A 72,089-nucleotide genomic window follows, 5' to 3' on the forward strand; every position below is an offset into this window, starting at 1 on the left:
CAGAAATGGAATAGTGGATCATATGGTAGTTTTACTTTTAATTTTTTGAGAAATCTCCATACTGTTTTCCATGGTGTCTGCACCAATTTACATTCCTACCAGCAGTTTACAAGGGTTCCTTTTCTCCACATCCTTGCCAACTCTTGTTATTTCTTGCTTTTCAATAATAGCCATTCTGACAGGCATGAGGTGATATCTCGTAGTTTTGATTGGGAAGCATTATATTCTAACGCCTCATTGAAATTTCTTCTTCTGAAATTCAAATTCATTTCTCCTAATGTAGACTACAATATAAAACAAAAATGCCCAAATAACTCAGAACAATAGAAGCCTCTGAGGCTTCAGGAGTTGTATTATGATGTAAGGTATTGAGCTGAGTTTTAAAAGTCATACTACACGAGGCTGTTCAACTAAGGTGGACCTGTAAAATAGTCTAGTAGTCAGCACTTTTATAAAAGGGATATCATTCCACAATACTAGAATGTTCAAGAGCTGCAAATGAAGGAGGAAGAAAAAACGTAAAAGATGCAAAGAAATTCATGTTGCTAAAGTATAAATACACACACTATATACCCAGCCCTGTGCTAAGTGTCGTGGAGAATTTGGAGTTTGTCTCCTTTTCAGTTAACGAACATATGGTAGTGAAGATCCAAAGTGAAACTGAGAGTGCAGAGGTGGGCTCCAGAAGTGTTGAGGAAAAATCGAGGGGTGATTTAGGTCTGGAAGAAAGAAGAGGCATTTTATCCACCAAAATAAAACAATAGGTCTTAAGCCCATCGCATTTCCCCACAGTCAGTCTATTTCTGTTGATACTTAACATTTCATCACTTCCCCATTTCATTGCTTCCTGGAGTGGAGACTGCTTTGTTGCCCAGTAAACTCCCTTGTCCTCCTTATGCAAGAAAGGAAATTGTGACTCAAATACACAGCCACAGAAAATGTTAATATTTTTATGTCTTAAGGTTGAACTTCCTAAAATACAGATGAAGTGTTCAACCCTCAAGATTCATTTTCCTTGAATCTTACCAACAAAACGCTCCTGGACTCAGAAATTGAGGAGAGAAGGAGAGAGAGAGAGAGAGAGAGAGAGAGAGAGAAGAGAGACAGAGAGAAAGAATGAATTCATCCAAATCATCTGCATCACAATGCACAGGTACAATTTGCAGCTCTCTCTTTTCTTTCTTAGATTTTTTTTGGAAAGGGATGATAAATATGTTGAGGGACAGGACAATAGAGAAGTAACTAGTAAAGTAAAATAAGAGATGCAGGGAATGAAAGAAAGAAAACTAAAAGAGAACAGTTACAAGACTATATGTTATACTGGAAAAATTACTGGAGATGGAGTTCAGGGAGAGCTACCAGAGTGCTGTTTCTAGCCCTTCTGTAGTTCACTGTGCCCCCCTGGGCAAGTCACTTCACTTCTTAGGGACTCACTTTCCTTGTCTGTTACACATGTATGGGGAGGGACGAGGAGAGAAGCTACTAGGTGATTGTCAGTGTTTCTTCTAATTGATTTACAAAGGGCTTGGAAAATGAGACACTGAAAGGAGGAGAGCAGGAGAGAGACAAGAGAAACAGAGATGGTGAGGGGAGAAAAGGAGAGAGAAAGAGAAACAGAAAGAGAAACAAAATCTTAGAAAGTATGAAAGTATTTCTTTAACTGGATGACTTAGAAAGGGAAAATGGCGTATCTGTCTGAGTTCATTAGTCAGAGTGACAAGATTAGTAACGGATTACTCTAGTGGTTCTAAAAGTGTGGTCCCCAGATCAGCAGCAACTGGGAACTTGGTTTCATACCAACTCTCTGGGTGAGGCCCCATAATCTGTGTTTTAACAAGCCCTCTAAATGATTCTGATGCATGCTGAAGTTTGAGAATTACTTAATATAGACAATGCAAATAGAAGGAAATGAGCTTGAATAAGAATTTCATATCTCTTATGTATCTTGCTTAAGAAAGATTGGCCATGTTTATGTCTTTCTTTCCACAGAGAAAGAGTGCTTCTCTTCCCAAGTGTTCTTATGGACTGTTGCTGGGGTCTCCATGCTACTACTCAGTGCTTGTTTTATCACCAAATGTGTTGGTGAGTCCTCAAGGTCAAATTCAATCTCCCTGGTGAATATTAGGATTAAATTTTTCCTTGCTGCTGTGGATTCTCTTCTCCCAAAAAGGGTATTTCTATTCCACTTTTTCCCTATGTATCTCCAGGTTATTCCTCAAACCAGAAACCCCAACTAGTACAAAACTGTTGTCAAATTTCAGTGATCTCTGACATGTCTTTCATGACAGACGTTTTTCATCTCCTTTGTGACCTTGAGTCCTCTCCTGTTGTGTCCTTAACATTATGTGTAACCCTTTTTATGAGGTCTGTCAACCTTCAAAAATAGAAATCAGTTTGGGGCTGGCCCCGTGGCCGAGTGGTTAAGTTCGCGCGCTCCGCTGCAGGCGGCCCAGTGTTTCGTTGGTTCGAGTCCTGGGCGCGGACATGGCACTGCTCACTGAACCGCGCTGAGGCAGCGTCCCACATGCCACAGCTAGAGGGACCCACAGCGAAGAATAGACAACTATGCACTGGGGGGCTTTGGGGAGAAAAAGGAAAAATAATAAAATCTTTAAAAAAAAATAGAAATCAGTTTAAGAGGCAAAGGGTTTATTTGAGATCAAAGAATTGCAATCCAAGGAGGACAGATTCAGGTATAAACCCAAATAGTGTCCCAATAACAGAAGAAGGGTTCAGGGTTTTTATGGGGGAAAAAGGGAGGAAGATGAGGTAAGTTGTATTAAAGAAGAGTTCATTGGTGCTAGATGAGATAAGGCTAGACTTGTACTTCATTAGTTGAGTTAGCTATTCAGTCATCAGAAAAGTCCGGCTTCATCAATAATTACAAACATGATATTTTTGTCCTCACTGGCTTCTCGGAATCTTGGTGGTTTGGTCCAGTTTGGAAGATAAAGAAAACAAAACGTTCAAGGCAATCCCTCTAAAATGTCTGCTCTGGCTCTGTTTTGATATGGCTCCACTCATGTCATCTTTCACAGGTCCTAGCCAGAGAGACATGACAAATCACTTTTTGGAAGGCAGAGTAGAAAGAGCTAGACTTGGCATAAGAGAGAGTACAAATACATTTGTTTTCTTTGGGCCTTTGGGCCTGAAAATAAAGTAAATTCATCCTCACAAATCAGGAAAACCATGAAATGTGAATTCCCTCTTCTTTCTTTGAGTAAATAAATCTCAGTAAATCCACGCAAAAGGAAATGTAATAGTAAGAAAATATTATGATAATGATTGGCACTTTTGTTATAAGTACAAAAACGATAAAATTTATTTTTTATCAAAAGAGTAATGAACATTAACTGTGCCCCTTTCCTTACAGTGACATATCACATCTTTCAAATCTGTGGTGAGAAAAAGTTCCAGCCACAGGAGGATTTCATGGAGCTCTCCTGCCGTAATGAAGGATCAGGTATAATAGTCTTCAAATTTGAACATCAAAATTTACATACCTGGCTTCTGGATTGATTTTTGGATAAGTAAAACAGTTTTATTAGGTCCTGTTTTTCAAAAATAAAATGTAAAATCTTGCCTGTGCTGTAAAAGAATGATGAGAAGTTGGTAAGAGGACAGGAATAGAAACTTTGGAAATGCAACTAGCCTTGGGGCAGGATATCTTGGGGACATTATAGCAAACTTTTAGAATAAATTTGAGGTATATGTCTGAATAGTGAATCTAGAAATGGAAGTTTATCCCCAGGAGCACGTCTTTTTTATTTAATTCATTGCCTGCTGCCAAAAAGAGGTGAAAGAGAAAAACATTGTGTAGAGTAGGGAATTGGGAAATACCTCACAAATATACTTCCTATACTCTTACAGACAGTACTGTTTCAAGTCTTAGCAAAATGCTACATGACACTAGAAAATGACTATTTTCTCTGGGCTATGATTTCCTCACTATTAAATTGAGAGAGATTGGACTATTTATTTTTAATAAACTTAAAAGTCTGTAATTCTAAGAAATTTAGCTCACCTGCACAACCAGTTTGGAGATTTTGTTGAGGGTCATTGTTTGGGCAACATGAGAGATGGTTGCTTAGAGGTCGCTCAGATAAAATACATAACCTTCTCTGACCTTGGAAGTCTACGAACAGATAACATGGTTCTATATCAATAGCATTACTGAGATAGATTGTATATATGGTTGCATTGACTGGCACTGACTTCTAGAAAATAAGGATTATGTCTCAAAAGACAAGAAAATTGCTGTTTGTGTTTACTGACATAGAAATTACCTAAAGTCTTAGATAGTAACATGTGGGACATGATGAAGATGTTCCAAGGCTTCTGACTATAATTGATGGACTTTATGGGCCAGATGAAGGTTTCTGTTTTCTTACTCAGTTCGTAGGGGATACTCACAGAAAATTCTCTTCCCCTAGGTTCCGTCAAGAATTGCTGTCCGTTGAATTGGGTACATTTTCAATCTAGCTGCTACTTCTTTTCTAGTAACACCATGACCTGGACAGCAAGTTTAAAAAACTGCTCATACATGGGAGCCCATCTGGTGGTTATCAACACCCAGCAGGAGCAGGTAGTTGGAGTAAAGCCTCCTCCAGCATCAATGTGACATTCTTCACAGGATCTATCCCTTTTTCCATACATGTGTACAGTGTTTGGCCCACATTACTACTTGTTAAATGAAGGTACTGAAATACATGCTGTTTCTACTATTTCTGTAAGTCAATAGCTACTCTAATTTATTTCCTTTACTAGAAGAGTCTTAGAAAAAAGGAATTTCCATGTTCAGTTCCTTTATTAGTAAGGCAGGAAAAAAAGGGTTAGGAGTTGATTTTAGAATGACCATTATGTTTCTGAACATATCATATGAATGAGGGAAAGCAAATATTGTCCATTATCTTTAAGCTGTGATTAATACTGTTTTGTGCTAGATATATACAGTAGATTTTGCTACAAATAACAGTAGATAAATTTTGAATGCGTTATTGAGAACCTCCTTCTCTGTTGACGGTTCCTTTCTGTTGGTTTAATTTTATGTTATATATATTTATATCCCAATAAAAAAATCAGGGGATAATCCTCCATAATCTTACAATTTCAGGGCCTTTATCTATCATTTTTAGTCCATATTCTACTTATCTTTTTAAATAACAATTACCTTCAACATTTGTTCAGAATTTAAATAATTGATCTCCTATTTTTTTGTTCACGTATCTTCCATAGGAATTCCTTTTCCGTGCAAAACCTAGAGAGAAAGAGTTTTATATTGGACTGACAGACCAGGTGACAGACGGTGATTGGCAATGGGTTGATGGCACACCTTTAACAAAGTCTCTGAGGTAATTTTTCTTTTTGTAGGAGAATTATAGCACTATCCCAAATCCTAAAGTTAGACCACTGTTGATGGGAGTTCTCAGAACCTCCTTCTGTTCCGTGAGATATATTCAGGTCTGTCCTTGATGATATTAGATGCAAGAAGGGAGAAAAGGAAAGAATGAGGATCCATGGCTCTCATTTCCTAAGACTATCTCAAGAATAAAGGGGAAATAACAGATGAAGATGAGACGATTAGAATTTAAGACTCATTGGAAATGCAGCAAAGAGTGAAATTCAGAGTCTTATGCCCTCATGCTGTAGTAAGTGAGACAAAAATAGTGATTTGGGAAAGACAACAGATTCTTATGGAGTGAAAGCAGGAACCTCCTTGATAATGTCTCTTTCCTCCTTAATAATGGCCTTACATCATTAGAGCACAGCATTTTGGAGTTTTCAAGCTTTTATCTCATTCATTATTCCATTTTATCTTAATTACACCTCTGAGCTACACCGATATTATTAATTTTCAGTTAGCATTAGAGGAAACTAAAGGTCAAGGAGGTTAAATCAGTTCTAAGAGTATAGCCCAGACGCTCTGATACTTTAGAAAGTTGCCTCACTATAGCACTGTAACAGCACTGAAGTATGCACCTAAGTAATACAAACTCTATGTAGACTACAGGGAACCAAACATGATACAGGATATGAGTGAAAAAGAAACAAATCCATCAGGATGTCAATCTTTCCTATAACTTCTCAGACTGAGTCTAATGCCATGAGGGAGCACAACAAAATAGAAAGTCAGAAATATCCATTTCAGCTTCACTACTCATAAACTCTAAGACTTACACAAATGGTTGAGTTTTTCTGAGATTCCTTTCTTCCACTAATAAAATGGAGATTACAATACCGACCTCACAAAATTGTTGTGAAGTTAAATAATACAAATGTAATTTGCCTAGCATGTTGGGTCACTTTATCTCCTGTAGCTGAGATTTAAAATCTCTCACATTGCTCTCTTTCAGCTTCTGGGATATAGGGGAGCCCAACAACTTAGCTACAGTGGAGGACTGTGTCACCATAAGAGACTCTTCAAACCCAAGGCAAAACTGGAATGATGTGGCCTGTCTCTTCCGTCATTTTCGGATTTGCGAAATGCCGGAAATAAATACTTGAACAAAGAAAAACCTCTAAGAACAGAAAGCACAACTTAAATGTATAAATGAGGAGGAACAAGGGATGAACACAGCCTCAACTCCAACATGATAAAAGTGTCCACTGCACTTCATAAGGGCTTCAAAAGTGTTTGTTACTTTGATAGAAATAAAAATAGTAGCTTTGAATGTTATAATTCATTATACTAACTGAAGTGCATTTTTCTCTATATTAGTCTCAGGACTTCTTCTCAGAATTTACTAGGAAATTCTCTAGAAAATGCTAGAAGAAAAAAATGCTCTTTTTGGTACGTTTGCTTCATTTCTGAGTATTTATATGAAAATACAGGGACATAGAACAAGTACAGAGTCCGACAAAGAAGAAGATTTTGGAGAATGCCTTTGAACAATTGCCTGAATTCAGGTTCTGTGTCAATGCGTCTTCTTTCTAGTTCCTGAAAAATCTGTCTTCTTTTCTTGATTTCACACTGTTTTTATCCCCTGCCCAAGCATATATCCTACGTTCTTCTGTGTAATGAGTAAGAAACTTCCTCAAGCAATGAAACTTATTTCTGCTTGAAAGACTAGTGTGGATTTTCTTGCCAAAGGCCTTTATTGCACCTTCTTAGGGAAAGGCCATGCTAACTTTCAGCTCCAAACAGACTGTCATCCAGTCCACTCAACCCAGAAACTCCCTTTTCTCTCTAGTCTCTACCTTTGACTAACTGGATCTCACCTGAATGTGTATCTATTGCTCTGCTAGATCCAGAGTCCAATAGTCAAATTATTCTAAGGAATATTCAGCTTGACGCGTTCCTGTCTCAAGCCTATTCATTTATTGTGTAATATTCTATCAAGACTGATAAGATTAGCCAACATATGCAAATAATATGGCAGCTTTGATAACCATGTTTCTTGCAGACAGCACCATAAAGAGACTCAAAATTCATACCTTGGATTTAATGTGTAATCACTGAATGGGAAAATTCAAAAAAACAAGTAAATATATTAGCATTCCTGACAAATGTTGATTTCCCTTAGACATAGAGACAATCTGTGGTTTTGAAGTCAATATATCTTTAAAACAAAAGTCGTTCAACCTAAAAGTAATCCAATAAATATATCTTTAACTTTCTAACTCCTTTTTTTCAAATCATCGGCATCAATGAAGAAACACTGAAAGATATAAAGATTTTTTTGTTCATCGTTGTTTGCCTGCAGGTGGCTATAGTTTGATTAAGTTTTATTTCAATATTAAAAGACATGAAAATATTAATGCATATTATTTCACCATATATTTATCATTTAAGTTATACAATTGACTTGGTCTTCAAAGTTTGGCAAGAAAAGAAACAGTTGCTAAGAGTTTAGTGGTTAGAGTAAAGATCACTGGAACCTAAATTATTTATCTGGAAAATTGTTGTTTAAGAAGTAAATTATCAGTTGAAACTGTTTTAAAATATAATTTTTTAACACTTTGTCTGTAGATTCCCTTACATTTTCTATGTAGAGAATTATATTGTCTGTATACTGAGCTATCCAGTACCATAGCTACTGCACATTAAACTCTAGTCTTAGTTGAAATATGCTGGGAACCGTAAAATAAATACACACCAGATTTTCGAGGACTTTATTTGGAAAAAAAAAAGTGAAATATGTCACTAATAATTTTATATTGATTACATGTTAAAGTGGTAATATTTTTGATATATTGGTTTAAATAAAATAAATTATTACAATAATAATTTATTTTTACTTTTTTGATGTAGCTACTGGAAAATTTAAGCATATTTAGTTCATATTTGTTACTTGCATTTTATTTCTTTTGGAAAATTCTGGTCTGCAAATAATGATAGTTGTGTTTTTTCCCTTTCCAGTTTTTCTGATCCTACTAAGCTAGCTAATACTACCAATATATCGTTACACAGAAGCTGCATTAGTGGGCATCCTTGTTTTGTTCTTGACTTTAAAGGAAATGCTTCTGATGGTTTACTATGAAGTATAATGCTTGCTATAGGTTTGGAGTAGACCCTCTGTAGAAAATTCCTATTTCTTATTTGGGAAATGTCTTACACTAAATGGTTTACTGATTTTATTAAACAATGTTTAAGCAACTCTTTTTAAATGTGAATATGATTCATTACATCAATAAATATGCATACTATGTACATACATGTACATTTCTTAAAAAACCAAATTCTCCTATGAGGATTATAATTAAAAATAGCTGTTTTCTGCTGACTCTCAATTCCCATGTCCAAGAGGCAAACATATTCAACTCTTCAGATGTTTTATCTTCTGTTGAGTTCCATGTTTCTAAATAGTATGGTTTCTATTTCTATCCAGTAGTTTCTAAATATAGTTTAAACTCTAATGCTTTGGTTTTCTTCAATTTTAGATAATTTCATAATTTCTCCACGTGAAATGAAGTGAAACAAGAATCTCCCTCTCTCTCTCATACACGCACATGCACACAAAATTCCCATCCTTCTGATATCACAATATAATAATTTATTATTAAAACAATATTCATTTACATTTTTATGAATATGTAAATATTCACTGTTGAATCACATACTGTATCATGATTACGTATACTTTCTTAAACATGTTTTTCTTTTCATGTAGCTAACATTGGCATCATTTTTCATATTTATCTAGTTTTCTATGCACTAATTAATAATTCATTCCTTAACTCTCCGGAGTTGTATGTCACCTTTCTATGCATTTAAATACATTCTATTAGTCCTGTATTTTCATGGGGAAAAGAAATCTTCTTGGAACTCTGTCTTCCTTTTCTGATCTAAACTGGAATTGCTCTCGCAGTTTGTTTCACAGCCATTATTTTGTTGATTTGCATTACATAGGGGAAATATTTTGTCATTTGAAGGTTATTTCAAATTGTGATACACCAACACAATGAAACACTAGTTGCTTATAAGGAACAAAGTATGAAACATTTTCTAGAATATATTGTTAAATAAAAAATGTAAGATGTTTAAGACTATGTAGGCAAAGGTGTAAAGAATTGTGGGTTATATATGTATATATGTTTATATAACACTTACAAACATGTGGAAATACATAAAAGAAACTGATAATCATAGTTACTCTGAAGAGGCATTTAGGAGACTGGAGTTCGGGGTGGAAGAGAGATTTACCTTATACTTTTATAAATGTTTTTACTGTTTGCCTTTTTGACATATATATACCTCACTTTTTCTACGATGAGAAAACAATATTTAAACTTGGTGTGTTTCAAACTTCTAGGACTACCACAATGTAGTAAAAGAATTAGCATTTATTTTTATGAAATTACTATCAGCTGTCTTAAAGAAATTGTGAAGAATAGGAGAGGGGCCATGAGAGCTGAGAACAGACTGAAAGGAACTAAGAGTGAAAACAGGGAGACCGATCCTAAGGCCATTGCAATAACCCAGGGAAGAGCGATGGTAACTTGGTCTTTGGTGGTCACCATGGAGGTAGTGAAAAATGAGCAGCATGGGGAGAAATAGACTGGAGATATGGATGTAGACATAGATGCATAATATCACAAAGAGGTCACATTTTATTGACAACTGAATCTCTATACAGTTTTATACAAATTAAAAATGGATAATATTAACTCTACAAAGCCTATTAACATTTACTTAAAGTTATTTCAACAAGTTTTGTAGATTTTGTGCTATGTAATTTAGTGAATATTGCAAACACAAAGTCACTTAACACCACTTCAGTTAAAAGTATCAGCTTAAACACAGACACACAAATACACATACACACACACAATCAATCAAACACTACTATTTCAAATTCAGAAGATCCTAACCAATTTACATAATAAATACTGCTTTTAAAAACAGAGGTAAGGAATTTAGGTTAAAAAGCTGTTGCTTGAATTTTTTTTAACTTAGATCCAGGAAACGTCAGCTAATTGAGAATTTTAAGACCAATATATTTTGTTGACATTGGATGTGACTGCTTCATAGTTAATACTACATATAACACAAAATCATAATTTCAGGTTGTTAAAACAATGACTTCCTTGCTAGTTTGAACCATAGCTTTATAGCTCTAGAGAAACATGTTAACTATTTACAAAAATATGATTCTTTCTGATTCAAATTAAAAATATAGAAACACTAATACAATGTTACTTCAAATAATTAAGAACTTTTAGGGGCCAGCCCAGTGGCATAGTGGTTAAGTTCACACACTCCACTTTGGCACCCCAGGGTTCACAGGTTTGGATCCCAAGTGTGGACACCATGCATCAAGCCATGCTGTGGTGGCATCCCACATACAAAATAGAGGAAGATTGTCACACACATTAGCTCAGGGCCCATCTTCCTCACCAAAAAAAGAGAAGAAGAAGAAGAACTTTTATCTGTTGGCCAAGTTATCCCCAGTAACTTTCCCATAATAATAAAGGGAATGCATTTCACCACTTATGAAGGTAGATCTGGGCCATAGTCCTGTTTCTGTCATGAACTAGCAATGTGAAGGTGGGCTCATTGGTTTCCTGAGCGTTTTGTTTCCTCAACTATACAAATGGAAGAAGTTTGGTTAAGGTAGCCTGAAAGAGACTTTTCCACTCACAAAGACATTAGGTAAGCTTGAAACCCCCCGTTTTGGGAAGACATTTAGGGTGTAGTAAGAAATATATTTTTTAAAAGGAGATAGACTCTTTTTTCTTACCTAGGCAATACCATAATTCTGAACTATTCTATACTGTTGTTCAGAAAATATTTTGCACATGGAATATCAGCCTAATGACTAATACTATTAAAAAGTCTGCAAATGAAGTATCAAACAATAGAAATGTTTAAAACCTTTAAAAGATTTGTAATATTTGAGTTGAAAAAGTACGACATCACTACCAGTTGGAATATCCTAACTTTGAATTTTAAGAGCTAAGAATCTGAGCAGAGGCAAAACTGACTGAGATTACACCATTCAAGCCATTCTGTTAGAGGTGTAATTGATGCACACCAATTGAAAAGTAAATACTTTGAAATACTATCAAGAAAGCGAAGTTAATCAAAACTGGTTCTCACAGAAAAGATGCTTCCTTCCATCAAAACACCAGACAAAAACACATTACCTTGAATGAAATGAATAAGAATAAATAAAGCCATCATGACTGAAAATGTTCTTTGATCCAGCATGTTTTTTCAGTTCCAATGATGCAGGTACATGCTGCCCTTGTCTCATTGGTTCTTCTTCTCTGTCCTCATCACAAGGGTACCTTCACAGGTTTCTACTCAGCCATTAGAAGAGACAGAGTAGTGAGCTGTAGAAACCTACTCACGGGTTTCACAGGATGCTGTTCCATGTATCTTACAAACTCTCCTTGTCTCAAAGTTACAAGGAAAATCATTCCAGGCCCATTTGTCTTGAGCACTTACAAGGACAACACAGTTTTCTTTCTGATAGTTGTTGGGTTCACCCTCATGCCAGAATCTGAAATGAAAAAAATTGCATGTCTGTGTGTGTGTCTGTGGGGGGGGGGGGGGGGTATGTAGGTCAGGGGACAATGCAGAGAAAATGCCCCTAGTGAAAAATTTTCAGCTGCACTGTCCAATACAAGTATAGTAGTAGACTAATACAGAGGTTATTCATCACACAGTGCTCTGTTCTGAATAAGCATTTTTATACAAGTATACTCCATCTCGAAATGAATTCTGCTTGCTACCTTCTTCTCACCTTTGCCTATAAAGCTCTTCCATCTGGTCAGTATACTCACACTATATGTGGGTTAAATGGTGTCTTGTCCACCCAGTGCCACTGGCCTTCAGGGTTCTCATTCGTAAGTCCCAGGAAATATGGAAATCGTCTATCCAAAAATTGAAGAATAAAGTTCTGCATAAAAAATGTAAATTCTTATAAATATATCTGCATCTATTATGTGATAGCTGTTTTGTTAGGAAAAGAAGGAAGAGGTCAAATAGATTACTAGTTAAGCACAAAAGCGTTGGCATCAGACAGATCTGTTTTCATATCCTATCTCTGCTATTTATTGTGTAATATTAATAAGTGCTTTAATCGCACCAAACCCCGGTTCTCATCTCCAAAAGGGACACTTCCACTACTTCATAGTTCCTGTGAAGATTAAGTGAGATCATATTTGCAAACCACTTAGCACAATGTTTAATATGATCTGATTTTTAGGAACTTTTGTTTTTAAAATTGCTTTCTTTGTGTATTTCATTAAATTCCATTTTATTCAAAAAGCCAGTGAACCTATATATTGCCAAGCCATGAAAACAGAATCCTCCAGGAAACCCTGCCGACCATGAAAAGAGTAGAATCAGGGTCATGGTACATATATGGAAATATATTACATGAGGAAATAAATTTCAGTTTTTGAAGAATTTAATTTACCTTAAGATGTTTTTTATTTAGAATTAGAACCATACATCTGAATTATTTTTCCTATACTATATCCTGAGAAGCTATTTCAGTCCTGATTAACTATTCCTTTGTTCACTTACTCACAACATTTATCAAGACCTACCCAGTTTGCCTAGCAGTACACAGGACATTGGCAACGCAAAGATGAGTGAGGCGTGGCCCCAGCCCCCTTGCAAAGTAGAAGCCATTAGAAGAGACAGAGTAGTGAGCAGACGACTGCAGTACACTGAAGTAAGTGCCGTGATCGCACTGTGCACAGAGCACCATGAAAGTACCTCCAACTTAGAGTAGGAAAGGTGGAGCAGGGAAGGTGGTCAGGGTAGTTTTCTGGAGGAAATAACACGTGAATCAAATCCGGAAAGACAGTAGAAGTTGGCCAGATGAAGAAAAATGAGAGAGGAAGGTAAGGCTTTCCAGGGAGGAGGAAGAGATGAAGTAAAGGCACAGCGGCAGAGCAGGGAAATTCCTCTTTCTTTGCAAAGAGATTCAAACCAACAGAGAAGCTAATGTGAGCCTCCAACCGACCTGCTCAGCTTCCGTGCTGATAGTAGCCAAATGAGCCCCCATCCCTGTACAGTTCCTGTCACTCTCGGCCCATGTCTTGTTGTCATTAAGAGGAAAGCAGCGGTTGGACTGGAAGGATCTCCAGCCAACAGCACAACAGTTCCAGGTGCTCTCTCACGTGAAAATTGAAACGAAAATTAGTTACAAAGGAGCGTTTCATCTGTCACAGACTGCACGACTATTCTACAACTTGATGTCCAATTAACATGTGTAGGAATCATACCACGATTACCAAGAGCATTCCGTTCCTCCTTTTAAAAAATTCTGAAAATCACATTTCTAAATATCCTGTAAACAAAAGCGTCTGAATCACATAATAACTATGATAAAATTACAAGGTATTCTCTTAGAAAACATGATCGTCTTTCAATGTCCCTACATCTACTTACTTTTATATTTAAAGTATTTCTATAACAAAGCCTTTTGCAGGACATTTTATGGAAGGGGGCAAAGAACCTGCTAAAACTCTCAAGCATTTCCCCACTCTCCGAAATAAGACTTTACAAGTTCCAAAGTAATCAGAGAGATAAACACACTTCAGCAAAACTATATATTCTAGAAGGAAACAGTCCTTACGGTATGTCTGAATCAAAAGAAAATAGAATTAAACTAATGATATGTTTTGGATGACAAAAATTGGCCCATAAATGTGTTCTTATATTCTCCCGTTATAAAGCTGATTACAGTCATGAGACATAATCCCGTTTCAATTCACTGGGGTTCACTTTCGTGCCAGAGTCTAGTCTTACGTTCTTTTAATCTCTGCTGGTTTACTACTGATATTCTTCAAGTCCAATTATGAATTTGAATAGAAACGGAAATAAGAAAGAAATTTTCTTATGCTCTCTGCAGTCTGTACCTTTCAGTTCTGATTTCTCTCTGATGCATGTCAGCTTCTTGGGGTGCTCTGGAAGCTGGAACACTCTCATGCTTCTCTTGCAGTGTACAAAGTTGCGATGAGTCACTGTCAAGGAGGGAAAAAAGTGTTTCTTTTTCCTATATAACCACTTAGTTGGAGAAATGAGGGCCTGCCCCTTTAACCTTTCTCCTGCCCTAATAGTTAAGACCCCCTACATTCTCTTTTCTTACTACACCGTTCCTTTGTTCCAGCTCCAGGTGAATTAATTGGAAGCAATTGTTGAAAATTAACACTTTTATTATTGTATTGTCCATTTTGCACTTTATGGGGGTGCTTTGAAAATCTTTATGTGCACGTGCTTTTAAGGATATTTTTCTACCAGAATTTGTGTTAAAGTGGAGATTTTTGGTGAACACTGGGATAGTTCTGCAAAGTTTTACGAGCCTTATACATTTATTTATCTTTTAAATATTTTTATTTTGAAATGTAACCAAATGTTAAGGGAAAAACATAAATGTACACTTTATCCAATTATTGTAAAGTGACCACTTCAGGTAATAACTACCCAGCTCAAGAAACAGGACATTGACAACACCCCAGGTGGTCTTCACGTCCCAAATGCAACCCAGTCCTTCTCTCTTAAAGGTAACTACATCATGGCTTCTAAAGTAATCACTTTGTGCTTTGCTCCACAATTTTACAACTTAATAACATATCCCTAAACCATATAGATCAGATTTGCCTGCTTTTGAACTTTACATAAATGAAATAATGTACCATGTATTCTTTTGGTTCTGTCTTTTGCTCAGCATTGCTTCTGAAATTTTTCCATGTTGTTACATGCAACTATAAGCACTCATTTTCATTGCTGTAAAGTGATCTATTGTCTTACTGCACTAAAATGTATTTCTCTATTCTTCTGGTAGTTATTTGCATTGTTTCCAGTGTGTGGCTCTTGTGAGCTATGCTGCTGTGAGCATTTTTGACCATGCATCCCAGGGCACAGAAGCATGCATTTCTGTCGGGTATACTCCTAGGAGTGGAATTGCTGGTAATAGGATATACATATTGTCAACTGTGATTATGGCAAACTTTTCCAAAGTGATCGTGCTGCTTTACACTTTCACCAGCACTAATTCATCGGAAGTCCAGTTGCTCCACAGCATCATAAATACTTGGTACTGCCAGACTTTTTCATTGTTGCCATCCTAGTATGTTTGCAAACGGTATTTCGTGGTGAATTGGATTTGCATCTCTTTGAAAACAAATGAAGTTGACTCCTTTTTATATGTTTATGAGACATTTCATTTTCTCTTTTCTATAGTGCCTATTTCAAGACTTTGCCCATTTTTCTGTTGTATTGTTTTTCCTATTGATTGAAAGAGTTTATATATTCTTTACACTAATCTTTTATTAATTATATGCATTACAAACATTTCCTATGCTGTTTTCACTCTTAGTGGTATCTTTTGTTGTACAGTAATTCTTACTTTAATTTAGTATAATTTTTCAATGTTCTCTTTATTTGCTAGCACTTTTTGTGACTTGTTTAAGAAATCATTCCCTGCCTCAAGATCGTGAAGCCATTGTCCATTTATCTTCTTTATGGGTAATCAATAATCTCTACCACAGTAATTGAACAAAACTGTTCTTTCCCTATAACTCTGCAGTATCCCCTTCTGCTTTATATAAAGAGTTCATATGTGCAGAATCTGTAACTGAGCTCTCTATTCTTCTCCTCTGGTCTATTTGTCTATACTTGTACCTTGTACCTATACTTGTACCTACTTGTACCTAGACTACATTGCTGTAATTATAGTAACTTTATACAAGGCCTCAATATGAGAAAGAACAAGTTTTCCCTGACACAAGGTGACACCATCAAAGAATAGAGGGTCAAGTATGTAGCTCTGAATTTTAATCCAAGGCACTATAGATTGATATGTTGGGGAAAATCAAGGTCATAAAAGGTTTACAAAAACTTTATGAAATTTTGGGGGGAATATAATTCAAGGAGAGTTCCACTTTTGCCAATAACTTACCCAAACAACTTGTAATAAAACAGACACTGAGAACTGGGATGAACACAATGGCAATGACCCAAGGGATCCACTGGGAATGGCAGACTCCTTCTACCAGGACACAGAGAAGGACAAATAAGTTATCCCCTCCTCAGCCACAAGAACTAGGGAAGCTAATACTACCAAGAAGCATGCTAAATATGACGTCATCCAAGATATTTTAGGGCTAGAGGAGTGTTTAAAGATTTCCCATGAACAAATCAATTTTACGGCTTACTGATAAATAAATAAATAAATAAGAAAAATGTGAACAATTTTTTGTTTCTTTGCAATTGAAAAAGCTTTTTATAAGGAAGACACAAAACCTCCCCAAAATCATGAAAAATTGACAATTTGGGTACATAAATAAAACTTCTATATAACAAAGAATGTTAAAACACAAGGAACGCATGAAAGAAAAATCTTGTCACAATACTACTATCCAGACTTTATAAAGAATTATAAAAATCAGTTAGGAAGCTGAGCAAAATTTGAAAAATTTGTTGAAAATTTAATTTGTTGAAATTATAAATGGTCATTAAACAAATGAGAGTATGCTTAACCAGGGAAATGTAATCTATAATATTATGGTATGATTTTTCACTCATCAGATTTTAAAAAGTAAATTGAAAATACCTAGTGTTGACAAGGCCAGAGGGAAATAAGCACTCTTGGTGAGGAAATAAAGGCTGCTGTTGAACTGTAAATTAAAAAGCCTTTTAGATCAAGTTAACAGCATTTATCAATTTTTAAATGCACTATATTTGTCACAATAATTTGAATTGTAGGAATCTATCTTATAGAAATAACTGAACTTATTTATATAAAAGAATATTCACTGCACTACTTTTGGAAATAGAAAAAAAAAACCACTGGAAACTAGCACTTGAATGGATTAGCAGACATCTGGTCCTGTCCAAATAATTCATAAGACATTTGGTTCACACCAAAAGGTCCTTGATATTTGGTCCTGTCCAAAATGTCCGTAAGACATTTGATCCATAAGACATTTTGTCCTTGCGAAAAGGTCCATGACATTTGGTCCTGTCCAAAATATCCATGAGCATATTTGGTCCAAATGGTTTTGGACAGGACTAAATATCAAAGATGTTTTGGCATGGACCAAATGTCTTATGAACACTTTGAACAGGACCGAATGTCCTGAAAGTCTTGCCTGTGTATTATTAATAGTAGAAATTCTAAATTATGTTGAATCCATATGTTCGAATTCAATATAGGTATTAAAATAATCATGTATGTCAGTATGTACTGACATAAAAATTCTCCAAGACATTTTGTTACATAAAAAAGTGTTTTTTAGGACCATTGTAAGTTGTGGTCCCATTGAAGTTTGCCATGGAAGAGTGATGAAATGAAGCAAAACTTTAATCTAAAATTACATATATTTGAATTTTTCTATATATTTCTCAAAAATATTATTTAATGTTCTCATAATACAAATCCATTTGAGTCAATTAAGTAAAACACAAATGGGATAAAGTCAGAGCCTCTGGTACACTCTTAGCCTTAGCCAGTGTGTTTTCTATATCTATCTTCTCTCTCTACCCTTTAAAAGAATCTTCCCAAATTACTCCATTTCCTTCCATCTTATTTCTCTTATATATACTTTATCTCCTCTCTTGGCCCAGTTTACAGTTTATAAAGAAGTTGCTGTTACCCAACATATTTGAATCTATCTATGGCCCTCCCCTTCACCCAAATCAACCCCATTTCCTTCCCCTCCTCCTCTCCATCATCATCATCTTCAATCCTCACAACTACCATCAACTCATATTTTTAAATCTTAGTTTCTATCTCCCTCTTCAAAATTGAAAGGAAAGTACTCACGTTTATTTTGAGGTTCTTCTTGCCCCATTGTGTGTTAACTCTCTTGTTGTCCAGTGGTTGGGAAGACCAGAAGCTTCTTAATTTTTTTCCCCAGAGTATATTTCTGTGAATAAGGAAATATATTCAGAAATACTTGAGATTGAACATTAATCTTACCTACTCTGGTGAAATTAGAAACTTCTAAATATAAAAGACTTAACCAAAAGAAGAAGTCTTTTTAAAGATTGAGGTTTCCTTTGATTCAATCTGGGAGATGGAGCAAAGAAAAAAAGAAATTGAGAAAGCAATGCTCAAAAATAGAAATTTCCATAAGTATGTTGAGATCACTGCATGATGTGGAATTTCCCAATTTGTTTTAGTCATTCAAACAAAAAATTCAATAATGCCTTAAAAGAATAATCACGATGCTTAATAAAAGTTTAATAAATATTCCCTCTTCTTTCTTTTTTCCTGTATATTGTATTTTCAAAGGCAGTTATATTGTGCAAGATGGCAAAAGGCAATGTGAACAATGAGCAAAAGCTTTTGATATACACAGTGTACATACGTTGTAAGTAAAGACACAAAAAGTTTGCTTTGGAGTTGATTAAACACCAAAATCTTCCCAGCTGAGAGAAAATAGTCTTGTCAAGTCAAAGGAAAAGAAAATGTAACATTCTGTGATAAAGACACCATTGGAGTCCCTGACTTCATTTACAGGACTGTCATGGACTAAATGTTTTGTTCCCCACCACCACCACCACCATGCTGGTGCTCTGATCTCAGACTTCCAAGCCTCCAGAACCACAAGAAAGAAATGTCTGTCATTTAAGCCACTCAGTCTATGACATTTTGTTATAGCAGCCTGAGATGACAACATAAGTACCTACCGCTTAGAGATTCTTCTTAAATTCTAGCTTCCAGAATATGACCCTTTCCCTGCATTCTCCTTTAAGCTACAATATTACTTTAAGTGTGTGTGTAGTGATCTTGAATGAAATACTACTTTGCTATGTTAGTTAAGCTGGGAGTGGGAAGTAAAGTTATAAATTTGACAACACATATATATTCCAACACTATCACAACCAAAAGTATTCTCACAGCAACAATAGCACTTATCCACAAAACCTCATAACCAACTCTAAAAACTAGATCTTTGCCTAAAGTAAGATTTATTCTTTATCAAAAAGATCCAGGACTCCTAGAGGATATATGAACCCTGCTTAGAACAGGAAAAAAATAAACTAGATGTGGCATATTCTGTGTTCCCCAAAAACAATCATAACTTCAAAAACATGAGAGAAACTCTGCTCTAAAAAGTTCTCTGAGCTGTATAAGAAGCTGTGTTCGAGAAATAGTTAAGATTACAAAAAAGACAACATGAAAATGAGCAAAATCTCTATTAACTTTTGTTGTGGAGTTGAAGAAGAGGTGACAGAGCTGTTGATTAAATCCTAAGATCTTCCTAGATAAGAGAAAACAGGCTTGTTAAGGCAAAGGTGGAGGAAATGTGAAATTCTGTGGTAAAGACACAATCTTTGTCAAAAGTAAAATGTACTAAAAGGTAAAGTGGTTAACTCGTGTCAAAACTAACTATAGAGGAACCATTTTAAAAATAGAACTTGAGCTGCCTTTCCAGAGAAACTGCCTTGTTGTCTTGAACCTTGGACTGGGCCAAACCTTTGGACTGGGCCAAAATGCCAGTTGTTTTACAAGCAATTGTTTTTAGAAGTCAGCAGGAGAGTGGACATTCTGATCACAAAGACTGATGGTTGTGGACTTTCTGAAGTTAGAATCAATAGTCAGTCAATGTCTAGCCAAGACTATCTTGCTGCCTCCAACTCCAATTAAAATTCTTTGTAATGCAAATCTCTCTTCTTTGCCTTTAAAAGTCCCTGACTTTGGGGCCAGCCCAGTGGCATAGCAGTTAAGTTCACATGCTCCACCTCAGTGGCCCCGGGGATGGCTGGTTTGGATCCCAGGTGTAGACCTATGCACCAAGTATCCCACATATAATGTAGAGGAAGATGGGCATGGATGTTAGCTCAGGGCCAATCTTTCTCAGCAAAAAAGAGGAGGATTATCTGTGGATGTTACCTCAGGGTTAATCTTCCTCAAAAAAGAAAAGCGTCCCTGACTTTTACTCCCTAGCAGAACACTATTTGGGTTTCTACCTGAATCTTTTCTCCCTGAATTGTAATTCTTTGATTCCCAAATAAACACTTTGCTTCTTAAACTGGTTTCTATTTTTGAAGGTTAAAACTTGCAAGGACAAGTTTAAATAATTTTAATGTAAATACAATTTACTTTTAATATGATGATTAATTAGAACTATTTGAATGTATAAAATCCATGAATTCACAATGATTCAAAAAAGAAGTAATTTATATTTATAAATATAAATTATGAATAAAAATTAGAGGCCTTGTTTATTTTTAACTGATTTTAGTAAAGAAAGAAATTATTATGGAAGTGATGTCAGAATCATGGCAGAGTGAGTTGTTCCCTTTGTCTCTCTCTTTTAAATTACAACTAAATGGACGTCCATTAACCAGTAGAGGATTCCCTACACAACCCAACAGGATGCCTGAGAGATCTACACTACCATACATCTGAAGGTGGGTGGACTGGACCCCTGGAAAGCAGTAAAACTAAGGGAGTAGACCCATTCCCCTCCCCAGTGGCAGTGATCCAAGTCACAGAACCTCACACAGCAGCTGGCAGGACTATGGGTAGAGGCAGGGGCAGCTGGCCACATGGAAACACTTTAAGAGTGGTAATCCAGCCCTTGGGTGCATCCACCTGCTGTGGCAGCCCCATCCATGCAAATGTTCCCCACCTAGTGGAGGCAGTTCAGCCCACATGAAGGCACCTTGGGAGCTGAGCACAGTGGCTGGCCCACATGAAGTCACCCTGCCTGCTGAATGCAGTGACCAGCCCACGTGAAGTTGCCCTGCCCACGCTAGTGTGACCTGCCTGCCAAGCACAGTGGCCCTGCCCACGTGAGTGCAACCTGCTGAGCAGCTGCAGCCAGCCCACACAAACATAGAGCAGCCTGACTGGCACAACTACAAGCAGACAGGGCAAGAACAGAAAACACAGCCCCTGCTCCCTGACCCCAGTGGTGGCAGATGGAATCGGCAAGCAGACACTACCACAAATGTGCTGGCAGAGGATCAATTCAACAAACAAAATCAAGACCTACAGTAACACCGCAGAACAGAAGGATAATGACAGCTCTCCAGAAACCAAACCTGAAGTCACAGAAGATTACAATCTAAATGACAGAGAATTCAAAATAGCTGTCATAAAGAAACTCAACAAATTACAAGAAAACTCAGAAAGACAGTTCGATGAGCTCAAGAATGAAATTAATGAACAGAAGGAATACTTCACCAAAGAGATTGAAGTCCTTAAAAAAAAACCATACAGAAATTCTGAATATGAAGAACATAATTAATGAGATAAAAAATAATGTAGAAGGCATAAAAAATAGAGCAGAACTTGTGGAGGAGAGGATTAGTGACCAAGAAGATAAACACCTAGAAATGTTTCTGATGGAGGAGGAGAGAGAACTATTTTTTTTCAAATGAGGAAATTATTTGAGAAATATCTGACTTAATTAGGAAAAGTAACATAAAGATTATGGATATCCCAGAGGGATAAGAGAGGGAGAAAGGATCAGAGAGCTTGTTCAAAGAAATAATGACTGGGAATTTCCCAAACCTGGGGAAGAAACTAAACATACAAGTACATGAAGCCAACAGAACTCCTAATTACATTAATGCAAAAAAACCTTCTCCAAAGCATATATTGAAACTGTCAAAAGCCAGTGACAAAAAAATATTAAGGGAAACAAGGCAGAAGAACATAACCTTCAAAGGAACCCCTATCAGGCTTTCAGCAGATTTCTCAGCAGAAACCTTAAAAAAAAAAAAAAAAAAAGAAATTATTATGTTACGTACCTTAATACATGTGAGTGTTTGTTTTTTCCAGTAAGAGTATTTGTATTTCCAAGCATAGGTATTTCCTTGTTTTGTTTTGTAAAACTAAATAATGGACACCAGAAATTATAAAACAAGTAATCCTGGGAAAAAGTCAATTCTGTACCAACAACAGGAAAGAATAATATACATCAGTTGTTACATTTAATAACTAGGTGAAAAAGGAAGCCAAGAGTTCATACAAAGTAACTGAGTAGAAACACAGATAATTGAGGAAAATGAAAAATAGAGAAATATATTCTAAACAAAAGAACAAGACAAGACTCCAGAAACAGAACTTAGTGAAATGGATATAAGTGATTTACCTGTTAAAGTGTTCAAAATGTGGTCATAAGATGCTTACTGAAGTTAAGAGAACAATGCATGAACAAAGTGAGAATTTCAACAAAGAGATAGAAAATATAAGAAAATACCAAACAGAAGCCACAGAGTTGAAGGATACAATAACTGAACGAAAAAATTCAGTACAGGGGCTCAACAGCAGACTAGATCAAGTGGAAGAAATGTTCAGTGAACTCAAAGACAGGGTAGTGGAATTCATCTAATCAGAGGAGCAAAAAGAAAAAAGAATCAAAAGAATGAAGATGGTTTAAGGCAATTATAGGACACCAACAAGCAGACCAATTTTACTTTGTAGAGATCCTGGAAGGAGAAGAAAGAGAGAATGGGGTAGAAAGTTCATTTGAATAAATAATGGCTGAAAACTTCCCTAATCTGGAGAAGGAACCTGGCTCAGATCCAGGAAGCCCCAAAAGTTCCAAACAAGATGAATACCAACAGACCCACACCAAGACACATTATAATTAAACTGTCAAAAGTTAAAGACAAGGAGAGAATCTTAAAAGCAGCAAGAGAAAAACAACTTGTGACATACAAGCAAACCCCTATAAGACTATCAGCAGATTTTTCACCAGAAACTTTGCAGACCAGAAGGGAGGGGCATGATATATTCAAAGTGCTGAAAGAAAAAAATTGCCAACCAAGGATACTCTACCCAGCAAAGCTGCCCTTCAGAACTGAAGGACAGATAAAGAGTTTTCCAGACAAGCAAAAGTTAAAAGTGTTCATCATCACCAGACTGGCCTTACAAGAAGGGTTAAAGGACCTTCTTCAAGCTGAAATGAAAAGACACTAATTAGTAACATGAAAACTTATGAATGTATAAATCTCACTGATAAAGGTAAATATATAGTTAAATCCAGAATACTCTAATGTTGTAATGGTGGTGGGTAAATCACTTATAAATCTAGTATGAAAGCTAAAAGACAAAAGTATGAAAAGTAACTATAGCTACAATAATATTGTAGTTTTGTATTCTTAATGGATAAAAAAGGTAAAAAGATGTAAATTATGACATCAAAAACATAAAATGTGGGGAGGCGGGTAAAAATGTAGAGCTTTGGGCTGGGTTCAGACTTAGTTATTAACAGCTTGAAATAGACTGTTCCAAGTATATGTTGTTTTATGTAAGCATCTTGGTAACCACAAAGCAAAAACCTACAGTAGATACACAAAAGGTAAAGAGAAAGGAATCTAATCATGCCCCTACATAAAATCATCAGATCACTAAGGAGAAGAACAAAGGAACAAAGGAATTACAAAAGAGCCAGAAAACAGTTAACAAAATGGCAATAAGTCCATACTTATCAATAATTACTTCAAATAAAATGGACTAAATTCTCTAATCAAAAGACATGGAGTGGCTATATGGATGAAAAAACAAGACCCAACAATGTACTGCCTACAAGAGACTCACTTCAGCTTCAAGGACACACAAAAACTGAAAGTGAATTGACGGAAAAAGATATTCTACACAAATGGAAACCAAAAGAGAGCAAAGGTAGCTATATCTAAATCAGACAAAACAGACTTTAATATGAAGACTTCAATACAAAGAATGTCGTTATATGATGATCAAGTGGTCAACCCAACAAGAAAATATAACATTTATAAATCTGTATGCAACAAATATAGGGAAGCACATAAATATATAAAGCAAATGTTAATAAACCTGAAGGGAGAAATAGACAGCAATACAATTATAGTAGGAGACTTCAATACCCCACTTTCAAAAGAGGATATGTCATCCAGACAGAAAAATCAATAAGGAAATATTGGTCTTAAACTACATATTAGACCAGATGGACTTTATGTATATTACAGAATGTTCCCTCCAACAGGAACAAAATACGCATTCCTCTCAAGGGCACATGGAACATTCTCCAGGATAGACCATATGCTAGGCCACAAAACAAGTCAATAAATTTAAGAAGATTTAAATCATATCAAGCATCTTTTTTGACAGCAATGGTATGAAACTAGAAACCAATTAGAAGAAGAAAACTGGAAAATTCGCAAATATGTGGAGATTAAACAACATGCTACTGAGCAACCAACGAATTAAGGAGAAATAAAAAGACAAATCAAAAAGTACCTTGAGACAAATGAAAAAGGAATACAACATATGAAAACTTGTGAGATGCAGCAAAAGCAGTTCTAAGAAGGAAGTTCATATCAATAAATGCCTACATGATAAAAAATATATATATTATTTCTTTGAAGTAAAAGCAAGAACAAAAAAAGACAACATCCTTTTAAAAGATGACATGAAAATCAAATCAGGTTACTAAATTCATGAAGACATAGGTCAGACAACTCTTTCAAATAAGCAAACTAACTTGCAGCAACCAAGCCCAGAAACGGAGACCAGTCTATGGAATATAAACCTGAGAAGTTTGATAGATTGAGGATAATCTACTCAAAATTTCACAATGCATCGCAAAGTCTGTTAGTTAAGAAAATTCTAACCTGCCCATTCTTTTCGGCTGTGTAATCCCCTCCACACCCTAAGTTTCTGGGTTTTGCCATTTTCCCTTTAATGGCCTTTGTCAAAGACTCTTCCATAGTATCTTACAGGTGAATTATTGCTCTGAAGTGCAAGAAACATTTCAGCCTCAAATCTTGTGTCAAAATTTAGCAAAGAAACAATTCTTTTGCCTTCAGAGTTTTTGGACTCGTCCTTATCATAGAACCTTAATAAGATATATAGAAAATAAAAATAACAGAGAAATTCCTGATGAAGAAACCAGGGCCAGGAAGGAGATGGAAACAAAAACTTATCACTAATTAGTCACAAATATTTAGTGAGAATCTACTATGTGCAAAGCACTATGTAGGTTGTGGGAATATAGCAGGGAACATGGCATTTCAGTGATTTCACAACATACTCGTTATGTGCCAGGACTTTTCCAGGCACTGGAGAAAGGGCAGTGGGAAAAATAGGTAAAAATTACCTGTCCTCTTGGTGCTGATATTGCATTAAGGAAAATTGACTTTCGACAATTACTTATATATCTGATGAGAATTACCCAGAAGTAATTACTGGGTAATAATAAAGAAAAATGGGAGAACATAGCCCAGTCTGGGGACAGAGTAGAGATGCAGAGTGAGGAAAGAAGTCCCCCTGGAGGAAAGGATGACCTAGAAGATGAGTAGAAATTGTCCCACTATGTCCCACCATGTGCCACCACGTGCTGGGAGACTTAGAAAGAGGGAATACAATGCTCAAGGGTGCATACTAGGGTTCCTTTCAAATATGACAGAGACTTAGTATTTTACAAGTTATTTGCTTCTATCTTTGTTCTAAGATAATGCTATGAAAAGTTAATACATAAAAATGACAAACCAGTGCTCACAGACTCAAAATATTTTAAAAGACCAAGCATCAAGAAAGGATGCTAAACTCTTCTAGAGAGAAAAAATACAGATGTCCTCAAAAGAAAGAAATGAAATTGGTATTTGACTTCTCACCAATGTAACTGGGTTTGAGAAATAAATGAAATTACACTTTCATAGGTCACCAGGGCTGTGTTTCCTCACCTCAGGGAAGGCCTGTGGCACAGGGCCAAGAAGAAAAAGTTCCTTGTAACAAGCAGTATCCCCTTCTCCCTTTTGTTTTCCAGAAGATGGAGATTCTTGGACTGACTAGGCTAGAGGACAGATAAAGAGATAGAGGAGAGCTTTCCAAACTCTTAGATGTGAACAAAAGTTGTCACATTCCAATAATACTAAGAACTTGTACTCTATACCCTGACAGGTCCCCAAAAGTGGATAGGCCTCAGAGAAGAAAAACTGTTTAGTTCACCTAGAGAAGCTAGACTGTTGTCACAGGAAATCTGATGTCACACCTCACCCAGAGCCCACATAGACTTGAACAATGGGGCAATCAGTGGTGACCCTGAGGCACTGAAGATTAGGAGTCCTTCCGTTGGCTAGACAGCACATAAGCCTCCTGGATTCTCCTGCAATTGCAATGAGGAGAATGCAGCCCTAGGATGACTGAGATTGAGTTTCCTACCAGGTTGGAGCAACAGTCTTAGAATCAGATTTTTTTTTAACTTAAAAAATGTGAAATTTCTTGCACACCTAAGATTGTAGACAAAGAGTCATACCAACTGCAACAAAGAGAATGGCACAGGATACAAGAAACAGTAGATACAAACCAGGAGAGCCAGGATGGGCAGTCCTTGGATGACAAATCTGAAGAGGCCTAGAGATCAGTGAGTCCAGTACGGAGCAGCAGAAGAAGGGCTCCGGGAATACCAGATTAAGGCTGAACACCAAGTAAGAGACAAATTGGAAGGATTTAAGAATGAGGATATAACAGAAACAGATTACCCAAGAAAAGGTAATTAACAATACTAGGAAAAAATGTTATATGAAAAAGTAGGGTCCAATTAGAAAGCAAAGTAAAATGTGGCTTAAGTTAAAATAATTTATGGGATCTAAGCAAACAGAATCCATTTGACCTTAGTAATAGAAGCAATCTCCTCTTAACAAATCAGAATGGAGACATGGGACCCACAGGGAAGGAAACATAATCTTCCACAATTTCTTGGCCTAAAAGAGTCATGATCATGTAAAAGTTCATTGGCTACAGTTAGCCTGTCCACAAAACACGGGCACCTAATCATGGCTGTAGTATAGAATGCAAGTGTTAAAGCCTTGACAAACTAAAATTAAAAGTGTGGCTGACAAAAGGTAGGAAGTAAAAGTGAGAAGAAAGGTGAGAGGAATGTAAAGAGCAACCATCCTCATTTTAATAGAGATGTAACAAAAAATAAATGGACATAAATATTCTTTGGAGTCACAAAAGTAACCAATAAATTAATAACAGTAATAATAATCATCATATAATTATCAAGATTTAGAAGAGGTGAAAATAGAAGGGGAAGTAAAAAAAATTAGTGGAGCAAGGAGTACTGGATTGTAATGTTCAGAAATAGAGATATAAGTATTATTTCGAGTCATGGGGAAAAAAAAATCACCAGAACTTAAAAAAAAAAAAACAGCTAAAACAATTTACTTCTGCACAGTAGAGTTAGGGCAGAGAAGGATGATGTGAGAGACTGTTGCTTTTCATCGTGAACTCTTTTATCTGTTTGAATTGCCTTCTTGTGCATATTTTATTTGACGATAGACATTTACAATTTCAGAGTTTGCATTGTTTTTTTTACTATTCCATACTACCAATATTGGCAAAGATATATAAATCAGTACAAGTGATTAGAGAATTACAATGGCAAAAGCTAGCCCCTCTGAGTGCATTAAAGCAAAGGAATAAGAATGAAGAATCAATTGTACAATGTCCAGAAAGCATATCTAACTCAGCCATGGTTGAAGATGCTGTCGGTCTCTGAGGAAGTCAATCTCCGCAGCCAGGACTCACTGCAGGAGAATGTTAAAGCCACTGGTCATACTTGAAATCAGATGAATAACAGCACTGAGAGTCCTGATAATAGATGATTTTAAGTACAGAGAACAGTCAGAGGAGGGGATCAGGAAAGATAGGATTGTGTGTCAGCTGAGCAGTTTCAGCACAGGGTCCAAAACCCAGCAAGAGACCAAAGTCATAGACAGAAAAACTGAGGCAGAAACCTAATCATTTTAAGTGGGTCAAAAATGGACGTATTTGGGGGTAATATGATGATAGGGTAAAGAATTTCAAAATTCGTAGGTAATGCAAGTACCTCACGCTATAGATATCGTCTATTCAGTAGCAAAATTAATTTCAGCCCTACAAATGAGAAGAGTTGACATCCTTTCTGATTTCTCAAGTCAACTCAAAAACTAAGCAAGTCTAAGTTTGTAGTAGGTTAACATTGGTGAATACAGCTGGAAGAGGCTGGAGAAGGGAGCGGAGGACAAGTATGAATGCTTTGTAGACTGATTCCTAACAAGGTGGTCTTACAAGTTGTCTCTGATTTATTATCCAGATCTTTGGATTGTTAGTGTGTCTCCCATCCCACCCCCAAAACCTCTTGGTCAAAAAAAAAGTTAATACAAGTAACCTAAGCAATACACCTGGGAGAATATGAGTACCAGCTGATGCTAGCTATAACCATGGAGCATTATGAAAAACATACCTCTAAAGCTGTAATAGTGAACATTTGTTGGTATGCTAAGCACTGTTCTAAGCACTGAACAGAAATTAACTTGCTTAATGTTCACAAAATGACGTAACTATTGTTTCTCCCCCTTTACAAACAACATATCCAAGTCTTTGAAAAGTTGAAAACTTGTCTGAGCTCCCGTGGAAAGTATGCTAAAACTGGAATTCAGATCTAGGTAACACGGCGCTCAAGCCTATACTGTTAACCACTAGGCGGTATTCCTCAGAGAAAAGAAGGACTTTTTTTCAGGTAAAGAGCCACTGATAAACACTAGCTGGCAGGTGAATTAAAAACAAAGACTACATGGAATAAGACATATCTAGTATGGAAAGCATGAGTGGACTACACTAAAAAAGGAGTCTGTGCAAGAGGCAGAGAGAGGAAAGACGTATATTAACTACAATGGTAATGAAACTAGCACAGGCAAACAGGATGACAACTAGCAGCAATCCAATGACTCAGTGGGGACCTACAGCTTCCTGTTTTGGCGGAGCAAGTAAAGAACACTGAGGTAATGTGCTTCTCAGAGGTCAGACAGGCTAGAGTAAACCGGAAATGTTTACAAGTGAATGTGTCTAGACCAACAGTAAAGATCTGCTTTTATTCCTGTGAGTGCAGCTGACCCATCCTAGAGGTCAAACTGTGTTCAAGAACATTAACCAAAGAGCTTTCTTCAAGTAGGGTAGACAGCATCCATACTTCCAGGCAACTGACTGGGTTTATATACAGAAAGACAAAATCCTTAGTAAACAGAAATTAGACGCTTACATCTATATTTCTTTGATAGTCAAGGGCATACTTTACTTTCCTTTTAAGGTTATGCTCTTCCCCCAAACCACTATATTTTTAGATTTCATTCTAATATTCCTCAGGTTGTCATTGTCCTACTTCTTGTTTTCCATTTGACCTGTGTATTATGTTAAGTCTTTTCATTTGCAAATAATAAAAATAAGCCTACTAAAAACTGCTAAAGAAAAAAATTTATAAGAAGGCTGTTCATGCATTTCACAGAATCCAAGAAGTTGTTGAACAACCAGGCTTCCCCAACAGCTTGAATCAAGGTAGCTTGGGGAATCTCAGCCACAAGTGTATGTGGATCTTAAAGCTAGGGCTCTGCCGTCAACAAGGTTTGATTCCTAAAACACATGCCTTATGTCTCTCTGAGAGAGAGAATCTGATTTTTATAGCTTAGACCAAGTATGGCCAAAGGAGGACAGAGTCAGGTAATCACAAATGTGATTACTAAGCTCTCTGGGGACAAATCCCAAAAGAAATGAAATAGTAGAGAACTGAGGAGAATAGCCCTAAACTTCCTATCTCATCCCAGCATTTTTCCTTATGCAAAATCTTCTTAGAAATGGGTGAAAGTTACAATCAGCTCATTACTTAGATACAGGGTACCTTGGTCAGATTTTTGAGATGACATAAAGTGGAGCGGAAAGGCTAACCTTCCTATGACCAGGGTCAGGAATCAAAATCTCAAAAGTTTAGACAGGTGGACCAAAAGTAACAAGAAGCAACCGAACATGAAAGAATATTAAAAGTTGTATTTGTGTCCAGACGTATAATTGTTATGGTAAGCAGTGGTTTGAGGAAACATCCTTAACACACTGGAGGCTGGGGCTCTGCTACCATTTCCTACCCAAAATTGAATTGACTTGATCTCCAGTTCACAAATGCTATGGAGATAGTGATGGTTTTATATAAAAATTACAAAGCAGAAAATTATTTTCATTATTCATTAAATATATATGTCATATTTATATAGTCAGAATTTATTCTTTCCTATAAGAGAAAAACATTAGATAACCAAGAAGGCTTACCTTAACCTCTTGCACATTCTTATTATTAGCCAATTGGACAAAGGACAGCATAAAGTCTTTCAGGGAGTAATTAAACACTGGATCATACATGTCCTTAATTTATGACAATTTATTTTATTGGATTTTATTGAAGTGTGGTCCAATTTTAACTTTATAATTCACTTCAATTTTTAAAAAAACAACTCTAAATTACAACCATAAACACCAAATTATTGGAAAACAAACAAACAAAAATCTCAATAAACACATTGTTTTCTATATATACTCACCTTGGTATTATGTTATAAATACCTCAGAATCTTCTGCTTGGATCATTTTATGCCAAGTGCAATGAAAATGTTTAGATAATTAAGGATTCTCAGTTTCATCAAGTTATACCTTTCTCCTTATAAATGTTTTATAATTGATAATGAAAAACAAAATCAACTATTTGCACCCTAAATATGCCCCATTTTAAGCCTCAGAGGTACCAACTAAATTACAGAAATACCTCAATTTCAGAAAGCAAAAAAACAAAATCAGATTTAAAAAACAAAATTTGCCTGATTCATGGAAAGCCGATAGAACAGGGATTATTTCAGAGAACATTAAGAGTTTCTCCGTAAGATTCAAAAGCAAAAGCTTGGAAAAACATTTGAGTAATTCATTTGCTTAGCAAAATTTTTCAGTCCCAGTTATAAGACAGGCATTGGGGGGACAGAGATTAACACCAAATGGTCACTGCCATCAGGGGTCATCTGGTCAACATGAACATTATTCCACTTGGACTTATTGCATTTCAAAAGTCTCTGACCAGTAGCGGGGTCAAGGTTTAGGAGAATCAATGTCAAAAGCTCTCATAATTTTTATTCTAAAATTTGTGTGTCTAAATTTCCTCTCCTCCTGAGTAGAGTGTCATGCGTGCTTATGATTGAAAATGTTTTAATATTTTAAAGAGAGAAATAATATTTATCTATTTTTTTATTCATTCTAGAAATACAAATATAAATCCTTATTTTTCCAAGCCAGAGCATTACTTAAATTTTCGAAGAATTAAGTCCTCATATCTCTACTCGAAAGCTTCATAGTGATCCAAAATTCAGAATGTCCAAAAAGAAACTCTTGGTTCCCCACCTAAGATATTCTCATTTTGTAGGCTTCCACATATCCAGAAGACAAAAGTTTTTAAGGATAAATTGAAATCATGTCCTTCCTCAACTCCAAAGCTTCCATTGGCTTCCTATTTTGCCCAGATTAGCATTTCAAAATCCTTATCGTGGCCTACAAAGCATCATATGATGTGGCTCCTCTACCTCACTGACCTTCTCCCTGCAAATGCACCTCCGTCCACACTGGCCTCTCGTTTTAAACATTCTCAAACTTCAGAGTTTTGGCCTCACAATTGCTTAGCCTGGACTCTTATCCTCAGATACCTGCCTGGCTCAATTTTTCTCTTCCATGAGGTTGTTGCTCAAATGTCACCATAACAGGAAGGCTTCTCTAAACACCTTACGTAAATTAATATCCCATCATCACTCTCTATTTCTTTATCCTGTTCTTATGTTTCTCCAAAGCACTTATCATATGATGTACAATTTATTCTTTATTTGTTTATTTACTGCTTCTTCCCATTAGAATAAAATGTATATGTGAACAGGAACTCTGTTTTTTCACTACTTTATCCCTACCTAGGAGAAAACTTGGCATACAATAGGTTTTGCAATATGTGCTTCTGAATGAGTAATAAGTGAGGCATTCAGTTGGACATAATTTGTATTGACAATGTTTGTTTGTTTTATGAATTACATGTTAAACTCTACATTGTCATACATGCTTAAGCCTCTAACTTCTCCAGTCTACAGTAGTGTTTCCCAAACAGATATATCCCATAACACTATTGTGGGAGTTATTTGTAAGTGTGCCACAAAAAAATTAGTTGGAAAAACCCTGCATATCCCACTTTGGAGATTCACAATGCATGTTATCATGTAAGGAAGACTCCTGAGATTTCATAAAGAAATCTTTTGAAAGTTGAATAAGACAGGATTCTGAAACTAATTTGAGTTGTGAACACTTTTTTCCTTGGCATATCCATGTGGTAAATGCATCCCATGGAGCTGTTTTTAACAAACCACCAGAGCTTTGTTCATATGGTCTAGGTTAGGCCATCAGTTTCCCAAGCAGGGAGCACTCAGATATCCTGGTGAGTTCAGCACTGAGCTCCAGTGATGGTTACAGCCATTCAAGAACCAATCTACTCCCTTCTCAGTTGATCAGGAAACTCATAAAGAAGAGTCAAGCAATCTTAGTCATTAAGTTGAAGTTGTGGAGAAATGACAAACACCTCATTTATATTACAGATTTGTAGGAAAAAAGTTGGCTCACTTCCTCCCACTCACAAGTAATCTAGCCTCTTGTAAATGAAATGTGCTGAAGGTTTATTATATTCTATTGACCATATGGGGAATTGAGGGCTTATTCTCCTTTTAGCCATCTTCTTCATCTCAGAAAACAAATGACATAAACAGGAAGCCCTTTGCACAACTCTGAATGGCACTTATAACAAGAGAATGCATGCCTCAGAGAAACCATATTGCCTTAAAAGAAGAAATTTCTAATAATCTTGATTTATTTAAAGCCCTTGGCCCCCAGTACTAACAATAGAGTTAAGTCCTAACCTAATGTGCCTTTCACTGGAGTATTTCTGAAAACTTATTTTCTACGTGTGATAGCTCAACTTCCCCAGTGAATGTTTTCAGAACTTTTATATGCTAATCCCATAGTTCACATCATTCCTGCCCTCTTATGCTATAGAAGAGAATAGCTGGTGAACACGTGCACAAGATACCAGTCACCATAAAATTATGGAGACAGAAGTTCAAGCTAGGGCCGAAAGATAGACATGAATCTGCTGGAGATATTGGGCAAGTCTCTATTATGTGAAATAAAACAATTCACGTGAAAATCTTAGTATTTTAGGAAACACTCATGAAATATTCAGTTTCACACTCACTGTGGTATCTCATATCAATTATATTGTCTCACTAGTAAAAACTGAGGTAAGAAGAATCCCACTTTAGCAGCTTTTTACAGAAGTATGACCAAAAAACTTACACAACACAGAACACCAACACAGTCTTCACCGCATCTTACTGCAAATTGGAACTTTATCAACTCTCTTTAACTTGACATGGGCTCTGTGAATTTTAGTACAGAGGTGGAGGTGGGAACTGAGACCCTTCCCTAGGGAATAAATGAGAATTCACTGGTGGCACCTAGAGATCATGCCTTCAATTTGGTTTTTCCTGGCTCCAAGTTGAATGGCCGAATGGCATCAAGAACCAAAGCAATATGCAGAAGGATAGGAACACCTCAATTTTGACAGCTTAAAGCAATTTTATAAGGAAAAAACTACTGTAAAATGAAAATATTTTTAAGTGCTCCAGAAAAAAGCTATTTGATACTACACCTACTGATAGCCGCTTTGCACAGTCATAGAAAACTGTTCCCACACATGAGCATCCACCCTAAAACAGCAAGTGATAATCAATAGTTTTGGAGAGCTATCTGAGACCATCGTTGGGGATGATTTTAGCACTAGGAAGTAAGATGTGAGGAAAGAATTAATGTTAATGCTGATAAAAACAGATTTGCATCACAATTTTAACTACTGCAATGTCAGTCCTGAATTTGAGTTAAAGGTATCAGTATGAATCTATAAGATATTTAACTGAACACTGAGCATTTTAACACCATGAGTGTGGTCTTGAAATGCTATTTCCCACTAAGAGAAAGCTGGGCTTCTTATAAAAATGGATGATTTCACATCTGAGGCAAAAAATGTAGAAGATGAACCTGGAACAATACCAAATAGCAAGGAAGCTATCGAATACTTCTGGAGTCATGTCAAAAATACTCAGAAGTCAACTTTAAGAGTCTTCTTAAGGCCAATGATGATACTATTGGAGCTTCAATATGAATAATAATTCCAGTGGATTGGCACTCATCAAAGATCTTTAAATGCCTGAGTTCATAATAATACTATAAGCACTAGTTGTCCACTTTGCAAGAGTTATAGAGAACAAATTCAATTAACTTGATAATCAGAAAATAAATTGAAAGAATCAAGAACATATCCTGCCTTTCCTAGATGAAATGCCATCAGGTAACCAAATAGTATTGAGAGGAAGCATCTCTTAATAAAAGTATCCCAGCTGATAAATGACAAAGAAATGACACAATTATATCACCGTTTTGGAATCCCCGATGAATTAATGGATCTAGGCACTGAGCATCCAATGGCCACTAGCATCACAAAAAGAGAGAAACTGTGATGAGTATACAGGAGTCGTGCAGCTGCTTGGTAATGATATTCTGACTGATGAAAGAAAGTCATAACATTATTCAAGTTGAATAGAATGATGACTTTTTATAGAACTAAAAAAAAGAGAGGCAAAAAGAACTGCTAAATAGAGACACACTACAACAATCACAAACACAGATATTTCTTACCCCCACAAGCTCATGACAGCCTTCAGTCTTCAAAGAGCTTCTCAGAGTTTGTCCTTCTTGTTGTTCTTCCTAAGATCCATGATTTGTTCTTATTTCTATAGTTTCTGTGGCATTAATTTTGGCAAGGGAGTCATGTTAGTTTGCCAACTTGACCCAAAACAAGCTTTTTTGAACTAACATAGTTGTTCAGTAAACCTGACCCTTAAACGCATGGGTTGTTTATTTTTTTAATTTTATTCTGAACTTTGAGTTTGTAATCGTTCTATTGGGTTTTCCTCTTTCGCTGTTCCCCAAAAGCGGATTCATTCCTTTGAAATAAAGGCATCCAACCATTTTTTGTCATTTGTTCAAGTGATTAAATCCCTCATGATTCTGTGGTTGGACCCACAATTCCAAATTCTGAGACAAGCAACTTTAGCTGAAAGTTATGTTCATAGCCACCTTGAGGCCATATGATGAGAGGAAGACTCCAGAATCCTGTGGATAGATCCCATGAGCCCAAGAGGTTCTTTTCTCTGCAGTTCTCTTTTTGGGGCAGAATATGAGTCAGATAATTTAATGCCACCTACCAATACCTAGCATTAATAATTTAAAGGCTGCAACAGATTAGCCCACATGGATCTTATTTATCTTGCCAATTTCAAATTTTAGCTTGCATTTCTAGTTGAGAAAGGCAATAAATCAAGTAAAAAAAAATCCAACCCAGAAGCTTCTGGTTCCTGCCTAGGTAGATGACAAGCACAGGATACTGGCTTCTTCAATCAAATCTATATAAACCGTAAAAGTCAAAGGAAAACATGTATTCTAGGAGCTTAAAGAATCTGCAACAACTCCTAGAGGAACTGATGATTGTCTATGGTTGCATGTGTACAGTGAATGCCTGCATTCTAGGCCAAGGGTGGTCAGAGGAGCGAGTAAAAGGATAGTTTGAAGAAAGTTTTAAAAGTTCTACTCCTACCTCCCCTTTGCGTTATGAGGGAGGGAACCAATCTCCACTTGTTCCTTTGTAGCAAAAATCAAAGTTAAAAGCCCAAGTTGTAGGTGCAGGTGTCATGGGGTGATAATAAGGCAGGGGATTTTAGGGTAAAGAATCACTGGAAACAGATTAGGGCTGACCAGCCTGTCTTAGTCATTCAATCCTGCAACCCTTCTCATCAAAAAATTGAGAGCTGGTAAATTCTAGATGATGAGATGACTTCCTCCCAAAGCTGCCTTTCCCTAAGTGCTTAAAGATGAAATCCTGACAGAAGGAATTTCCTGTTGAAGAGCCAACAAACAGGGGGAGCTCAACAGGCTTCCCACATATAAAGTAGAGGAAGATGGGCACAGATGTTAGCTCAGGGCTATCTTCCTCAAAAAAAACTAATCAGCAAAAAGAGGAGGATTGGTGGCAGATGTTAGCTCAGGGCTAATCTTCCTCAAAAAAACCCCACAAAACATAAAGCTAAGCTGGTGTTAAAAAATAAGTGATGAGAGTAGGCATCCTTGCCTTGTTTATAATTATAGGGAAAGAGTCTCCAATATTTCACCATTAGATATAACGTTAGCTGTATATTTTTTACAGATGCTCTTTTTCAAATTGACAAATCTTGCTCCTATTTCTAGTTTGGGATTGGGTGTTGAATTTTGGCAAAAGTCCAAAACACTTAAAATTAAGAAATATGCTTGGGGCGAAAAAAAAAGAAATATGCTTAAGAAGATAAGGAAAGATATTGCAATGCAAAGCAAGGGACAAAAACAACACAAGCCAACCAAATAGAAAAATAAAGTATAAACATGTAACAGTTGAAATACACAGCAGTTGAAATTAATAAGAGATACAAAGAGCAGAATTAATTGAGCTGAAGAAGGGATAAGAAAGCCGGAAGACCAAACATAAAACCTCTCCCAGAAGGCAAAAGAGACAATATAAATCTAAGGGATATGGATTGGAGACAAGCCACCATATATAAAAAATATAAGAAGCTCCAGAACAAAAACAAATGAGAGTAAACACTATTTGAAAAATTAATGTAGATAAGTTTCTTAGAGTTAAAGAAAGAAGAAAGACTTAAGATTGAAAGGGCTCATAGAGTAATAAAAACTAGAGATAAGATCAACTATTGAGACAAATTACCATAATTTAAGAATATCAAAGATAGAAGTAATATTTTAAAAGATTCCAGAGAAGGGGATCAAATCTCCTTCAGAAGAACAAGAATCTGATTGGCCACAAACTTCTCAATAGTAACACTGGGTGCAAGAAAACAGTGGAATATTATTTTTTACCTATTAAAAAAAGGTATTTGAAATCTAAAATTTATATCCAGCCAAATAGTCTTTTATATACAAGGACATTATAAGAATATTTTATCCAAATAAAACCCTCTCTGAAAATACTCTTCAAAGAGGTACTTAAAAAATATATAAGTAAACACAGAAGAGTGCTGCCAGAGATATGAGAAATAAGGGAGAATCAAATATTTCAATAAAGTTTATTATTTTACAAAGTGACCTAACACATTTAGTAAAGTTTATTGTTGTCTAAAAAACCTAAGGCCAAAGAAATTTTAAAAGGAATGTATATTCATAACAATCTAAAAGCTTAATTATAGACAATAGCAACATGGAGCAGAGGGAAGAACGAAAGGACAAAGGAAAAGGACCTAAGAATGTGCTCACATGCTTGTCTTTTTAGGAGACATATAAAGATATGGATGAGTGTATTAGTTATTACGTTTACCAAATATTCCAGTTTTACTGTCTTCTGACTATATGGGAGGATTGTACTTCTCAGTCACTGGGATTAAGTGGAGACTTGTGGCTCATTCTGGCATTATGATGTGTCACTTTCAGGTCAAAGCATTTAATACCGATGAGAGACCCTCCAGAGCTCTCCCTCCCCACAATCATCACCTTGTTCCATATAGTGGCTGTTTCATGTGTCCTGGCTCCCAAGTGAGGAGAAAGGTAATACAGAGCCTAGCCAACTTAGAATTGACATGCAGCATGAGAAAGAACTATCTTTGTTTTGTTTTGGTGTAATTGTTTTTCACAGCATAATACAGTCTGTCCCAATACAATAAGTCTAAGAAATTGATAAGGGCAATAAGCATGAGTATGAATCTGAGGTTGAGTATCCACCAGAGAACAAAAATAGAATGTAACTTTTTAAAATCAGAAAATATTTTTTTGATTTATTCAATGAAAAGTAGGAAGTAAATTTTAAAAAGAAACAAAATTGCAGAACAGTACATTGAAAACATGAAATAAGATGGCATTGATAACTTAATATAAAATAATCACAATAAATAGCAATAGGTTGAACTCACTATTTAAAAGACAGAAACTCTCAAGTAGAATCAAAGAACGTATACAAGAAGCATACTTAAAACAAGTAGCAGAAAAACCCAAAAATGTTGAAAAAATGAAAGAAAGAAAAAAGATAAAAGAAAGATAAAGATTCAGGCAATATGAACTAAAGGAAAGCTTGAGTATCAGTTTGAAGCTCTAATAAAATAGAATTCAAGGTAAAATAATGAAAGTGATGAAGAAGGATGACACATATTGATAAAAGGAACCAAGAAGAAGAAGATTTAATCATAATAGGAGAGAGAGAGAGACTCAAAATATATAAATAAACAACTGATAAAAGTAGAGGGAGAAATAGATAAATCAACATTTGTAGTTGGAGATATTAACACATCCTTCTAAACTGGTTAATCTAGCACACTAAAAATAAGCACAGATATTAAATATCTAAAAAATACAAGAAATAAGCTCAAACCATTAAGTATATTCTTATTCACACACAGCAAATCCTCTTTTTTTCTCCTATAATTCTTTTTTATAATTTAATAAACTTTACTTTTTAAAGAAGTTTTTGTTTCACAGCTAAATGAGTGAAAATATGGAGTTCTCACAAACTCCCTCCCCAGATACACACACAGCTCCCCCACCACCAGGAACATCCCACACCAGCGTGGTACGTTTGTTAAAATTAATAAACCAACATTGTTATGTTATTATCAACCAACGTCCATAGTTTATATCAGGGTTCACTCTTTGTGTTATACATTCTAAGGGTTTCGACAAACATATGTATCCACCGTTATCACACAGAATAGTTTCATTGCCCTAAAAATCCCCTGTGATTCATTCATTCATCATTTCCTGCTCTCTGAACTCATGGCAACTGATCTTTTTACTCTCCTCATACTTTTGCTTTTTGCAGAATGTCGTATAATTGAAATCATATAGTATTTAGCCTTTTCAGATTGGCTTCTTTCACTCAGTCATGTGACTTTAAGTTTCCTCCATGTCTTTTCATGGCTTGATAGCTCATTTCTTTTTAGCTCTGAATAATATTCCATTGTCTGGATGTACTACAGTTTATTTATCCATCTGTATATTTAAGGACGTCTTGACTGCTTTCAGATTTTGTTGATTATGGACAAAGCTGCTATCAGTATTTGTGTGCAGCTTTTTGTGTACACATAAGTTTTCAACTCATTTGATTATGTTTAGTAAAATTACTACATTATGTTTAAATTACTAGATTATGTTTAGCTTCATAAGAGACTTCTAAACTACCTTCCAAAGAGCCCAGCAATAAATCCTTGTGTATATACTCAGAAGATTCCCAACAATGATGCCAAGACCATTCAATGGAGAAAGGGTAATTTTCAACAGATGGTGTTGGAAAACTGGATAGTCACATGGAAAAGAAGGAGGTTGGACCCTTTCTTTACCCCATACACAAAAATTCCTAAAAATGTATCAAAGACTTAGCTAAACATAAGAGCTAAAACCATGAAACTCTTAGAAGAAAATAGGAAAAGCTTCATGACCTTGGATTTGGCAATGATTTCTTAGATGTGACACTGAAAACACAGGCAACAAAAGGAAAAATAGATAAATTCAAAACTTATGCATATCAAGAACATAATCAATAGAATGAAAAGGCAACCCATGTAATGGGAGAAAATATTTACAAATCATATATCTGATAAAGGGTTAACATCTAGAGTATATAAAGAACTCCTAAAACTCAACAACAAAGAACAAACAACCCTATTGAAGAATGAGCAACAGACTTGAATAGACATTTCTCCCAAGAAAGATATACAAATGGCCAACAAGCACATGAAAAGATGCTCAACATCACTAATTATTAGGAAAATCCAAATCAAAAGCACAATCAGAGATATGACTTCACACCCATTAGGATAGCTGCCATCAAAAAAACAGGAAATACCAAGTATTGACAAAGATATGGAAAAATTGGAACCTTTGTGCACTATAGGTGGGAATGTAAAATAGTGCAGCTGCTATGGAAAATACTATGGCAGTTCTTCAAAACATTAAAAATATAATTACCATATAATGCAGCAATTCAACTTTTGGGTATACACCCCAAAGAATTGAAAGCAGGGTCTCTAAGAGATGTTTGTATATCCATGTTGATAGCAGCATTATTCACAATAAACAAAAGGTAGAAGCAACCCAAGAGTCCATCAATTGATGAATGGATAAACAAATTGTGGCATATACATACAGTGGAATATTATTCATCCTTAAAAAGGAAGAAGATTCTGACCCATGCTACAACATAGATGAACCTTGAGGACATTATGATGAGTGAAATCAGCCAATCACAAAAAGACAAATACTATATGATTCCAGTTATATGACGTACCCAGAGTAATGAAATTCACAGAGACAAAAAGTAGAATGGTGGTTGCCAGAGTTTAGGGGATGGGAGAAATGGGGAGCTACTCTTTAATGAGTACTGACTTTCAATTTTGCAAGATGAAAAGAGTTCTGGAGGTTGATGGTGGCAGTGGTTGCCCAACAACGTGAATGTATCTAATACCACTGAACAGTACACTTAAAAATGGTTAAGGTGAGTAAATATTATGTTAAATGTATCTTACCACAATTATTGTTTTTAATTTTTAAAATTAAAAAGCTAAATTACAATACAACTCAAAATTTATGAGAGAAAGCTAAAATACACTTAAAGGTAAATTAATAAAGTACTTAAAGTACTCTTCAAGATAAATTTATAACATAATGATTAAGAAAACAATCTGTTACCGAAACCAAAGTGCGTTCCCTCCTGGTGAGTTAAATCACACTCTACACCAGAAGTAGTTTTCTCACAAAGCAAAGTATATTTGCAGCAAATAGGAGACCATGAGGAATCATTTCCAGAGTCATGGTGTCCCCAAAGAAAGGGAAGCAGGGACATTTATTTTGGATGGGGGATGAATATTCAAAAGGGAGAGGCGGGTGTTCGCTTGTTCAGGCTCAGTTGGAAAACAGGCTTCCACATACACTGCAAGGGATGGTAATAAGGCCTAAGCTCCTCCTGGTGAGATCTTAGCATTAAAAATAAAGAAAAGGTCAATAGGCATAGCTCTCATGGTAAGGCTTGATCTGGTTAGGGGTGGTTGGTGATTGCATCTCCTTAACATAACAAAAGGAAAAAGAACAATTTGGAAAAAGTTAAAACATCCAAATCCACCTTGAGTTCCTCAGGGTAACTAGTCAGTGACAGATCTGAAGGCAGACAGCCACTAACTGGACAGCTTTGACTCTTAACTAGATTTTCCTTGGACAATTTGCTTTAACATATTTATCAAGAAACCCAAAGGATTAAAAAAGAAGTAAAATATTCATCTTAAGTTGGAAACAATACAGGAAGGATGGAGGGAAGAGGGAAGGAGGTTATCGCTGACAACATCTTGCAATCATAATAAGAACCACAAGGGCCAATTCAGCCACAACATTGGTTCCAAAAAGGGAGATGTTTGTGGGAGCTTGCCACAGGCCCAGGTGAGTGCTCCCAGGCATTTCTAGCCAATAATATCGCTATTGATAAACTGAGACTGGCACAAGACAGGGGGTAAAGAGAGGAAAATTGTCGAGAATGACTCTTAAATTTATAGTTTGAGGAACTAGGTATATGTTGAAGCCATTTAATGAAATGAGGAGCACTAGAAGAGCCTTTTTTTGGTAAAATCTAGGGCCTCATTTCAACATGTTAAGTTTGAAACGCCTATTTAAGATCTCTAAGTAAAACAGCAGGACCCGCTCATTTGGAACTCTGAATGGAGGTCTAACTGAATAGGGATGTGCACACTAGAGCAGGAAGTCTGATTTCTTATGGCAAAGTGATATCTTTCAAGAGAATTGCATTTCACAATCAGGTCATAAAAAACCCTTGTCAATTTTCCATTATGCAGAGTTTTGACGAGTCACTGAGAAAGAGGAAGGGGGATTAGTTCCCTTACACTTCCTTATGTCTTTGTCAAGCTGGAGAGCTTCATGTTCTTATGAAGCACCAGAACATAATCCTCTCACACATCAGCTTACTCTTGTTCTTCCACATTCATTTTCTCTCATGTGTTTTAAGATTAAAATCTGCCATCATGATTCTAACCATTTAATGACAACTCCTCTCCAATCCTCCTAAATATACTCACACTTCTCTGCTCAACCTCAAGAAAGGAAACTTTGCTAACTCAGAGCTTGCTTGTATTTGTTTATTTTATTTATTTATAGGTTTATATATCTTTTCAATGTCCATCCATCCCATTAAAATGTAAGAGATACAGTTTAGAGCGGAGACTGCTAGAGGCCCTACTCTTTCCCTAGCTTGAGGAAAATAGTAACTGCTCAATAAAAATGTGTTGACTCACTGGCTGCATGCTTCCTTGTGTTTTATTATTCCTAAAGAAAACTCATGGGTCTTTCGAGAGTTTCTGAAGTTTTCCCTGGTACTAGTAACTACAAAGAAACATGACAGGTAAAATAACAAACAAGAAAACATTGTCAGTGCTTTGAGATATCTTCAATGTCTTACAATAAAAACTCTTTGTTCTTTGGCAAGAACGTGCACTGATTTGTTTCAGTTCCTCACTTCATTTATTCACTCCTTTTATTCATTTTCTTCTGATTGGTAGAGACTCAACTCAATCCAGTTTCTCCATATTTCTCTTAGTCAAAATTTGTGTCTCCTAGTCTACTTCCCCTTGATTAATGAAATACCTATCTTTAAACCCATTTTTCTCTAGTCCTTGACCTTGAAAAACTAAAATGGTGATAACTTTAGTGAAGATGCTGTTTCTTTGGATTACACTAAAGTCTGAGACTGTTTTTTAACATTCAAGAAAATTTCATGTTGTCTAAGTCAATATGGTCGCAATTCACATAAGAAGGCATCTTGGGTTTCTCCCCTACGCTCTTATTATCTGCTTTTTAAAAATCATATCAGAAAACAGATATAGTTTAAATACCATAAAAACAACAAAGCAGAGAGATGAGAAATCCTTAATGCTTTTCAAAATAATAAATCTTAGATATTTGCTTAATGGTGCAGGAAGCAGGGATGATATATTTTAGCATTATATTCCTTGATAAATTATCCTTGGAACAATTTTTCTTTCATAGTTTGAAAAACTCTTGCATTAAGATTAAAGATGGTAATCTAGAGATTATAATTATGGAAGATGCTAATTACTCTCTATACTACTTTTGAACCATGAACATTTTAACACTGGCGAGTCTAGAATTGGAAGATAGTGTGCTAGAAGGTTGCTACCATTGAGACACATATATAGGTGATTTAAGAATCAAAATGAGGTGGTGATATCGGCAAAATGGAGGACTAGGAGGTCCCAACACATTCGGTACCACAAAAACAACAAATAAATAACTACAAACTGACAAAAATATCCCTGGGAAAGCTCTGGACTCCAAGGAAAAAACAGCAGAAACCCTGAAGAGCTCAAAACCCAAGGTGGCTGCACAGAAAAGCACAGGAAGTATTTTAACTGCATCATCCCACCCTCCAGTCCAGAAAAGCTTGGCACCAGCAGAGATCCCCTCAGAAGTATTTCACCCACAGGGAAAAGGAGAGTGGGAAAACCCCAGCAAGCCTCACCACTGTGGATGGTTTCAGCCTTTGTTACCAAGGACTGCCACATCTTCACCAACGCTGATCCCAGATGAGGGAGCTGCCCGGAGTCCCCATTGCTTCATCTCCTTCCTAGGGCTGGAGTTGTCACTGTGGTGAGACCTATCCCCAGGGGCCCCAGTTACTGGTGTGTCCCACTCGCCAGGATCAGGATGAACTGAAACTGCCACTGTTCAGTGCCCCACTGCCTTGAGTCCCAATTTATGCTTTGATCACCGTTACTAGGGTTGAGCTGCTGCTTCTTGAGCCCTGCTCCCAGATCTCAGGTTGGCTCTGACCCATCATTGCCAGGCCAGAGCAGTCACTGCTCTAAAACCCACCCCCTAGGCCCCAACATGTGGCTTTAATGGGCCATCATCTCCTCCTGGGGACAGAGTTGAAACTTTGACCTACCATCCCCAGGCTGTGCTGATGCTGCACTCTGCCCCCGGGGCTCAAGATACCACTGCATCCTGTCATTCCAGGGCCTGTGCTGTTGCTGCATCCTCCTTCCACCTCAAGCCAAGTCACTACAGTGAGTCCAAGACAGGCAAACCCTGGTTGCATGGAAGATCAGCTTGTGCCTGCATCTTAGACACTAGTGCCACTACTACAGCAAGTGCACCTGTGTCCAGGACCCAGGTGCTGTGGTAGTTCCACATGCACCTGGTCCCAGGAACCTGACTCACTACCACTCTGAGTCCAGCATAACAGACAAGGGGCCAAGAGGGATCCCCTCATCTAGGACTTCCTCCCACGGGAAAAACGGAGAACAGAAAAACCCAATAGCCCTGGCCACCATTGCCACTGCAGGACCTCTACATTCTTAGCCACTGAAGATCCCCCCAGTCTGTGCCAATGTTGCCCTCAGCTGATGGAGGCTTACAGAGACTACACCACTGTGCCATCTTAAGAACTAAAGAAGCTGAACCGTATCCAGCCAGCACCCTAGCAGTCAACTTGAGGTGAAAGTCTTTAGCCACCTAAGCCAGTCTAAAAAGGCTAGAAGAGGTGACTGCTCCATCAGATGTGTGCAGACATCAACACAAAACTATCAAAAACATGAAAAAGCAAGGGAATATGACACCAGCAAAGAAATGGAAAAACATTCCAGTAAATGACCCCAAAGAAATGTAGATCAGAGAGTTACCTAAAGAGGAATTCAAAATAATCATTTTAGGAAACTCAGCAAGATTCCAATGACACAGATAAATAACACAATGAACTCAGGAAAACAATGCATGAACAAAACAAGAAGTTCAACAAAAAGATAGAAATTTTTAAAAAAACAAGCAAAATTCTAGAGCTGAAGAATATAAAGAATGAAATGAAAAATGCAATAGAGAGCTTCAACATCAGGCTCAACCAGGCAGAAGAAAAAAGTCTGTGAACTTAAAGACAGATTTTTGATATTATCCAGTCAGAGAAGAAAAGAACTAGAATGAAAAAGAGTGTAGAAATCCTATATGAATTATGGACACCGTAAGAGAAACAATATTCACATTATGGGAGTCCCAGAAGAAAAAGAGAAGGAGAAAGGAATAGAAATCATATTTAAAGAAATAATGACTGAAAAGTTCCAAAACCTGAGAGAAAACTCCCCAAACATATTCAGTCCAAAGAGATCTTCACCAAGACACGTTATAATCAAAATCTCAAAAATCAAAGACAAAGAGAGAATTTTGAAAGCAGCAAGAGAAAAAGTTTCTTCACATACTAGGAAATCCTGATAAGGCTATCAGCAAATTTCTTAGCAGAAACTTTGGAGGCCAGGAGAGAACAAGATGATATATTCACACTACTCAAAGCAAAAGACTGGCAGCCAAGTTGTTTTTCAGATAAAGAAGAGATAAAGACTTTCCTAATCAAAAGCTGAAGGAATTTATCACCGATAGACCTGCCTTACAAGAAATATTAAAGGAAGTTCTGTCAGCTGAAATGAAAGGAAGCTAATTAGTAACGTGAAAACATATGAAAGTATAAAATTCACTGGTAAAGGTAAATATATAGTCAAATTCGAAATACTCTAATACTGCAATGGTAGTGTACAAACCACTTTGAACTCTAGCACATAGGTTAAAAGATAGAGTTTTAGAAATAACTATTGTCACAAGATTTTCTTAATGAATACATAATATAAAAAGCTGTAAATTGGGACATCAACAACATAAGTTGTTGGGGGGCAAGAAAATGTGTAGAACTTCTTTATGCAATTGAAGTTAAATTGTCATCAGCTAAAATAGATTGTCAAATGTAAAAGATGTATTGTGAAAGCTATGTAGTAATCACAAAGCAAAAACCTACAATAAATACACAAATGATAAAAAAAAAGACTCAAAGCTTACCACTACAAAACATCATCAACTCACAAACAAGACATTAAGAGAGGAAGAAAAAAACAAAGGAGCTACAAAGCAATCAGTGAGCAATTAACAAAATGGTGATAGTAAGTCATTACCTATAAATAACTCTAAATGTAAATGGTTTGAATTCTCCAATTCAAAGACATAAAGTGGCTGGATGGATTTTAAATAACAAGACAAACTATATGTTGCCTACAAAAGATTCAAGATTTAGGGATACTTATAGGCTGAAAGTGAAATGAAAAAAGATACTCCATAAAAAGAGGAACCAAAAGAGAGCAGGGGTAGCTATACATAACATCAGACAAAATAGACTTTAAGTCAAAAACTGTAACAAGAGACAAAGAAAGTCATTGTAAATGACATAGGGGTCAATTCATCAAGAGGATATACCAATTGTGGATAAACATGCATCTGGCATTGGAGCACCTGTACCTATTACAAGTTTTAACAGATCTGAAGGCAAAAATAGAGTGCAATACAGTAATTGTAGTAATTTCAATGTCCTACTTTCAAAAATGGGTAGATCATCCAGAAAAAAAACTCAATAAGGAAATAATGGACTTGAACTACACTTTATGAAATGGACCTAAAGACATAAGCAGAACACTCCATCCAACAGTAGCAGAATACACATTCTTCTCAAACACATACGGAACATTCTCCATGATGTTAGGCTACAAAAGAAGTCTAAACAAATTTTAAAAGATTGAAATTACATAAACTATCTTTTACAACCTAATGATATAAACCAGAAATCAATAACAAGAGAAAAGCAAGAAAATTTATAAGTATATGGAAACTAAACAAAACACTACTGAACAACCAATGGGTCAAAGAAGAAAGTTAAAGAGAAATAAAAAAAAATATCTTGAGACAAAAAAATTAAAACAACATACACAAACTTATGGGATGCAGCAAAATTGGTTCTAAGAGAGAAGTTAACAATAAATGCTTACATTACGACAAAAAGAAAGATCTCAAATAAACAACCTAACCATATACCTAAGGAACTAGAAAAATAAGAACAGACTAAGCCCAAAATTAGCAGAAGGAAGGAAATAAAAAAGACTAGGCAGAATTAAATAAAATGGAGACTAGAGAGACGAAAGAAAACATCAATGAAACTGAGTTGGTTTTTTGAAAAGATAAACCAAATTGACCTTTAGCCAGATTTAACAAGAAAAAAAGAGAGATGACTAAATTTAATAAAATTGTAAACAAAGTTGGAGATATATACAGAGAATCATAAGAGACTACTCAGAAAAATTATACTCCAAAAATCAGATACCTTAGAATAAATGGATGCATTCCTAAAACACACAACTTACCAAGACTATCATGAAGTAATAGAAAGATATGAACAGATCCATAATAAGCAAGGAGATTGAATCAGTAATCAAAACTCTCCCAACAAATAAAAGCCCGTGACCAAATGGCTTCACAGGTAAATTCTACTGCACATTTAGAAAGAATTAATACCAATCCTTCTCAAACTCTTCCAAAAAATTTGAAGAGGAAGAAACATTTCAAAACTCATTTTATGAGACCAGCATTACCCTGATATCAAAGTCAAACGAGAGGACTACAAAAAAGAAAATTATAGACCAATATCCCTGATAAGTGTAAGATGCAAAAATTCTCAACAAAATACTAGCAAAGCAAATTCAAAAGCACATTAAAAGTATCATACACTATGATCAAGTGGCATTGCACTGGGGTGCAAGGATAGTTCAACATAAGCAAATTAAAAAATGCAATAAACCACATTAACAGATTGAACAAAAAAATCACATGAATTTATGAGCCAGATGGTCAAGGGAAGTACCCTGGGCAGCAGCCACAAAAATCTTTCCAGAAGCTGTATGCACAAGTTCCTTTGAGGAGATACCAGTGACCTGGAGTGAGACAGAGGTAGAGCATGAAGATAGCGCCTGCCCTATGAGGTCTCTAGATTACAATCAGCCCTTTGATGTGTGTTTAATTAGAAGCCTGCCTCAGGCTGCAGCTATTAAGATAAACTAATAGGCATCTTTCTCCAAAAGACTGGGCATTTCAATCTGCTGCCTCTGTGCTGCGCCCTAGGAGGTAGCCAGTTAAAAATTCCCTCGTTGATCATCATCATTATGGTGAGATGCTCCCTTTGTCTCACCCCTTCAATCTACAACAAGTAAAACATTCATAACTCAGGAAAGTCTAGATTGCCCAACACACCAGGATGCCAGAGAGATCCTCACTTTGGTACATATGCAGGTGAGTGGATTGGAGCATGTAGAGGAGGAAAACTAGGGGAACAGCAGAGGCAGTGCCCACAATCCTGGTCCCCCTGCTGTGGCAGCTAAGCCAGCTGCCCTCAGCCCCAGAGAACCCATTAGCAGCAGCAGAGACATACACATGACTCTGGCCTCCCAGCTACAGCAGTGCCCATGGCCACAGGGAATAAATCAACACCAGAGGTGGAGCCTTACATTCTCCCCACCCCAGCTCAGTAGAAGCAGAAGAGGCATGCACATGGCTCAAGCCTCCCAATTGCAGCAATGTCTGCAGCCACAAAGAATCATGCAACAGGAGAGGAAGTGCCCCGAGAACCCAGCTCCATCCCTGCTCTCCCCCTCCCCCATGGCAGCAATGCTTCCCAGGTGATCCCAGACATGGCAGAGGTGCCCCTCATCCTTGTGACCCCAGTGGTGAAGCCAGTAACCAGGTAAGAGAAAACAAAATTGGTGCTAAAGCACCACCTACTGAAAAACAAGAAAGTCCTCTAATCGTCAACTGGTTGAATGGCTGGAATCAAAGCAAGCAAAGTTATACCTAAATAAAAAAAGTGTTGGGGGTGCCTAGTTGCATAGTGGTTAAGTTCATATACTCTGCTTCAGTGGCCTGGGGTTCATGGGTTTGGATCCCAGGCACAGACCCACATACTGCCCATCAAGCCATGCTATTGCAGCATCCCACATACAAAATAGAGGAAGATTGGCACAGACGTTAGCTCAGGGCCAATCTTCCTCACAAAAAAAGAAAAGAAAAGAAAAAAAAAAGTGTTCACTACAACAAGTGCACAGGCAGAGGAATAACTCATCAAGCACCACAAAAAGCCAAGGTAACATGGCATCACACACACACAAAAATATCTTCAGAAACCAAACATAAAGTCATGGAAGATTGTGATCTAACTGATAACGAATTCAAAATAGCTATCAGTAAGAAACTCAAAAAGTTGCAAAAATACTCAGAAAGGCAGTTCAATGAGCTCAGGAATAAAATTAATGAACAGAAGAAATACTTTACCAAAGAGATTAAAACACTAAAAAAAGAATAACACAAAAATTCTGGAGCTGAAGAACTCAATAAATTATATACAGTATGCTTAAAGAAGCACTGAAAATAGAGTAGACCATATGGGAGAGGGAATTAGTGAGCCCAAAGATGGAAACCTAGGAATGATGCAAGTTGAAGAGAAAAGAGAACCAAGATTTTTTTTTTAATGTAGAAACTCTACAAGAATATCTGACTCCATCAGAAAGGGCAACATACACCAATAAGTATCCCAGAGGAGAAGAGAGAAAAAAAGGAGCAGACAGCTTATTTAAAGAAATAATAGCTGAGAACTTCCAAAACCTGGGGAAAGAAGTGGATATACAAATCCATGAAGCTAATAGAACACTCAATTATCTCAATGAAAAAAGACCTTCTCCAAGACATGTGATAATAAAACTGTCAAAAGTCAACGACAAAGAAAAGATATTAAAGACAGTCAGGGGAGGAAAAACAATAACATACAAGGACTATCATTAGCTATTAGCAGATTTCTCAGCAAAAACTCTACAGGCCAGGAGAGAGTAGAAAGATACATTCAAATTATTGGGAGATAAAAGCTATCAGCCAAAAATACACTACCCAAAAAAGTTAAGCTTCAGATAAGAAAGAAAAATAAAGACTTTCCCAGACAAACAAAAAACCGAGGGAGTTCATTACCATTAGATCTGCCTTACAAGAAATGTTGCAAGGAGTTCTCCTACCTGAAATGGAAAAGGCCAAAAGGTACACATAACTTTAAGCAAGGTAATAAATAGACAGAATCAGAAAATTGCAGCTCTATATCAGAATAGATTGGTAAACACAATTATAACATAAAAGTTAAAGAAAAAGGAAGCATTAAAAATAACTATGACCACTTCAATTTGATAATGAACTCACAATATAAAAAGGAATGATTTTGACATCAAAAGCATAAAAGGGCAAGAAGAAAAGGATGAAACCTGTTTTGGCAAATGAAGACAAAATGTCTTCAGCAAAAAAGAACTAGCTTATCTATAAGACATTTTTTGAGGAAAATTAGTTCTGAGCTAACATCTGCTGCCAATCCTCTTTTTGCTGAGGAAGATTGGCCCTGAGCTAACATCCATGCCTATCTTCCTCTACTTTATGTGTGGAATGCCTGCCACAGCATGGCTTGTTAAGCAGTGCTAGGTCCACACCCAGGATATGAGCTGGTGAACCCTGGCCACCAAAGCATAGCATGTGAACTTAACCACTATGCCACCAGGCCAGCCCTTCTATGAGACCTTTTTCTACAAACCTTGTGTTGACCACAAAACAAAAATTCAGAGCAGAGACATGAAACATAAAAAAGAAGGAACTGACAAAAACCACAGAAAACCACCAAACTGAAATGACAGGAAGGAACACAGGGGAAAAGGAACAATGGAAATATAGAACAACCAAAAAGCAAAAGACAAAATGGTAGTATTAAATCATCATATACCAACAATTACCCTAAATGTAAATGGATTGAATTCACCAACCAAAAAACACAGAATGGCTGGATGGATTAAAAACAAGACCCAATAATATGCTGCCCCTAGGAAACACATCTCAGCTCTAAAGATAAACATAGGCTCAAAGTGAAGTGATGAAACACAATACTCCAAGTAAATGGCAACCAAAAGAAAACAGATGTAGCCATACTTATATCAGACAAAATATACTTCAAGCCAAAAAAGATAACAAGAGACAAAGCCGGACATTATATAATGAGAAAAGGGACAATCCATCAAGAAGACATAATATTTATTAGTATATATGTGCCTAACAAAGGGCACCAAATTATATAAAGCAATTAACAGACCTAAATGGAGAAACCGGCAGCAATACAATAATAGTAGAAGATTTTAATACCCCACCTACCTCAATGAATAGGTCATTCAGACAGAAAGCCAACAAGGAAATAGTGGCCTTAAATGAAACACTAGACCAGATAGGCTTAATAGATATATATAGACCATTCCATCCGAAAACAACAGATCACATTCTTTTCAAGTGCACGTGAAGCTTTCTCATGGACAGACTGTATGTTGGGAACCAAAACAAGTCTCAGTAAATTTAAGAAGACTAAAATCATATCAAGCGTCTTTTTTAACCAAAATTGTATGAAACTAGACATCAACTACAAGAAGAAAGCTAGAAAACTGACAAATATGTGGAGACTAAACAGCACACTACTGAACAACTATTGGGTCAATGAAGAAATCAAAAGAGAAATCAAAAAACACCTGGAGATAAATGAAAAAGAAAATATGACACACCAAAATCTAAGAGATTCAGCAAAAGTAGTACTAAGAGGGAAGTTTATAGCAATACAGGCCTACCTCAAGAAACAAGAAAAATTTGAAATTAAAAAACCAACACTACAGCTAAAAGAACTAGAAAAAGAAAAAAATGAAGCCTAAAGTGTGAAGAAGGAAGACAATAGTAAGAAATTAGAGTGGAAATAGATGAAATAGAGACTAAAAAGACAATAGAAAAGATCAATAAAATAAGAATTGGTTCTTTGAAAAGATAAACAAAATTGACAAACTTTTAGCTAGACTCACCAAGACAAAGAGAAAAGTCTCAAACAAATAAAATCAGAAATAAAACAGGAGAAATAACAATGAATACCACAGAAATACAAAGGATTATGAGACCACTATGGGAAGCTATATGTCAACAAATGGATAACTAGAAGAAATGGATAATTTCTTAGAATCATGCAACCTTCTAAAACTGAATCAAGAAGAAATAGAGAATCTGAATAGACTTGTCACCAGTAAGGAGACTAAAGCAGAAAGTGAAAACTTCCCCCCCCCCCACCCAAAAAAGGCCAGAACCAGAAGCTTCTCTGGTGAATTCTATCAAACATTCAAAGAAGATTTAATACCTATCCGTCTAAAACTCTTCCAAAAAATTAAAGAGGAAATGATGCTTCCTAACTCATTTTAAGAAGCCAACATTACCCTGATACCAAAACAGATAAGCACAAAAGAGGAAAATTACAGGCTAATAATGCTGATGAACATAGATGCAAAAATCCTTAGCAAAATATTAGCAAACTTAAAACAACAATATATTAAAATGATCATACACCACAATCAAGTGAGATTTATTCTAGGGATGCAAGGATGGTTCTACATTCACAAATCAATCAATGTGATATACTATTTTAACAATATGAAGAATAAAAATCACATGATCATCTCAATAGATGCAAAGAAAGCATTTGACAAAATTCAACATCCATTTATAATAAAAACTCTCAATAAAATGGGTATAGAAAGAAAGTATTTCAACAAAATAAAGGCCATATATGACAAACCCACAGCCAACATCATGCTAAATGGTGGAAAACTGAAAGCTCTCCCTCTAAGAACAAGAACAAAACAAGGATACTCACTCCCTCCACTCTTTTTGACATACTATTGGAGTACTAGCAAGAGCAATTAGGCAAGAAAAAAAAATAAAAAGCATCCAAATAGGAAAGGAAGAAGTAAACCTGTAACTATTTGCAAATGACATGATTTTGTATATAGAAAACCCTAAAGAATCCACAAAAAAAAACTATTAGAACTAATACACAAATAAAGTAAAATTGCAAGGTACAAAATCAATATACAAAAAAATTAGTTGTATTTTTGTACACTAACAACAGACTAGCAAAAAGAGAAATCAAGAAAACAATCCCATTTACGATCATGACAAAAAGAATAAAATACCTAAGAATAAACTTAAACAAGGAAGTGAAAGACCTGTACACTATAAACTACAAGACAATCATGAAAGAAATTGAAGATGACACAAAGAAATGGAAAGATATTCCATGCTCATGAATTGGAAGAATTAACATAGTTAAATGTCCATATTACCTAAAGCAATCTACAGATTCAATGCAATCTCTATCAAAATCCCAATGATATTTTTCACAAAAAAATAGAACCAAGAATCCTAAAATTTATACGGAACAGCAAAAGATCCCAAATAGCCAAAGCAATTCTGAGAAAAAAGAACAACACTGGAGGTTTCACACTTCCTGATTTCAAAGTATACTACAAAGCTATAGTAACCAAAACAGCATGGTACTAGCACAAAGACAGACACACAGATTAATGGGACAGAATTGAGAGCCCAGAAATAAACCCACATATTTATGAACAGCTAATTTGCAACAAAGGAGCCAAGATCATGCAATGGAGAAAGGAAAGTCTCTTCAACAAACGGTGTTGGGAAAACTGGACAGCCACATGCAAAAGAGTGAAAGTAGAGCTTTATCTTACACGATACACAAAAATTAACTCAAAAGGGAACAAAGATTTGAATGTAAGACCTAAAACCATAAAACTCCTAGAAGAAAACAGGCAGCATGCTCTTTGACACTGGTCTTAGCAGTATCTTTTTGAATATGTCTCCTCAGGCAAGGGAAACAAAAAGCAAAAATCGCCCAAACGGGACTACATCAAACTAAAAAGCTTCTGCACAGCAAAGGAAACCATCAAGAAAATGAAAGACAACCTCTCAGTTGGTGGAAAATATTTGCAAATCATACAGGGGTTAGTATCCAAAATATATAAAGAATTCACACAACTCAATAACAAAAAAACAAACCACCTGATTAAAAAGTGGGCAGAAGATTTAAACAGACATTTTTCCAAAGAAGATATACAGATGGCCAACAGGCACATGAAAAGCTGCTCAACATAACCGATTATTAGGGAGATGCAAGTCAAAACTACAAAGAGGTATCACTTCACACACGTCAGAATGGCTATTATTAAAAAGACAAGAAATAACAGGTGTTGGATAGGATATGGAGAAAAGCGAACCCTCATACACTGCTGGTGGGTATGTAAATTGGTGCAGACACCATGGAAAACAGTATGGAGAATCCTCAAAAAATCAAGAATAGACCTACCATATAATCCAATTATGCCACTTCTGGTATTTATCCAAAGAATATAAAAACACTAATCCAAAAAGATATCTGCACTCCCATGTTTATTGCAGCATTATTTGCAATAGCTAAGACATGGAAACAACCTAAGCAGTGTATATATATGCAATGGAATACTATTCAGCCATAAAAAAGGTGAAATCTTGCCATTTGTGACAACATGGATAGACCTTGAGGGTATTGAGCTAAGTGAGATAAGTCAGACGGAGAAAGACAGATACCATATGATTTCACTCATATGCAGAAGATTGAAAAAAATAAACAAACATATAAATAAAGAGAACAGACTGGTGGTTACCAGAGGGGAAAGGGGCTGGGAGGAGAGTGAAAAGGTAAAGAGGGTCATTTTCATGTTGACAGATGGAAACTAGATTTTTGATAGTGAACACAATGTAGTGTATACAGAAGTCAAGTTATAATGATGTACACTTGAAATCTATATGTTATAAACCAGTTACCTCAACTTTAAAAAAACTCTCTCCACTTAGTACAGTCCTGTTGGACCTATAAATGTAAGTCCCACTGCTCACCAGAGTCAGGTGATCAAAGTGTGCCCTCTGGGTGGCAGCTGCAAAAATGGGGGCCCCAAACATATGTAGTAGTTTCTTTCCAGGAGATAACCGTGACCTGGAGCGACACAGAGGGAGAACGTGAGGATAGTGCCTACTGGCCTCTGCAGTCTTTGGAGAGTATTTCAGTCAGCCTCTGTATGCGATGTCTGCTTGCTCCTAAGGCCAAAGCTTTTAAGATAAACAAATAGGTCTCTTTCACACAAAGACTGGGTGCTTTTTAGTCTGCTGCCTCTACACTATGCCCTTACACTATGGGTGTAAGCCATGGTGAGTTTGCACTAGCCCCTTAAGAACTGTTTTTCAGTTCTCTATAGCCTTATTGGCCTCATGGACTCAAGCCCCACTGGCTTTTGTTGATGCAAATAATCAATAATCATTATATAGTAGAGAGTTGTATTCAAGCCAAGCTGAGGACTATAGCCCAGAAGAGCAGCCTTCACAAAGGAAGAAAGTGCTTCAGAGAAGGGGTGGTTTTCTTACATACCATCTCAGAACAAAGAGACATACATCAAGTATGACAGGGGAACATTCTTTCAAAATTTCAAGGAGATATTTTGTTACAGATTGGCACATAAACAGTGGGTCAACATGATCCTGGAGTCGGGGGAAGGGACACATCTTTCTAAGGAGTACTGGTTTTGGTGTCACAAGGAGGGAGGCGTTCATCCCTATATTTGAAGAACACATTCCTTACTTTAGCGTAGTGAGTTAAAGCAGATGTACAATGTATGTTTGTCAGGCTGCTCTGGTTAAAATTAAATTCAGGTCAAATCAGGTTTAAACTAGAATAGCTTCCTCATATACCTTAGTATTTTAAATTTTTCTTACATGACTTTCAAAACTGGATGTTTTGGGGCTGACTCTCAGATTTGGGTCTTAAAAGTTGGGGTTCCAGAGGTAGGGTTCCAGCCCTTCACTCCTCAGGGAGAAGCTGAGTGTTGGAAATTCCCTCCCGATTGTGGGTTGCCATGGCAGGGTGGGGTTTATGGCAAGATTATGCTTCAGCCTCTCCTACTCATACTGACGTGGGTTTTTTCTCATTTATATGATGTGTAGGAGTTGCTCAGCTAGTTTTGGGGTTTCTTTCAGTGGGAATTGTTCTATACGTAGCTGTAAATTTGGTGTGTCTGTGGGAAGAATTGAGTTCAGGATCCTCCCACATTGCCATCTTGAACCATGCTATATGTTTTTCTTATCCTCTCATTTGCCCATAATTCTGAGTTATTTTTCTAATTTCACCTTTTCCTAACCTATTATTATGTTATAATCTCTACGTTAGTACAAAAAACCATCTAACTTCACAATTCTTTCACTTTGTTTGCTTACTTTATAAACCATCACTTGGAATCAACACCAACTCCTAGTTTTCATTCTTGGTCTTACCTCTACTCTACTATCTGGAAATGAAAAAGAAATAAGTTCTCACTTCCACTTTGAGGTTGTTCTTCTAGAAATATCATGTGTGCACCCCCATAGTGAGGCATAGCATGAACCTCTAATGTCTGTTTCCCTGAAGTTTTTATCCAGGAAAACCTGTATTATCCAGAGAGGTTAGATTTTATGCATCCGACTCTGAAAGTCGAGGAAAGTTCTAACGTAAAATTCACCTCGAAAGAAGCAGTATTGTTAAAGGCTAAAGTTCCCAAAGATTTAAAAAGCTTTTTCTTTATATTGAAAAAATGCAAGCAAAAGTACATTCAAAAACAAAAGAATGTTAAAGACTTCCAAATATGTTAAAATCATTTGCTTGGTGTTTCACATGAAGTTTCTCTATTTCGTTACTATGTTAGATCTCACAAAAGATAAGCATGTGCATGACATAAAGGTAATCAGTTTATAAGCTCTCAAAATAAGAACAAGCTTTCACATTTATTGCTGTTCCTATATACTTTTTTCATGGTAAATTTTCATTGACATTTTCAAATAATGCCTTAGGAAGAAACATAAGCTGTCTCGACTTAGAAAGATGAGCAACATCCCAATTTTGCAGGTATGATTTAGAGTTTAAGGAAGGAAATACAAAATAGCAATGGAATCCATGAATATTTTAATGTGGGATAGGCTTGCAAAAATAGAGTTTTTGAAGTTTCAAGAACCTGAGAAAGTTGTTAACTAACTAGTCTTCATGAGTCATGGCCAAGGTGAATCACATGTTGGAAAAATATTTCATGATTTCTGTGGCTAAATAACAACAAAATTACCAAAACTATTGTGACACTGAAGTTTTGGGATGTCAGAAGCAGTTTCCCTGTCTTCAACATCAATAGCTTGGTGAGACTCTCTGACACATGAACCCTTTCTCTTATCCCAAAGCACTAATTGCAGCACATTCTCAGGGAAATGGTTAAATATAGAAAAACTTCAAGAATATGATATTTTTGTTTTCTTGATGGAGCTTTTCAAATGCTGGAATAGTTACTGATAAAATGAAAACTCAGGAATGAGCTAGAAATTGTACAAATCCCTTCAGGGTTCAATGAGATCACCAGTTTATTCAGGGAAAAGGGATAGCAGGTCTTGTAACATCACCATCAGTTTTCTGTTCCCCTTGGTAACAGAGAACTCTACAAACCAAAGGTTTGAAAATAATTAAAGTTCCAGGCAAAAGAGCAAAGATGCCTCTCCAAGTCATGTAAGTAAAGAACCAACTCACAGCCCCGTTTTGCCACTTGCTCGCCTATTCATCATGCTCTTGATCTGCCCTCTGGTACCCAGCAGAGGGGAAAAACTAAAAACAAGAGGGATGCCAAAGTGAAAATAAATTCAAATAAATTTCAACAACATAAAAACACAGGAAGGGTGCTAAATTAACATAAAGCTAGAGTGGAACTGGACGTGGCCCCAGATCCCAAATGAAGACAGCAGAAGATCCTTTGACTCGACCAGATACAAGTACAAAAACAAAAGATGATAGAAAAAAATCTGAAATAGACCGGTGGGTGTGGAAAGAAGAAAGCATACGTTGTTCAGATAGTGAATAGTGTTCCTTGTTACTTGACTTTTTTTAAAAAGGTGAGATCCTTCCTGGTGCATACTTCTGCTGTTCTTAAAGCATAATCCATGAATCACAAATTGAATTATCCAGAGTTTCCTTTCCAGGAAGACGACTGGATTTTTCAATAAAGATGTGTGTCTGCTAATTAGATGGAAGATTAGATTTCCTTGTTCAAGAGTTTGAATTGACAATAACAAGTTGCTAGTTGGAATCTGGAACTGCACATAGAAAATCTTCTAGAATCATAAATTAGACATTAAAAAATTTACATAAAGTATGAATTTCTGTTCAAACACTCAGGTGTGCAATAAATATTGAATCTCTAATCTCCTTTTTAAATCAATTTATTTTTACTGTTTATCCACATCCCATTGGACGGGAAGAAATGGGATCTTAGTTATGTTGAGATTCTTCTCTCTCACAGAAGACATATCAAGTGTCCTCTAAAGGGTCAGTGTCAAGACATTCAGTGCCAAAATCCGAGGAGAGCCAGGTGTGTGCCTTTTGTTCATATGTCCACTCTGTTTATCACTGAGAGTCATTCCCGTCCACATGACTTCCTCAGACCCAGTGACTTTCAACTGCTTTTGTTACATGATTTACACACATAAGTCTTTTTTTTTTTAACACAATCTGCTTCTTCTCAGAACTCCTCTTTTAATTTTTACCTTCTCCAAAATACCTATAATTTTCTTAAAGTTTATGATTTGGAAAACAAATGCCAGGAAGTCTGGTAAGCTACTACTTCTTCAGTTCTGACACTTCCCTTATTGCAATGAATTACAAAATCAACTTGCTGTTTGAATAAAAGGAAGCAAAAATTCCACAAATAAGAGTGTATATTTTGATCTCTGATCAAGTCTTTTTCCCTTTTCTCCCACTGTAAGCGTCTTCTCAATCAGTAATACTTGTATTGTCCATAATTAACAGCTCAAGATAACTCAAGATAGCTGCCATAACTTGAGAAGTCTGATTCCTAGCCAAAAAAAATCTGTGTGTGATTTTTCAGGCCCAACCACAGGCAATTACAAAGGCATTACCTGGCAAGTCTCATGACAGAAAGCTGCCCTTGCCACACCAGATTTGGTGCACATCCAATGCATTGCATTCTCTAAAGGAAGTTGCAGTCAAGGACTCACGTCCCTCTGACAGGCCCTACTCTTATGCTTATTTGCATTCCTGGCCCAAATACCTTCATATCTAGACTCTTTACCAGGACCCTTTGGCCACAGTCTTCTTCAAGCACCTCTTCCAAGGCCTCTTTACTGGGGAGGAGGAGAATACCTTGAAGGTACTTTTCCCCACTTTGATTTAGTCTCCGGTATTTTTCCACTGCTAGCCCTTCTCCCTCCTGGCCCCAAGGTCCATAAAATTACAAGAGATTTTTTCCCCAGGTTCTCTCAACAGTGCGATGACCCTCACATCTGTGCTAATCCCTCTGACACTCAACAGTGTGTGTTACATGGGGAAAATGGAACAGGGGAGATTAGGCACACACTCTGTTTTAGCCTCTTATTTATACTATCATAGTAAGTGATTAACGACTTCACTGTTCTTTAATTTGGCTTGTTGTTTTCATCAGCTATTCCAACATCTGGCAATTTAGCTCTCCTATTTGCTTAGTAAGCCCCTGACAATACTCAAGCCAAACTTCAAAGAAAGTATATTAGTTCCCTAATGCTGTTGTAACAAATTATCGCAAACTTAGTAGCTTAAAACAATACAAATTTATTATCTTATAGTTTTGAAGGTTAGAAGTTTAGAATAAGTTGGCAGGTTGCGTTCCCTCTGGGCCTCTGGAGGTGAATCCGTTTCCTTGTCTTTCCCACCTGCTAGGAGCCACCTTCATTCCTTGGCTCATGGTCCCTTCCTCCATCTTCAAAGCCAGCAGCGTCTTAAATCTAACTCTGAATTCTGCTTTTGTCATCATGTCTCCTTCCCTGACTCTGATTCTTCTACTTTCCTTTTATAAGGACCCTTGTGATTACATTGGGCCCACCTAGATAATCTAGGATAATCTCTTTTCTCAAAATCCTTAATTTGTTAATATATACAAAATTCTGTTTGCCATATAAGGTAACATATTTACAGGTTCCCAGGATTAGGACATGGACACCTTTGGGGGACCATTATGCAGCACACAACAGGAAGTATAGAATATCTTCTTATCCCAGTGAAACATCAGATGTCTGCACTTCCATATCCAGTCATTGCAGACTTGGTAAATTGGACCAAGGTTTTTGAGGAAGACAACTATAAAAAGTTAAATGAGATATATTTTTTAATGTCTTAAAAGCAACAATGGCTAAAATGCTCAACATCACTAATCATTAGGAAAACACAAGTAAAAACCACAGTATGATACCATCTCACAACCACTATGATGGCTAGCATCAAAAAACCAGAAAATAACAAATGTTGCCAAGGATATGTGGAAATTGGAAAATTTGAGTACTGTTGGTAGAATTGTAAAATAGTGCAGCCACTATGGAAAACGGTATGGTGCTTCCTCAAAAAGTTAAAACTAGAATTACCATATGATCTAGCAATTCCACTTTTGGGTATACAGTAGTCTCCCCTTATTCACGGGGCATATGTTCTAAGACCCCTAGTGGATGTCTGAAACCACAGATAGTACCAAATCCCATATATACTGTTTTTTCCCATATATACATACCTATGATAAAGTTTAATTTATAAATTAGGCACAGTAAGAGATCAAAAAAAGACTAACAATAACATAGAACAATTATAACAATAGACTGTGATAAAAGTTAAGTGAATGCAGTTTTTCTCTTTCTCAAAATATCTTATGGCACTGAATCACCCTTCTTCTTGCAATGATGTGAAATATTACAATACCCACATGAAGAGATGACGTGAGGTGAGTAACATAGGCACTGTGACATAGTGTCCCAGGTGGGGCAGAGTGAGATGGAGCAAGATTTCGTTACTCAGAATGGCATGCAATTTAAAACTTATGAATTGTTTATTTCTAGAATTTTCCACTTAATATTTTCAGATTGTGGTGGATCACAGGTACCTGAAACCACAGAAAGCAAAACTATAGATAAAGGAGTACTACTGTATACCTAAAAGAATTGCAAGCACTGTCTCTAAGAGAGATTTGTACACTCATGTTCATAGCAGCATTATTCACAATAGCTAAAGTGTGGAAGAACCCATTAGCGAATGAATGGAAAAACAAGATGTGGTATATACCTACAATGGAATATTATTCAGCCTTAAAAAAGGAAGAAAATTCTGATACATGCTATGACAGGGGTGAACCTTGAAGACATTATGCTAAGAGAAATAAGCCAGACACAAAAAGACAAATACTGTGTGATTCCATTTACATGTGGTACCTAGAGTGGTTAAGTTCATTTATACAGACAGAATATAAAACAGTGGTTGTCAGGGATTGAGAGGAGGGAGAAATGAGGAGCTGTTTAATGGATACAGTTTCAGTTTTGCAACATAAAAAGAGTTCTGGAGATTGGTTGGAAACAATGTAAATGTGCTTAACTGTCCTTAGTTGTACACTTAAGGTGGTTATGATGATAAACTTCAGGTTATGTATATTTTACCACAACTAAAATAAGAAAAATTAAAAATAAATTAAACATTGAAGTGTTATCCATATAATGTGTTTTATTTGGCCAAGTGTAAAATTACTTGGCCAAGATCAGATTGGCTAGAAGTACAGAGACTGAATCCAGACATTTTGTGGACCACTTTTTTTCCTGGGAGCATTTGCCTATCTCAGAGTAGCAACTGAGATTCTGGGTGGTACATTGGACAGTTTTTCACAATTGGGAGGACAAAAATCAGTATCTAGATACTGTATCTAGGTACTGTATCTATCGCCCAGCTGTCAACTTTTTTTACACATGTCTTAAGCTAAGGACAAGCCTAGACCTCAGTAGTATCTCAAGTAAAATGTCTGGCACATAAACATGCATAATGAGACATACTTTAAACGTGAATGAAAAAATTACAGAAAAAAAACTCACAGAAACTTCATATATCAGAATCATTCATCCCATAGTATAAGACACCCATGTTCAGTAAGATAAAAGCCAAACTTGAAAATTTCAGAAGCAATATGAAAATTATAAAAGGTAACATAGAACATGTAAAAAAATAACCAAATAGAAATCCTAAAGTAGAAAACATAATAACAGAAACTGAGAGTTCAATGCAGGTATTAACAAGAGAATAGACACAATACAAGAACAAATTAGAGAACTTGAAGGTATGTCAGAGAAAATTTATCAAGAATGAAGCTGGGGCCAGCCCAGTGGTGCAGAGGTTAAGTTCGCATGTTCCACTTCGGCCCCAGGGTTCGCTGGTTCAGATCCCGGGTGCAGACTTATGCACTGCTTGTCAAGCCATGCTGTGGCAGGCATCCCACATAAAAAGTAGAGGAAGAAGGACACAGATGTTAGCTCAGGGCCAGTCTTCTCCAGCAAAAAGAGGAGGACAGGCAGCAGATGTTAGCTCAGGGCTAATCTTCCTCAAAATAAAAAAAAAGAATAAAGCCTGGAAAAGAATTGAAGGAAAATACAGAAGGAGCAAGAGATATAGAAGATATAGAAAGTCTTAGTATACATTAAAATAAAATGCCAGAAAAGAAGAATTGGAGAAATAATGGCTGAAGATTTTCTAAAACTAAAGATAGACATCAATCCACACAGTCAAGAGGCCCAAAAAATTCAAAGTAGAATAAGAAGAATAAAATGGAGGAGGAAGGGGAGTGGGACGAAGTTAAGAAGAGGAAAATAAAAGAAAGAAAGAAGGAAGGAAGAAAAAGAAGTATGGAGGGAGGGAGGGAAGGAGAGAGAGGAGGAAGGAGGAGAGGAAATCTCTACCTAGACGTCATGATGAAGCTGCAGACAAAAAGGGACAAAGAGAATGTCTTAAAAAATGTCCATACAAAAGTCAAATTACCTTCAAAGGAGCAAAACTTAGATGAATTGCTCATTCTTAAGCACAATCATAAAAACCAGGAGATGTCAAATGATCATTTCATTCAGCTGAATGAAAATCACTACCAACATAGAATTCTATACCCAGCAAACATTATCTTCAAGAGTAATGGTGAAATAAAAACATTTTCAGGCAACATTAAAAATGCCATCAAAAAACTGAGCGCCGTCCCCCTGAGAACAAGAACGAGACAAGGATGCCCACTATCACTACTCTTATTCAACATACTACTGGAGGTTTTGGCCAGAGCAATTAGGCAAGAGAAAGGAATAAAAGGAATCCAAATAGGGAGCAAAGAAGTGAAACTCTCGCTGTTTGAAGACTACATGATCTTATATATAGAAAACCCCAAAAAATCCATTGGAAGACTAATCGAAATAATTAACAACTACAGTAAAGTTGCAGGGTACAGAGTCAACTTACAAAAATCAGTTGCTTTTCTACACTTCAACAACGAACTTACAGAAAGAGAACTCAAAAATATAATTCCATTTGCAATTGCAACTAAAAAATTAAGTACCTAGGAATAAATTTAACCAAGGAGGTGAAGGACTTATACAAAGAAAACTATAAGACATTACTGAGAGAAATTGATAATGACTTAAAGAGATGGAAAGAGATTCCTTGCTCGTGGATTGGAAGAATAAACAGTTAAAATGTCCATAATACCCAAAGCAATCTACAGATTCAAAGCAATCCCTATCAGAATCCCAATAACATTCTTCATGGAAATAGAGCAAAGAATACTAAAATTCATATGGGGCAATCAAAGACCCCGAATTGCTAAGGCAATCATGATAAAAAAGAACAAAGCTGAAGGTATCACAATCCCTGACTTCAAAATGTGCTACAAAGCCATAGTGACCAAAACAGCATGCTACTGGTACAAAAACAGGCACACAGATCGATGGAACAGAACTGAAAGCCCAGAAATAAAACCACACATCTATGGACAGCTAATCTTCGACAAAGGTGCCAAGAACAATAAAGAAAAGATAGTCTCTTCAATAAATGATGTTGGGGAAACTGGACTGCCACATGCAAAAGAATGAAGATAGACCACTATCTCATGCCATACACAAAAATAAATTCAAAATGGATCAAAGACTTGAAGATATGTCCTGAAACTATAAAACTCCTGGAAGATAATATTGGTAGTACACTCTTAGACATCGAACTAAAAAGGATCTTTTCAAATACCATGTCCTCTCAGACAAGGGAAACAAAAGAAAAAATAAAGCAATGGGAATTCATCCGACTAAAGAGCTTCTGCAACACTAAAGAAACTAGGATCCAAACAAAGAGACAACCCAGCAATTGGGAGAAAATATTTGCAAATCGTATATCTGACAAGGGGTTAATCTCCATAATATGTAAGGAACTCACACAAATGAACAATAAAAACGCAAACAACTCAATCAAAAAGTGAGCAGAGGAGATGAACAGACATTTTTCCAAAGAACATATACAGATGGCCAATAAACACATGAAAAGATGTTCAACGTCACTAATCATCAGGGAAATGCAAATCAAAACTACACTAAGATACCACCTGACGCCTGTTAAAATGGGTGTAATCACTAAGACTAAAAATAACAAATGTTGGAGAGGTTGCGGAGAAAAAGGAACCCTCATACACTGCTGGTGGGAATGCAAACTGGTGCAGCCACCATGGAAAACAGTATGGAGATTTCTCAAAAAACTAAAAATACAACTACCATATGACCCAGTTATCCCACTACTGGGTGTCTACCTAAACAATTTGAAATCAACAATCCAAAGTAACATATGTATCCCGATGTTCATTGCAGCACTATTCACAATAGTCAAGACATGGAAGCAACCCAGGTGCCCATCAACTGATGATTGGATAAAGAAGATGTGGTATATATATATATATATATTTTATGTATACAACGGAATACTACTCAGCCAGAAAAAAGGCAAATTCATGCCATTTGCAATAACATGGAAGGACCTAGAGGGAATTATGCTAAGCTAAATAAGCCAGTCTGAGAAAGACAAACACCAGATGATTTCACTCATATGTAGAATATAAACAAGCATATGGTCAAAGAAAACAGTTCAGTGGTTACCAGGGGAAGGGGGGTTGGGGGGCACTGGGGGTGAAGGGGAGCACTTATGTGGTGACTGTCAAGAAATAATGTACAACTGAAATCTCACATTGATGTAAACTATCATGAACTCAATAAAAAAATTAAAAATCAAAGGAAATAATGACATCAGAAGCCTGATATAAATAAAAATATAAAGACTGTTATTCAAAGAGAAGGAAAATAATTCCAAGTATGAGGCTTGAGGTATAGGAATGAGTGAAGAGAAATAAAAAATGGTAACTATGTAGATAAATCTATGTGGACATTAACTGTATAAAACAAGTAAAATAAAATTTGTAAGGTATGTAAAGAATATATAGAATTGAAATACATGACAACAACAGCTTATAAGCAGAGAAGAGTGGCAATGGAGTTAAAATGTTCTAAGCTTCTTACATTCTCCAGGAGGACAGCAAAAGCATCAGTTAACATAAGATTTGATAGGTCATTGCTGCACGTTGCAAATTTTAGAGCAACCACTAAAAGAATGGTAAAAATGTATATGACTCCCAAAATAACAAAGAGGAAAAATAATAATTAATAATAATCAATCTCAAAGAAGACAAGGAAGTGGGGGGGCAGGGGAAAGGAACATAGTACATGTTGGGGAAAATGGAAACCACATAGTAAGACGATGGATTTAAAACCATACATATGAGAAATTGCCATAAATGTAAATGCATTAAATTTGCCACCAAAAAAATGGGTTATCAGATTGAACTTTTAAAAAATTTAACTATATGCTGCTTACAGGAAGCACATCTAAAACATAAGGATCAAGAAAGTCAAAAATAAAGGACAGGAAAAAAATACCTTATAACACTAACCTTAAGGAAGTTGGTTTATCCATTTTAATATCAGGAGAAAAACTAAAGCCAAAGGTACTAATAAAGTTAAAGAAAGCGATGTCAAAATGATAAAAAATTTAATTTACCAAGTACAAATAATAGCTCTAACCTTGTATGTACCTAATACATGGCTTCATATACAGACGTTTCTTCCTATATGAAGTTTCCATATACAAATATTTACCAAAACATCCTATAAAATTCTTATCCAAAATTTCTATTTAAGAAAACAACTTGCTAGATCTGCAAATGTGTCATAACAAAAACTATCCAAGTTGCTCATAAGTCCAGGTGAAATGCATCATACTAACTTCCCAATCCTTTCCCCAAATGCTTAGACCTTTATAGACTCTTGATTTCTTCTGCCAGACACCTCGAGTCCAATCAATCCAGGCTTAATTTTGATGGTTTGTTTCTTCTTACAGTACATTATGTTCATTGCAATGAAGAAGGATAACATAATTTTTATTGTGCAACATTTTCATACAAATGTACCCACTAATAAGTTTAATATGTACAGTCATGCATAACTTAACGCTTAACAATAGGGATACAATCTGACAAATGCATCATTAGGCGATTTTGTCATTGCACAAACACCACAGTGTTACCAAACCAGGCCATTTTGCCTGCTGTACAGTATGCCAATCACTGAGACGGCAAGTTTTGAGGCAGAGAAAGGGTTTATTCACAAGGCATCCAAGTAAGAAGATGAGAGAACAAGTCTCAAATCTGTCTCCCTGAAAATGAGGATTAGGGATATTTATGAGATAAAGGGGCCAAGTGGTCTGAAGTGTTGGGATAAATGATTGCAGGTAAGGAAAAGTGAGGTAATTGATGTTCTGCAAGCATAGTTTAGCTTCATGGCTTTTTCATAGAATGCATGTTCACAAGATGGTGGCATTAGCATTATCTGAGAGTAGAGTTTTCCGTCCCCAGTGTCAGAGGTCACCTATTGGACATTTGTGCAGGCTCAGTTGATGAGTCAGTGTTTTAAATCAGCCTGAACTGGACAAAGCGTCGACTGTCAGTTCCTGAAAAACAACTTACCATGCTGACCCAAGCATCAGAGATGTCATCTATAATGAACCTAGTGAGAGTCTGATAATATATTGCTTATCTACATAACTTTTAAGAATAATCATTAATGGCTATCTGGCCATAAGTTTCAATAGAGTGTACTTACACAAACCTTGATGGTATAGCCTACCACACATTTAGGTTATATGGTACCAAGCTATGGGACCACTGTGGTATAGGTGGTTTGTCATTGACCAAAACAGCATTGTGTGGTGCATGACTATATTAAATAATTAGGTAATTTGTTTTATTGTTTGCTGTATAGTGCAGAAATCTGTTGTGGATTGTGATATAGTGATTTATAATAAGAAATATGTAATAAGGTATTTATTTGGCCTTTGTTCTTCGTTTCTGACTCACAGCTCCCAAAACCCTTGTAATTTCCTAAGTGATTAGAACAATAGCAATCTTTTGTTATAATATTTAGTTTTTGTCCTTGGTTCCTGAAATAGCTTCAGATCAATAAAAGCAAAATGGGTGACTTTTGTTATTCATAACAAACTCCTTTCACCACACCTGAGCTTATGTTAATGAGATTATTTTTGGAAAGCCCTTAGATAACCTAAGGATGGTGGCTGGGACCAGCCATGTGATTAGAGGGTTGGAACTTTCAGCCCCACCCCCAACCTCCAAGGAGCAGAGAGGAGCTTGAGGTTGAATTAATCACCAATGGCCAATGATTTAATCAATCATGCCTATATAATGAAACTTCCAAAGAAACCCAAAAGGATGGGGTTCAGAGAGTTCTCCGGTTGGTGAACAATGTGCCACAGGGGTGATGCATCAAACATCCTGTGGACAGACGCTCCTGTGCTCAGGACCCTTCTGAACCTCATCCTATGTATCTCTTCATCTGTATCCTTTAATACCCTTTGTAATAAACCAGTAATCTAGTAAGTAAACTGTTTTCCTGACTTGTGTGGGCTGCCCTAGCAAGTTAATCAAACCAACAAGTTAAAAATTAATATGAAATAGAAGGTTTTCTAGAAAATAAAAATTAGTGAAATTGACTAAGAAGATTTAGAAACCCTAAGCCTCAAAAATCATAAAAAAGGGAAATCAAATCATCCCTCCCAAAAAGGAGTATGTGGTTGAAGAAATAGTCTTAAACAGACAAAAAGTCTAGAGAAATTTACAAGTAAATTTAACCAAATTTCTAAGAGACATGTACCTACATGCTATGGTCTAAATGTTTATGTCCCCCCAAAATTCATATGTTGAAATCCTAATGGCCAAAGATGATGGTCTTAGGAGGCAGAGCCTCGGGAGGTGCTTGGGTCACAAGGGTAGTGCTCTCATGAATGGGATTAGAGCCTTATAAAAGAAACCGCAGGGAGACCCCTGGACTCCCCTTCTACCACGTGAGGACACATCAAGAAGGTGCCACCTATGAACTAGGAAGAGGGCCCTGACCAAAATGTCATTACACTGATGCCTTGATTTGGACTTCCCAGCCTCCAGAACTGTGAGAAATAAATTCCTGTCATTTTTTGTTATAGCAGATAAGGCAGATTAAGATACTACACTACCGGTAAATTTAACCAAACTGTTCAGAAAATAGAAAAAGAAGAAAAGCGTTCTGACTCATTCTACAAAGTTAACACAAACTGATTCCAAACTAGAAGAGGACCAAAAAGAAAACTGTGGGTCATCTCACTTGTGGATGGAGATGCTTGGATCAAATCTTACCATGTATTTCAAGAATGCCATGTCACAGTTGTGCCAGATTTAGTCAATCAGCACTCAACATCTATCTCCTCTCCTTCGTTGTGCCTACCAGTGCTTCAGAGGATGGAAAGTTGTGAAGTACATTTTCCAAACTCCTTTCCAACTATTTTCCTGATGAAATTTGTAAACACCAATTGAATTCAATAGTGTGAGACTTGGAAGTAAAAATGAAGCAGGAGCTAGTTTCCTGCTTGTGTTTCTGCAGATAGCCAAGGTCATAAACTGTGGATTTCCAGATGCAATTGTTGTGGCTAGACTGAGTATGCCAGTGTCCCAGCCTCTTGCGGGTAGAGAGAGAATTGTGGCATGGAGGCAACTGCTTCTGGATCCTGAAATCACTACTACTGCGGTATGATATTGGACCCAAAAGTGCTTGTCAAGAACCCCCAATTCTCATTAATCCAGTCTCCAATTAATTATCTTCCATATATGGACTTTGGGTGCACAAACACATTTGAATCATAATTTGAGATTCATAATACACTATTCTTGACATTCTTGCTTTATTTTGTTGTGTTTGATGTTTATTATACAAACACCACTGCCCTATACAAAAACTAGAACTTCATCTATCACATGCCTGTGTGCTCCTCCCAGTCCCATCCCCTGCCTATCATCCAAATGTAAACATTATGTTGGGCTTTGTGTTTAGCAAATCCTTGATTTGTTTTCACTTTTACCATACATATATGTGCCAAAAAATATAAGCATACTATGCAGAAGTTCTCCCAGCTTAAAGTTATCCCTACAGAACAACTCTTCAGTTTAATACCCACATTTCATAGACCTTAGATCTCTCTTAATACGGCATTTGCTGGATGATGTTTATATAGGAAAAATGTAGATTTATGTACTTTCCAATGTGGTTGTACCAATATAAACTCAAATCAGCAATGTATAAGAGATCTCATTTATCTGCATCTCCCCCAACTCTTGGTATTATCTGTTTCCTAATTTTTGCCATTAAAATGGGCATGAAATAGGGCTGGCCCAGTGATGTAGTGGTTAAGTTTGCACGCTCCACTTCTGCAGCCCAGGTTTCGCAGGTTTGGATCCCAGGTGCAGACCTAGCACTGCTCATCAAGCCATGCTGTGGCAGCATCCCACATAAAATAGAGGAAGATTGGAACAGATGTTAGCTCAGCGACAATCTTCCTCAATCAAAAAGAGGAAGATTGGCAACAGGTATTAGCTCAGGGCCGGTCTTCCTCACAAAAAAACAAAAGAATGAGTACAGAATAGTAATTATGGTGTTCTTGACTTGCAGTTCTTAAATTATGAGTGAAATTGAGCATCTCTCTAAAAATATGTTTATTGGATTATGTATTACCTCTTCTATGAAATACTCTTCAAATATTTTGCCCATTTTTTGTCTCTCTAATTGATTTGTGACAGTTGCTTATATGTTCTTGGTATTAATACTGTGTTAGTCATAGTCTTTGAAATATCTTCTCCCAGTTCATTTTTTTCTAATTTTCTTTATAGTATTTTTATGGACATAATTTTAGTATAAAACAACTTTTAATTATTTTCCTTCTCAGTATACATAGTTTGTATCTTTTTTAAAAAAAATCTTGCTATGGTAGCCCGCCTTCAAGATGGCCCTCAATGATTCTCACCTTCTGCTATTCATGCCTTTGGGTAGTCCCCTTCTTTATTATATCATGTTTGGTCTATGTGACCAGTGGAATGCGCCAGAAGTTATGGGGTTTGACTTCTGAGACTAGATCATAATAGACATTGATGCCTTACTTGCTCTCTTAGATTAGTCACTCTGGTGGAAGCCAGCCACCACATTGTGAGGAAATTCAAGTAACCCTATGGAGAGTTCCCTGTGGTGAGGAATTGAGGCCTCCAACCAATAGCCACTAACATGTTGCCAGCCATGTGAGTGAGACATCTAGAATGTTGATCCTTCAGCTCTTGCCAGGCCTTCAGATGATTGCAGTCCCAGTCACCATCTTGATCAAAAGGATTTGTCAATGGCATTTTGAGGAAGGAGGGTCATAATTTTCCAAAGTTACCTCCTTATGAATCGTCTAATAGACAAAATAGTGCAATATCTGGCAAAAGACATGTTTGTGAAAAGAAGTATGAAGAAAGGAAAGAAAAGAATGAATAACAAATTAAAGAAAAAAACAAAGGAAGGAAGAGCTCATTCTGTCATTGGAAAAGATGGAACTATCTGTGGAAAAGAGGAAGCTAGAAGAGAGATGAAGGGAGAAAGGCATCCAAATATTTCCATGAACTTCTATGATAAGGATTATACATAAATTATAAGAGGAAATTGTCATTTTATGGTAGGTCTCAACTTTAAAGGCATCGATGAATAGAGTCTCACTCATAGGTAGATCTTCTTCATCTCACATATTGAATGCCTACTAGAATCACAGAAAACATCATTCCAGCCCCATCCTCTCTGATTCCAGAAAACTATTGAAGCACATTCCTCTGCAGAAAAATTGGGCTCATTCTGATGCCATAATCTAAAGAGAAACACAGGGTAAAAACACTTCTGTAATAAATGCATAGTGGTTGATTAGAAAACATGTAGGGTTGGGGTTGAACAGAATGGGGTTCAGGATGAAAGACGATCCCAATGATTGCTCTCCTCTTCTCATACTGCCTTCCTTGAAAACCTCAAGTGAGGACCCACACATTCACAGTTGCTCCTCTAACATTCTCCAGGCAAAATTTTTATGAAACAGAGCAATCTTGGACCTTTCCCCTAGACTCTGATCTTTATTTCCTCCTCTATATAGAACCCTTACCCTAACCCAGGTTATTAAACTGTTCCTTTGTTAGTGGCATCTAATAAACAGTCCTTCATTTGTATACTCTTATCAACTTCCAAAGTTTCTCTATTGTCATGGAGCTACCTTAAATGAGTGTCAGGTGCTTGAGTCTGGACATAAGAAGTTATCATGCCTTCAAGGAATACAATCTATGGTAGGGGGTGGGGGTCGTGGGAGTAGGACATTATTTTTGGAATTAAGAGACTGGTTTTGCTACTGACTCATTTTACCCTTAAAGAAGAAATATAATCTCCCAGGTATTAGATTCTTTATCTATAAAAGTAGAAATCATAATAAGGTCCCCAAATAGCTCACAAGATTGTGTGAGAATCAAATAAGATAACGTGTAATTAAATTCTGAGTTTGTTTAAGCCATAAATAAACAGTATTGTTATATAATTATCCTACTAGAACTGAAC

General features: G+C 36.5%; 3 protein-coding genes across 4 annotated transcripts in view; 1 reads left to right on the plus strand and 2 right to left on the minus strand.

Moving 5' to 3' along the window:
* Window positions 1–839: 839 nt before the first annotated feature.
* Window positions 840–8,596, plus strand: CLEC4E (C-type lectin domain family 4 member E). The gene is made up of 6 exons (XM_008542772.2): window positions 840–1,153; window positions 1,990–2,082; window positions 3,374–3,463; window positions 4,434–4,585; window positions 5,236–5,351; window positions 6,354–8,596. Exons 1-6 carry the CDS (start codon window positions 1,117–1,119, stop codon window positions 6,502–6,504), a joined length of 639 nt encoding a protein of 212 aa, XP_008540994.2. The 5' UTR covers window positions 840–1,116; the 3' UTR covers window positions 6,505–8,596.
* Window positions 8,597–10,032: 1,436 nt separating this feature from the next.
* On the minus strand, window positions 10,033–35,080 carry CLEC4D (C-type lectin domain family 4 member D). The gene is made up of 7 exons (XM_070619029.1): window positions 34,977–35,080; window positions 18,228–18,330; window positions 16,362–16,451; window positions 14,320–14,424; window positions 13,422–13,573; window positions 12,229–12,344; window positions 10,033–11,945 (listed from the first exon to the last, which is right to left on the minus strand). The coding sequence occupies exons 2-7, from the start codon at window positions 18,253–18,255 to the stop codon at window positions 11,786–11,788; spliced, it is 651 nt and encodes a 216-aa protein (XP_070475130.1). The 5' UTR covers window positions 18,256–18,330; window positions 34,977–35,080; the 3' UTR covers window positions 10,033–11,785.
* A 34,281-nt stretch (window positions 35,081–69,361) lies between these two features.
* The window catches only part of LOC103566389 (C-type lectin domain containing 6A), a 19,914-nt gene continuing 17,186 nt past the window's right edge, over window positions 69,362–72,089 (minus strand). For both annotated transcript variants that reach the window (XM_008542794.2, XM_070619030.1), the window contains one exon: window positions 69,362–71,361. In XM_008542794.2, the coding sequence (XP_008541016.1) occupies window positions 71,217–71,361 (145 nt within the window). In that variant the 3' untranslated portion in view covers window positions 69,362–71,216. The remainder of the gene's footprint in view (window positions 71,362–72,089) is intronic.

Source organism: Equus przewalskii, chromosome 5, assembly GCF_037783145.1.
Source record: "Equus przewalskii isolate Varuska chromosome 5, EquPr2, whole genome shotgun sequence".
Classification (NCBI taxonomy): Eukaryota; Metazoa; Chordata; class Mammalia; order Perissodactyla; family Equidae; genus Equus; species Equus przewalskii.

Excerpts from the sequence above, each read along its gene's own strand:
- CLEC4E (XM_008542772.2), top strand. The coding sequence starts at position 1,117 with ATGAATTCATCCAAATCATCTGCATCACAATGCACAG. Across the intron at positions 1,154-1,989 it reads ATCTGCATCACAATGCACAG|AGAAAGAGTGCTTCTCTTCC; the intron begins GTACAATTTGCA and ends TTCTTTCCACAG. Across the intron at positions 2,083-3,373 it reads TTTTATCACCAAATGTGTTG|TGACATATCACATCTTTCAA; the intron begins GTGAGTCCTCAA and ends CTTTCCTTACAG.
- CLEC4D (XM_070619029.1), bottom strand. The coding sequence starts at position 18,255 with ATGGGGCAAGAAGAACCTCAAAATAAAC. Across the intron at positions 13,574-14,319 it reads AGAGAAATCAGAACTGAAAG|AGAGCACCTGGAACTGTTGT; the intron begins GTACAGACTGCA and ends TTTTCACGTGAG. Across the intron at positions 11,946-12,228 it reads CCATTTAACCCACATATAGT|ATTCTGGCATGAGGGTGAAC; the intron begins GTGAGTATACTG and ends TTTTCATTTCAG.